Below are 72,089 nucleotides of genomic sequence, written 5' to 3'. Positions count from 1 at the left end.
ATTCAAGTTTGACGTACGGCTCCATGATGACGCTCCCCCTGCGATGATGAGGGGAGGAAGTCAGGAATGCAGAATAGAAACCCCCCCCCCCCCCCCCCTCCATGGGGAATCCCTCTGGAGCAGGGGAGGAGGCGGGGCAAAACAACTGGTACACGAGAACACCGCAACTGCAGGGTGACAACATGTCGTGAGTAGCCAACCACATAGTAAGAGACGTGAACTTGAAATACTCTCCGATTTAGATCATTGGTTCAGCGGCAAAGCGAGGGTAGAAGATGGCTTGCCCCGATTGGCTATTGATAGCACAGGAGAGCGTGGATAACTGTGATTGGATAAGAAGTACGAATGAAACTGGGTGTGGATAACTGTGATTGAATGGGAAGAAATGTGAATGAAACAGGGCGTGGGCTAAGTAGTCTTCCTGATTGAAATGACATCTAGACTTCACTTAGACTGTCATGTTTTGTTTTTGTTACATATATTTTTTTAAATAAATGTCTTGGAAGACATTTTAGCATTTTATGTGTTGAAGCAGTGTCACCACTGAACACATGTAGGTTAATGGAGTCAGGCCATTTATAACTGCGGTGTCTCTTTGCATCGTTATCATGCCACAATCTTTCATGTTTTATCTGCCGATTAGTTCTAAAGAAACGTGTTGGTCTTTCAATATTAACTATACTGTTATGTTTTGGTTGTCTGTACATTAACTATTGAGGGTAGTTACTTCAACATTATTCCCAGACTCGAGTTTTTTCTGAAATAAATGATCTCCTTAATATGCTTCTCTGGTCTGTGGTGAAATGATTTTGACTGACTAGAAGCATAATAACCGATTGAGACAAAAACATCAGACCATTTAAAGTTGCTTTAAATGACATTTATTTATTACGTATTTATTTATGTTACAGTAGATTGAGAAATGTTACAGAGCTGATCTTTCATGGGCCTTTGCAGCATGGTGTTGTATTGCATAACATTAGACCCAGCTCCTAACTGAAGAACAACATTATGGTGTTGGACCATGGCTTCTTTAAGCCCAGTTGCAGCACTTGCAGCTGGTATCGAACACCAGGCCGGCGGCACAGTGCTGGACGTAGGTATTTCCCTGACTGCACTCATAGAAGTGGTTCTTGTTGGTGGGGTCTGGGTACATGCCGTCGCTCTTGCCAGCGCAGAAACCAGATCCTCCGCTGCTGCTACCACCACCGCTGGAGCCACCACCTCCGCTGGGCTGGGGCATAGCGTGCTTGGTTGGGGTGACTGGAGGCAGGGGGTCGACACGGGACTTACAGGCTGGGGGAGAGAGAGCAATGAGAACAGTCAAGCAATGGAACGGTCAGTATGTAGATCCCTGGTCTGTATGTGGTGTGTCTATGCGTTTTGCGTTACCAGCTCCGGTTCCCAGGCCACTCTTGATGGCGTTGATCAGAGGGTATCTTCCCTGTCCGCAGAAAGTGCCACTGAAGTCATCGAGGTCCAGACTCCACACCATGGCTCCTCCAAAACCAGCCGTCTTCAGCCAGTCGACCTGTAGAGAGGTTCAACTCATTGGTTGAGTTTTATTTATAAAACTCTTCTTGGACTGGTCCCTTCTTACTTGCTGCAACCTTCGTGTTGTAGGCAGGGAATCTACCGCTGCACTACTGGACATCCAGCAGTGACCACTTTTAACCAAAGCTGTCCCCAAAACATTCAAAAGATATTAAGACAATATTCTATGCATTAGTCTCGTCCAATCAAACTCTTGGTATGCACCTCCTCAGAAGCCAAGGCCATTATAGCCTGCGCTCACAAGATGTTCTACAGTTGACTGTTCCATGTGTTCGCACTGAGCTAGGTAAAAAAGCTTTTAAATATGCTGCCCCTTTTACCTGGAACACCTTCCAGAAAGACTTAGAATTGCCAGCACTCATTTCATATGAAGCCTTTGGTTCAATTTTAAAGGACTTGGAATGTGGAAGTATTGGAACTTGCTGCTGTACTTAATCTCATTACTTATGTAATTTCAAGTCTCCCTCATCAAATGTTTATTTGTGTGTCTGTATGGAATACAAAGGACTGGCAACACATACACATCTGAACAGTCAAATACAGGTTCAGACCTTGATCTGGAAGCTCTTGACGTTGTCGTATCCAACCCATGTCTGGCCCTGGAAGGCATAAGGCACAGACTGAGGAGTGTCCCAGGCTGCGGTGGCTCCCCCCTTCAGGAAGGTGCAGATCTGACGGGAAGCAGGGATTTAAGAGATTTAGCGATCTACACAACACAAAATGTCCTCTCTCTCTCTCTTTCTCTCTCACTATCTCTCTTTCACATATGCACACATTGAAAAACTCAAAGAAGTGGATACCTCATAGTAGGACCAGAAGCCAGCCTGACGGGTGAAGGGTCCAGCAGGTCCGGGTCCGTTGGCGGGAGCTCCAACAGCTGTGTTAGAGCCAGCCAGGCGGAAGGTGTGGCCATAGGTAGGGAAACCAACCAGCAGCTTCTCAGCTGGGGCACCTTGGCTCTTCCAGTAATTCATAGCGTATTCCTGTGGATGAGACAGCACAGGCCAGTGTGAGCAGCCATTCCTTAGCTGCCTTCATCCATGCAGCCATTTCACCACATCATGTTGTTCACTGTAATCTACAGCAGAGAGAAAGTTGTAGGAAATATACAGAACTAAAAGAGAGAAAGATGGACCCCCTACTCACCACATTCCAGTAGATGAGGGATCCCACGTCAGCGGGTCCTCTGGTCAGAGGGCTGTTCTCTCCAGTAATGTGCGCCCAAGGACCGTTGAAGTCATAGGTCATCACATGGAAGTAGTCCAGCACACTGGCAAAACAACATCAGGATCACTGTTAAGTCAGGCTTGTGTTCTGCTCTAGTCTAAAGTGTTTGCTTGTGCTGTATGTGAGTTTGATCCATCTGTGTAGGGGTGCGTGAGGGTACTGTGTGTGTGTGTGTGTGTGTGTGTGTGTGTGTGTGTGTGTGTGTGTGTGTGTGTGTGTGTGTGTGTGTGTGTGTGTGTGTGTGTGTGTGTGTGTGTGTGTGTGTGTGTGTGTGTGTGTGTGTGTGTGTGTGTCCTATATACTAACCCTCCAATAGTGGAAATCTGGTATCCGGTGTCAATGATTGCCTTTCCAGCAGAGACGGCAGCAGTCAGCATCAGACGAGCACGGTTGGTCTTTGTGCCCTCTGCAACAAAGGCGGCCATCAGCTCCTACACAGAGATGGGCCAGGGGGAAACACAGTTATGGGGGTTATTATGGTACAGGTATAGGGTACTGTATGGTTGCATGTTTAAAAAAAGGACCAGTAGACCCTTTTCACGGGGGCCATTTTGTGTCGAAATGGCAGAATAGACACAGGTGCAAGCAAAACACTAATGAGGGTTTCCAAATTCCAATCATGGAAGTTGGAAACCCTTATTAGTGTTTCGTTTTGCTTGCACCTGTTTTTACCCTGCCTTTTCGACACAAAATGGCCCCCGTGAGAAGCGTCTATCAATAATAGATAGGCCTATACTTTGAGAAGCTATGTGGGAAAAACAGACCATGCACCCACGGTTAAGGTAACCAGCTATATTGCTTATTTTGCTGCAGCCTGTAATGATGTTAGCCATGTCGACTTTCAGACCAACATGCTGTTAACAATTTTGCTTTTACTTCAGACAAGTGGTAGCAGTAGTATCATAAATGAGGCAGGTGCACCTGGCCAGTATCTGCATGGCACCTGTGTGTATCTATGGGTCCATGTGATGAAGACATAGCAGTGTGTCAGACCTGAACAAGGGTGGTGTAGCGAGCCTTATCCTCAGCAGGAGAGCCACGAGAGCCAGGGTACTCCCAGTCGATATCCAGACCATCAAACTCGTACTGACGCAGGAACGTGATCACACTGGTGATGAAGGTCTGGCGATTGGCAGGACTGGACACCATGGCTGTGAACCTGGAGAGAGAGAGAGAGAGAGACAGCCAGAGTGCTTTTACCTGAAGATCAAGGTCCTGCTGCTGAGAATATGGTCATGCCCAGTACTCACTTTGCAGTGCCGAAGTTCCATCCTCCAATGGCCAGCAGAGTCCTCAGGTTGCTGTTCCTGCAAGCAAAAAGCAATTCCACTTTGCCTCCAAGATGTTTATTCTTTGTGTGTACATGCGTGTTTTGATGCTGGAGTCACACCATCATGAATCTGTGTTCCCCACCTCTGTCAACAGCCAAAAGCTCTAGCTAACCCGTCAGAAGAAACACTCACTGATGTGGAATGCAAAGATGGCCTGTGTTTGTGTGTGTGTTTGTTTTGTGTTCACTAGTGCCGTGTGTACTAACTGGTTCTTCAGGGCCTGGATCTCTCCGTAGAGCTTCTCATCGTCCCACTCGTAGGTCTTGATCATGTTGCCGTCCATACCAGCAAAGGCGTAGATGATGTGGTCACAGAGACATGGGTCCACGTTAGTGGGGAAATACTTGCCTGCTCCGGGACGGTACTGTCCCCAGTTAGTGAAATAACAGGAGAGGATGTAGGATGATCCTGGAAGATATGGTACAGTTAGGGTTTGCTGTTTGATATGTTCAAGTATATCTCTCCAGAACCAAGTGGACAAACGGAATAATTACCTAGCTGCACATGCAGCAGCAGAGCCAGTCCTGCAGTGGAGCGAGAGAAAGGGAGAGCGAGAGAGAGAGTAAAGTAAGAAGTTGATGAGGATTAGTCCTTAGAATTACTATGCATGTGAAATACACTAGTAGACAATTCTTTTGAATATAAGATGAGATTCAGAAACTAAATAAAAGAAACTCCTAAGACAAGCATTCTACTTACCGACGCAGATGAGTAGTTTGCCCATGGTGCTTCTGTACAACGATGTGAAGACCAGCAGGGTCTTATATACTCCTGCGTTCCTCTCCATATCTATACATCTGTTTGATCTAGCTTGACTACTCAGCGAAACTCAGCAAATTACAATCTCGCACACGTGTTTGGTCAAGACCAGACTGTTCCATTGGTGTCCGCTGATAACCCCAAAGTGTGTGAATGATGTAGACCTTTTAACTTCAGCACAAACCACAAGAAACTGTGGCAAAGTTAGGCTAAGTTTGCAAAACCTGTGTCTTGATCACCGTCTTTTTAAAGCATGTCTGTAAACGTGCAGCAGCAGACTTCCCTGTCCATTGGGTGGGATGGAGTCACGACCCTGGCATCCTTCCTTTCATACTTACACACAACTGTATAACTATGTCTGTCCTGTGTCGGATCATGCTTCTGGTGTTTGGGGTTCCCGGGAACATCTAAGCTGTGACACTGTGAGAGCTATCCGTTATTTTCTAGGAATTCACAAATGCACATCGGTTCTGCACCATCAGTGGAGATATGGGATGGGAATCTCCAAACATCAGACACAAAGGTCAAATGCTTTGACTATGGAATAGACTGGTGAGGATGTCTGATCAGAGACTCACAAAAAAGATATTTAATTGGAACATCGCCCATCCCTGGGCAATTGAAATACTTATTCCATTTGAACGATTTGTCATTCATTGTTCATAACAGGTTACTTTGTGATATCTGAGGGACTACGAGTAATATGTTTCTTTTGTATAAAGATAAATGGTCTGTTGATTTATGGTATAAACCAAAGCTAAGAACCTATCGTCTCATAAAAGTTACTGTGTAGAGCCTTATATGAAGTTTGATTTGGACAGATGAAAAAGGTCCCCGTGTGCTCAGTTATGCTCTGGAACTCTGCCCTTGGCACTGGAGACTGGGAGGTTTAATGCTACCCTGAAGATAGACCTTGTCTGCTTTGTAATTTGTGTAAAATTGAGAACGAGATTCATTTTCTGTTCTGTTGTACAGCTTTGATGATGCAAGGGAGATACACTGATTAAAATGTCCTCTATTCATGTTGTTGTTGTTTTTTAGTTGGATGATTATGAAAAACTTGAGTTGTGTTTTAAGAAAGGAACCTTCTTTAAAGGAAATGTTATCTGCCAGGCCTGGGAGCGAAGGCACAACGTTCTGTTTAGAAAGTGATGATCTGTTTTGTTGCGTCGGGAGTCCAGTATGTTATATTGTGATTTAGTTGTACTATTATAACGCTGGCTTATGTTGTATTGTCGATTTAGTATTCCGTGTGTCTTGTAAGCCCATGTGGGCGGGGCACTGTCAACAGTGCACGACACAATGACTAAAACAAATCAATCAATCAAAACCTACAGCAATTTCCACAAGAATGTGTTCCACGATGCACTTGTTGTGACCCTCACTAAAGTTGGTATAGTAGGAAGGTTATTAATTTCTCAGTGATGTCGTATAAGAATGAATAGCGTATGCCAGCCCAGCATATTGCCCTCCTCAGAGCTTTAACAGCAAAGCCACAATCACCGTTAGCTTTGAGTCTAGAGGTTGGAATAGTCAGCAGTTTCTTGCCTTAAAGGACATTTCCAGTGTGATTTGACTTTTTGCCAACCTTGTACATTTTCCATACCTTTATCTCACAACTATGGAAAGCCTGTTAGGGAGGTCGCCTAGGGAGGTATAGGCCTATAGGCTGTACTAGATACACTATACTGTAACTTCTAAGTGTGAAGCGACATTTAGAGTACAGTAGATTGCCTGGTAAGCAATAATCGAATCAGAGGCAATTATGTAATACAAAATATTGTGATACATTTACAACCGGCCCTTTGAGGGCAACCATAATGCTGATGTGGCCCCGGGATGAAATTGTGTTTGACACCCCTGAAAACGGACAGATTAGATCCCCTGTCATTGTGAATCACACACTCATGTTAGATGAATGTTAGGTGCAAATCTGTGCCCTTTGGAGAGTCTCTGATTTGGAGAGCTTCTTGTCCCTCGGATGATGCTCCGGAGCCGGTCGAAGGTGACAATAAGCCCCAGCATCCTCTTCCTCTCCCGGGCGTTAGCAGCGAGATGTTGTCCCTCTGCACCCAGCAGGGAGCACTTGTCCGTCTGGCGCTGCCCGGCACCGCTGCACTAGAGCATGGGTGTCGGCGGATGTCAGCCTGCATGTCGGTTCATTTGAGATGCAGCCAGTTTATTTTATATTTATTTTGCATTCTGCTTTAAGGAACCAACTTGTGCAAAATATTACAGAAAAAAGACTTTATCGAGACTAAAAACATCGGTTTCTGTTTGTCCACTCATTGGTGACACTGTAATGTTGACTTTGTGCCACTAGAGGGCAGCATTGACAATAGGCCTAAATGGGACTGACCCAATGGTGGAACTACATCACTGGTGGGGGACAACTACTAGGCTATTTGCTTGTTCAAACATGAAATGTCACTGTCTGCATCAAGCTATAGCCTATACAAAATGATCAGTCTGTCTGGAAAGAATCTGGAAATCCTATTGTACACAGAGCGAGATTCAGTAGGCCTGGATGAGAGAAAAAAACCTGTAACAGCTAGAATAGAGTAGGTGTGGTGATATCGTCACGCAGCGGCAGGGCAGATCAATCTAACCAAGACCAGCTGTTACACTTAAGATTCTTAGAATACAAACACAAGTTAAAATTTAAGTTCACTTCAAATAAATCACATAGGTCTATAGCATACATGGGCAAAATGCGGCCCCAGGGCCGGACCTGGCCCCTGGACCATCTCAATCCAGCCCCCAAGGTCCTCAAAGAAAAAACGCAATAAAAGGCAGAATTATGTTAGGAAATCTCATCTGCTACAGTCATTGGATTTGTATCACTATTATATCGGGAGATTAACAAGAAATTACCAATCACAACGGGAGAGAGGGTTAAAAATAGGCAGCCTCCTGCGAAAAGTGTTGGCAGGTATGATGTCCAATGTGTGGCCCTTCCCTTACTTGATGTAAGTCAGTGTGGCCCTCTGGAGAAAAAAAAATTGCCCACCCCTGGTCTAATAGTGTAGATACAATTACATAGTGTCTGTTTGTCAACTTTTTTCTATATAGATGCATCCCACCCACATGCATAGATGCATCCCCATTATGCGTCAATCTAATATTAAGTGCGGAATGCCATGTCAATGCTGAGTAGGCGAAGTAGTAGCCTACATCTGAAACAGCTACATCGCATCATCTTCATCATCCTCTGAGAAAGGATGGAAATCTGAGTGGGCAAGGGCGTAGGTTTGATTTGGAAACTGGTGGGGACATTTGGCAAGTGGCAAATATCCAAAAACAAAGACTGAACCGACATATATCTTTGGAGGACTCTCTCTCTCTCCCTTTAATTAATGAACAAACACAGCAGGGCAGCAGGGAAATCAATGTACAACCTTATTTATACTGCACTGTAGCTTATATATTCAAAATATCAGAACCACACATGCGCCTATCCCAACAACGTAACAGTCTGGCACAGCAGCTAAATCAGAGGTGGCCAAATTCTTTCATATGAAGGGCCAAAAATTAATCTGGGTGGAGGGCCGTGGGCCAAAAATAGGTGAAATTACATTAGATTCAAATGTATTATAATTTATAGACAATTTACATTCAAAATCTAAAATACATTCTAAAAATAATAAAAACGTTATTAGAACTTTTATTAAAAACTTATATTAAAGTTAGATTTAGACTTGATTGAAAAGAAAACAGCTTAAACATTTTAAAAGGGAAAGACACCTTTCTCACAGAAAGTGCATGCAATTCAAGGTGTTTAGCCCTAACCCTACCCAGAACCCATTCTCATTCAGATATGTTGAGGTGAGAGGTCAAGGGACCCCTTTGAAAATGGCCATGCCAATTTTTTCCCTCGCCAAAATTGAGCCTAACTTTGGAGTGTTATTTAGCCCCCTTCGCGACATGGTAGGTTGGCTTTAAAAATGAGCCCGCCACAGCCTCCGAAAGACAGTAGCTACTAATATCAATCGCGGATTTTCGGGCCCACCCAAAAAGTGGTGGGGACAATTTTAGCTCCTCTGAAAATCCCACCCTAAACCTGCGCCCATGGTTGTAGCAAACCCTAAAGTAGTTTGTTTCTGTTTTTACATTTTGGGAATGGACTTTAGGTGAATTTACTGCTAATTTGATTAGAAGGGAATGGACTTGTTTGTTCTTATTTCAGAGTTCATCTCAACAAAGCCAAATCCATCACATGAATTCCTATTATCCAGATGTCACAGCTTTGCTATCACGCTCAGTGGAAAACTAGTTTCAGTTGCATTTTGCAGTTTCCCCCAAAATGTACATGTAGTTACATTTACTTTTAAATCCAACCCCCATTTTATTGACTCTTTGACAATATCCTGCAGTGTTTTATTTCAAGATCTTTTATGGGGCGGATGGGGGGTAAGAATCTTCCATAAAACTTGAAGCAGATTTGTCATATCAGACTAATTTAACAGCTGAACCTGCACTGATTCCTATCAGGAGAGAGCCAATTACTGATGAGAGCTGATCAGCAACAGCTGTGGCAGCAGTAGATGCTTTTATAAGCCTCTGCTGTGGCTCTGGTAGTTGTTTTGTCTATTGCTGACCAGAGCAATGGAAACTTTTTGGGCTTTGGTTCTCTGTGTGCTGAGTGTTTGGCTTGCTAAAGGTTTGTATTTCTCTATAATGCTGTTTAAATCAGTTTGTACGAAATAGTAAATTAACTTGATTAAGGTGAGAGTAAGACCATGTACAATTTCACAATATTCTGGGCTCTATCAGCCTTGCAGCTTCAGGTTGTTCATTATTGCATTGGACAAGGCAAGAGAAATATTGAGGCTAAAATTGAACTGGCTTTGCCCTGTATTTTGTTATCAATAACTGCAGTAGCCTAACCTGTATTAACTGCAAGTGTATACCATCTATTCTACAGGACCTTGTTCACCAGTTGGTGACCCACATGAGGATGGTTTGAACAATCTGGGAGGTAAATCAGATTTTCCACCACACAGGTTTCCAAATGTATTAAAAAAAAATCCATGGGCAGAGAGACTGTGTACCTGTACACAGGGCCTAAAATTAACACCCGTCAACGCCAAGCTCCATTGGTGACTAGATTTTAGTTTGATGGGTGATGCTCAGGCGTCTACCCGCCACGTGGCGGTTCCCAAAATGGTCATTGTGTAAAATTTTAAACTGTTTTGGTGTGCAGCCGGCTAACATGAGTGCTTTGTGAGACTGTCTGTTTTATGGCTGGGCGGGGTCCTTCGGGCTGTTTAACACGGGGATCTACTCACACCGGCACGCGCCGTGGGAACAAACAAACGCACCCAGCAGCCAGGTAGCACACGTGACAGATGTGAGTTGCGGACATGAAAGAGGCAGTCTTTTAAACATGAAACTTCTACACTTCTTTCCTCATTTTCAACCCAGTGGGAGTAACTTTACAAGTGTTCAAGTGAATTCTTCAAGTCGTTTACTTTGTTTATAATGTTATGAAGTAGCAGCTGTCACACAGCTGTCTTGACAAGCTCAGTGAGCATGCAGGCAAGTCCGCTAACGTTATGGTGAGCCCACATAGAATTCACATTTCGTGGCAAATGATATTCGCACGTCGGACTGAGAAAAGTTGGGATGAAAATCGACCAGGAGGACAGATGAGGAGCTTATAAGTTTATAAGCCTGCAAGAAAGTTTTACTATGAGATGCGGAGCGGGCAGTGCTGAGCTGAGAGTCCTTTCAACTCCTTTCAGCCCTAGATATATTAAAGGTAATAAAAATATGCCTGGCGGGTGGATTTTTTTCCATCTACCCCCGGCCGGTGAGTCAAAGTTAATTTCGGGCCCTGCCTGTAGGCTACACATCTCTCACACATGCTTACAGTCTTCTGAGTCAGACTAATATGGCAAAAAAGAATAATGCAAGCATGAATTTCAGTGAAATTTTATTTAGAGCTACTGATTTCTCCACCTAAATTTAGTTTTTTTTACCACAGTTTGGGAATCACTGCGAGGGTAAATGGGTTCTCTGAAAATCACTAGCTAGCCTAAAAGGCAATTTTGTGTGGCCTTGCCTTTTTAGCCTTTGATGTGGTCATCATGAGTGTTCAGTTCTCATTGTTTTTTTACTCAACAGTACGATTGGAAACCAATGAAGTGGAAGCTGGTGCAGACACCCCCCCAGTGCATGACCATGTGGACAACATGACGACTGCCTCATCTCACGCTGAGAACATGACTGCCTCATCTCACTATGCTGAGAACATGACTGCCTCATCTCACTATGCTGAGAACATGACTGCCTCATCTCACTATGCTGAGAACATGACTGCTTCATCTAACTCATCTAAACTTAGATATTACGGTAGACATTATGTAGGTTACGGTAGACATTATGGAGGTTACGGTAGACATTATGGAGGTTACGCTTACGGTAGAGGTTACGGAGGTAGACATGGACATGGGCATGGCTGAGACTGACTACTACTGCCTCAACTCACAGACATGGGCAACATTGGGCATACATTTCTGCATACCTGCTCTGCCTCTACCTCAATAAAGAAGTCTGTATTCCTCAACCTCCCGATTAGCTTTGATTTGTTGGCATGGTAGGTTGACTTGGTTGGTAGCCTACCATATCTATTCCTTAGTTCTTCTAGTTTCATATCTATAAGAAACATCATGCTAGCTTTAAAAATGAGCCCGCCACAGCCTCCGAAAGACAGTAATATAAATCACGGATTTTCGGGCCTACCCAAAAAGTAAGGACAATTTGAGCTCCTCAGAAAAGTAGGTGGGACATGTCCCACCCTAAACCCACGCCCATGCACAAGACAGAAGAACGGTCTGCCTCACTGCAGTAGACACGTTTACCTTGTTGTCCCGCCTACAAGGCGTGGAATTGTATCCTATTTCCAAAAGTGTTTCATTGGAAGGGACACTGAACGCATCACCGATGGCCCAACTACAGGGTGAGTGTATCGCAGATTCGCAGAGCGACACATTAGAGTTCATTCGCCTTCAGTTTGTCAGCTAACTATTCAAAATGTCCCGGTAAGCGTCGGGACATCCACTGAAAAGCCACCGAGAACAGGCGGCATGATGGAGGAGCAGGGAGCCAGTGGCTGACTGCTGGCTGCTGTACCGCAGCTTTCAATAGCTGCTATATCTGCTTTTCGAGGAATAAAGCAAGCATCGACTCTGATAGCAAGTGAGTTGCTGCTTCGTGCTAACGTTAGGCAGGATTGGATGTATCTCCCTTATTAGACTTGTGGGGGATATGCATGTACAATAGCCTATGTGCACTTAAAGCAAGTGTTGTGTTGTGTTCACGGCTATTGCGGGGACAGTAGAGATGAAGACTGTCGTGAGATGCCAATGGTTGATCAGGTTTTATTAAGCGCCTCCTATAGATGCAAATCGCTGTGATCGTGTTTCAAGCGGAAATAACTTGCGTTTGATTTTTATCTGGAGAGACAGAGACACTGCTAGTTATTTTTCCTCCTCTGATGAAGGCAGCAGTCTGAGAGAGTTAGTCATCTCCTATTTACCATCATGCATTGCATTTGATTGGGCCATCAGTACAGCGGGGTGAGATGTTTTAATGATCTGGGGTCAGTTGCGCAATTCCCCCTTAAAGCCGGGGGAGTCGGGAGAGGGGCGGGGAGGCTGGTCCCTGATCAGCGCTGAAGAGGCTGCTTGATGCTGGAGGAGCTGTCCGCATGTCCAGCAGCTAGCATGGCTGCAGGCAGCAGAGCATACATGTAAAGCTCCATCTCATCTGAAGCAGCTAGACAGGTGTTTACAGCAGTCTGCTGCTGTCTCCCACATTGTTGAGACGAGTAAAATGGCGTCAGAAACATCCGGGTCAGGGTGAAAAGTGAGGAGGAGGAGGAGGAGGGATTCCAGTCTAAACTGAAGCGGAGGACAGTGGGGTTTCTGGCTACTTAGCAATAGTTGCTACGCTACAGACATTCCAGGACGCTTTGCTGCTGTTGCATCCGGCTGCAGCTGTGAAGTCCTTTTGTAGCCTGTTGCTAAAACTATTACACGACTAAAACATGGTCTCTGACTAAAACCTCCCTGCTTCAGCAACCCAGCACACATGGCCTACCATGGTAATGATGGACAGAAGAAACCATAACAGACTGACCCTGACCCTGACCCTGTCACCTTCAGTTCCTGTGTGACTTTAGTCATCAGCATGTCAGTTTCTGTCATCAGACAACCACACAACCTAAAAAAAGAAGTGATTTTCAGGGTATTAACATGTGAAACAGTCAAATATAGCCTACTATAATGTCCTTTTTCTCCTCCTGTCTGGTGTGAAAGTGGGTCAGTACGTTTCCCGCCATACTGTGGCTGTTGCAGAACTATTGATTTGGACTCTGCGCAGGAAAGCGCTCTACATTTGATGATCGTATTGCCACCGTTTGTGCAAACATTTTCGTGCAAAGCTTGCGTTCAGCGTGCTCCAAATGGGCTGTCTTTCGGTGTCTCTGACTTAAACGCAACTTGAAGAGCTACAACATCTGATACATCCTCGGTTCGCAAGTAAACTTCTGGGGATTTTTACTCATCCTTGCGTTGTCATTTTTCTGATTTGTTCTTATGTGGTTATTATAGATAGATACTACATACAGTACAATGTGTCATGAAGGACACAAGAACATGTTACACAATGTAGCGCTCCTGCCACAGCTACCAGTAGCCCTGTTCTACACAAGATTGAATAATATAGAAAATGGAATGATTTTATGCTAATAATGAATGGCTACCTTGAGCATTTTCAAATATGTTGCTTTATTTTCTGTTCTTTGTTATCTTCTTTGTGTGTCCGTCATCTTTTTGTACTTTTGTAAAGCGGCCTTGGGTTCCTTGAAAAGCGCTATATAAATCCAAGCTATTATTATTATTATTATTATTTATTATACATGAACTAGAAACCTTTCTCCTCCTCATCCTCCTCATCACTCATTTCTAGTTCTCCGGTGCCTCGTTGGTCCTCAAGGTCTCACCCGCTTCGCGCACGCGCAGAAGCAGCTCGGCCACTTGAGCAATTGTGGGTCCCCGCCGTGCCAAATTTTACCCTATTATATTAGTAGGATATTGCGAGGGGGATATCACCCATCCAAAAGACAAAGAAATAGCTACGGTAATTAATTAGCCCGCTAAACATTGTGCGAGTCTTTAGCAAATTATCATTATAGAGAATTCCAAATGAACACTCGTGGAGAACGTTCTTATTCACTTTCCACCTCAATTTGTTGTGGTTGATGTTAATCGCATGATTCGCATCCTTCAACTCAATTTCTGTTCATCCCGGTTGCTGCAAACTCTGAAGCATTGTCCACATGATTCTGTGATTCAAATGTATTGAGATGAAAGTGATCCGAGTCTGCTTATCGACTATAATGCTACAGCATACATTTTGATTAGAACTTGAGAAGTTCTCCATCATGATACACTTTACAGGGAGCTTGAAATAAAACAAATACTAGAATAAATCTGACATCTGCAATGCAGTGATGCAGTCGTGATGGTTTCTCATTTGAAATGGATGAACTTGGAGAGCAGGTCCCCACATATTAACCCATTGATACCTGATGCAGCATTTGCGTGTATATCTCTCATTTGTGTGCGTATCCCTTTAAGACCGCGAACCGCGTTAACGTGGTTCGCTGTCTTAAAGGGATACACACACAAATGCTGAATCAGGTATCAATGGGTTAAGAGTGATCATGGGGTTAGCACTGTCAGAGGCACTGCTGATGTGAAGTGGCATAAGCTAAGATATTTATTAGGGCTGCATGATATGAGGAAAATATGCGATGTGCGATAACACTGTTCAATATTGCGATGACGATATGATCTGCGGGGAAAAAAGAAGCTATAAATAAACAAATATTAAAGGGTAGGCTATATATTAGCAACAGTAGCATGTCTTTCTGCTTTAAAAGATACACAGCTAACATAGACCACAAACATTGAATAATAGCCTATGTCCATTAAATAAAGAAATTTAACAATTATTTTTTATTCAAACATGCTTTTATTGAACATATTGCACTTGAATAGGGGTGCACAAAGCTCAAACTCAGAATCTCTACATTCAAGCAATTTTAAACCCCGTGGCCTGAAGTAAAAAAAAAAATGTTTTCCTACAGTTGAATGTTGGAGCTTCACTGCAGAATAATATATGTGATTAGGGTTGCGAGGGTGCGGTGTCAACCAAAAAGCCATTGCGATGGTTCCACAGTGAAACTGGGCGGTTGACGGTGGGGGGATTAATTAATTTATGAATTAATTAATTGATTTATGAAGTAGCTGCAATACTGTTTGGCTGCACCGCTGTACGTTCACAACAGGACAGCTGATCTCTGCATGAGAGACACCAGTGGATAGGCTACTACAGCACAGTCAAGCGGCTGAAGCACTATAGGCTATCACTACCAGCAACATTGAAAGGCGCAAATGACGTTAACGATACAGATCCAGACCAACAACGTGTGTGATGCTGGCAGAAAACAGGCAGAATTACAGGCGGATAACGTCAGTTATCGCGTGGCTTTTTAACCTAACATTATGTTATTGGAGAGAGAGAAACACAGCAGCATGGATGTAATGGAAGCGACTTCATGGAAACAGGCGAGTTGAATTCACAGTTGAAGACCTGTTCATTACTCACATTGGTTGAAAACAGGAAAAAGACGAAAGTGTCGTCTTTTTCAACATTTTCACAACACAAGTGACTTCTGCTGCTCATCTAGTCCGCCTCCCCTCCCCTCCGCTCTACTCTGCTTTTCCGAAATGAACCTGGGGATAACGGGTGCGCTTGTTCAACAACGCCTGCACCTCCCCCGAGCGTCACGTTGAGTGGAGTTGGCCATTTTTACGATTAAATCTGCAAATTTGTAATTCAAACGGGTAATTAATCACGATGGTCTGATGTAGAAGGCTCAGAGGTCCGCCTCCCCTCTGCACTACTGCTTCTCTAACATACTAGGGTGCGCTTGTTTAATACCGCCTGCACGTCCCCCGCGTGTCACGTTGAGCAGTTTGCCTTTTTTATTATTCAATCTGCAAATGAATGTAGAAGGTTCAGTGGTCGATGGAGGTTAGCAACCATAATGTGCAGAGTTTGACACTAGACATGAAAGACACATGAAAGAGCATTAGCTCTTCCTGTAATGTAACGTTTTTTTCATCGCGATGACACGTGACTTTTGCGATGTGTTCATCGCGCATGTTCATATCGCGATGACGATCAAAATACGATTAATCGTGCAGCCCTAATATTGATAGAATCAGGCAAACACAAACTCTTAGAATGGCACTGGCAGTGCTGGAAAGGAGCTCCACCGCTGATGTGGTAAATCCTGACTCAGAGCAACGTTGGGTGAAGACTGACGATAAGCTAGTTCAATTATTCACCCATAGCATTTTGGGAACGATTCAGATTTCTATTCAAATGAGGAGCCGTAAGTGTCCTGAATGCACCCCGAATGCATTTATGTCTTGTTTTTTCTCTGCCACCTCCTTTGAGTCGGCAGCAGAGTCTGTGGGACAGCTTGGCTCTCCCTATTCAAGTTAGAGGACAGAGTGAGCTCTCTCTCCTGCCAAACACTCTTCACGGTTTCTCTCGAGATGTTGATGGGGAAATCAAGTGTGAATTCACCAGTTGGTTGCACTGCAGTTTTCACAGGGGTCAGCGTGATTCACACATTAACACCTAACTAGCAAAGAACTAGTGAGAGGTGTGTTTGAATTCTGAGGACTATAATTCCCAGAATTCATGCGATGTCAGTAAACGGCTCACTCATTGCCACCTGAACAGGGACAGGATTGACCTGGCAGTGACCATACCCGACACCTTGATTATAATAATAAACAATAATAGTATATTACTAAGTATGAATAAAAAAAGGATATCATCATGGTGTTTCCTCTTTGCTAATAATAACAACATCACGGTTATTTTTGCGAGGCCGTCCACCACACAAGAGTGGCAATGTGTTTTAGGCCTGTGTTTTTTTAGTCCGTACGTTTTTATTCGTCCAAAAGAGAAAAACGTTTTTCCCCCCCCCCCCCCCCCCAGTTTTAAAATATCAAGGAGAAAGCGAGCTATAGGCTGGGACTCCAGATATTTTGTGACTTTTTGATGATGCAGTATTGCAAACTGTGACCAAACAGCATGGAACCACAAAGGGTGTAAAAATATTCAGAATCAGCATAGGTATTGGTCCCAGCCCAAACCACCAGGCTGCTATGCACAGAAGGCTAGGCAAGTCATCGTGTGTGTGTGTGTGTGTGTGTGTGTGTGTGTGTGTGTGTGTGTGTGTGTGTGTGTGTGTGTGTGTGTGTGTGTGTGTGTGTGTGTGTGTGCGTGTGTGCGTGTGTGTGCGTGTGTGTGTGTGTTTCTTTTTCTGTGGCGTATTTCATTACAGCAAATCTACTGCAGATAATGGATTGTGCTGCTCTCTGTCAGTCACTAAAGGAGACTTGGCATTGAAGGCCAAACTATTTCCAGAACACTATTTCAGTCAGCTCATTTGCATGGTGACTGACGATCCAAAGGTAGTTGTTGTTGTTGTTGTTGTTGTTGTTGTTATTATAATAATATTATTTCTCACAATCATTACTGATCCCTTCCTTCGCTAACAAATGAGCAGCTCACGAGAGAGAAAATGCAGGACAGGGAGTGCGCAGCCACACAGACTGAAGCAAACGATGTGAGGAGTGTTCCGAAATATGCCTAAATAGCTCTGAGAGGCCTCAGCTCAGATACTTATCGCTAATGATAGATCGATCTGGCAATCTGTCAAGAATTTGCCTGACATTTGATTAACCTCCAGAAACTCTGATTTGACTTTTCTTCCTGTTGATTGTTAGGAAACAGAAACGGAGGAGTGGAAAGAATAAGAGAAAGGGAGCTGAGAAAAAGAGAGCACAAGACAGAATAACACTTTTGAGCTATTGACAGTCAAGGGAGGTTACTGTTATTTATCCTTGTCTTCCAAATTTAAATATCCTCTTTGTAACATCTCTTATAGTAGATTTCATTCAATAACCAAAGTAAATGGTTGTGCTAAAATAGAAGTGGGAGAATTGACTACATTTTGACATAATTAAATAGAGTGTGTGTGTGTGTGTGTGTGTGTGCGTGCGTGCGTGCGCGTGCGCGTTACTGTGATCAGATGTGAAATGCAGCCTACCTACCACTCCAATGCTGTCTAGTACTTTATTGGAGAGTCGGGGTTTGAGGGGTGGGTATGGGGAGACCGGCTGGGAGGATGTGGGTGGGCCAGGGTTCTGATCCGACTCACAACATGTGCATATCAGAGCAGACTGTAGTATGGGCCTTGGCAGAGGTCTGCGTCTCTCCGAGTGCACCCACCTCTAGGTGGTGTAGTGTGGGACACTGTGCTGTTGGACCCGTGGAAAGCAAGCTTTCTGCCCCTGACATAACCAGTGTGTGGATTTCTGTCTACAGGGGAGCTGACTCAGTGGTTCGTACAGCAAAGCTGTGGGAGGAGTGATTGACTCACTCAACACTTCTCCATCAGGTGATGTATAATGTATGTACTGTACTGTACCGTTCATATTGTGCTGGAGTTAGGCTTCGTTCACACCGACGACCCAAGCCTTGCCTATGCCTTGCCTTTACCCACACTTTTAAATAGGCGTCCCTGCGTGTACCCACGCCTTGCCTGTGCCTTGCCGATTTTATCGAATAGGCGAGAGTTCTATTTTCACGCCGACAAGGCGCGTGCAGGCAGGCTTTTCTGTCAAGCCATGAAAGAAAAACGCGACAATATCCGTGGGAACTGGTAAAGTCAACTGAATTTCAAAATAAAATGGAGTTACTACAACATGTTGAGCAGAGAGACAGAGAGATTGACGGGTGGCTATCACGTGGGGCTTTCTCCCTGTCGGCAAACAAATCTTCATGAGAGAGAATAGCGACCGAAGAAGCAAGATGGACAATGTTGTTGTGCCAGCACATATTCTTGCAAGATCACCTCTCTAAAATGTCCGACTATAGTCAGACCTGGTTATACATATCCAGCATCAATAGAACATTAAATATATCAGATTTATTTTACCTAGAGGCTACCCATGACAATTCTGGACAACACGTGAAAAAATACAGTCGGGAGAGAGGAGAGGCGCTTGTGACTCGGCTCCAGGTTCGGCGTGCAAAAGGCGTGCGGTGTGATCGCAAAAGCGTGTAACAGGTTCACGCCCAGCTCGGCGTAGGCGTGGGTTGAGGCAAGGCAAGGCGTAGGTTGTCTGTGTGAACTAAGCGTTAAGCAAGGCTCACACTGAAAACTCAAGATTGTACTTTCTGGGCCTAAACACCTTGTTGAAATAGGTGTGTGTGGAATTATGGAAACACCGAATGAAGTCATGTTTATATTAAGTTGAATAGGGCAAACATCATTTTTCATTATGGCAGTAAAGACGTTGCAGTCACACTCGTCCTCCCAATTTTCCAGGTTAATGGAATTCATTTCCACAGTCACGGTTTAATGCAATGCAATGTTCCAGTGAATTATTATTAGGAATAAAATCTGCTTGATACTAATTGTGTGTGTCCCCCCCCCCCACAGGCTGCTACGGCAGGACAGCCATGCCACCCCCCTCCGACATTGTGAAGGTGGCCATTGAATGGCCTGGTGCCAATGCTCAACTTATTGAGATTGACCAGGTCTGTATTTGTGTTATACATATATAAACTCCTCAAAAAAAGTCTGGAAACGTTAATTCGATCAGTTATTTCTCCCCTTTTTAATAATACCAATTGGTATTGTATTTTATATCGTTGGAAAGCCTGATTAGTCACCTTTACAACGGTGTACTTACAACTTGTAAGGATTGTGAATTTGTGGAATGAGCAACACAGCTAACCGTGTGGGTAGCGCCCCAAAGAAATTTGCAAAAATCCCCTGCAAACGTTTAGCTGTGTTGCTCATTCCACGAATGCACGATCCTTACAAGTTGTACACCGTTGTAAAGGTGACTAATCAGGCTTTCCAACGATATAAAATACAATACCAAATGGTATTATTAAAGGGGAGAAATAATCGATCGAAATAACGTTTCCGAACTTTTTTTGAGGAGTTTATATACAACAGTCAGCATTTTCCATTTAATTATGAACATACGCTCTAAAGTTTCAACTACATAATGGAAGTTATACACCAGGAATAATGCAAAGCAGAGGGGCAACCTTGATGATTGGCACAAATTAAACACACACACATGCGCACACACACACACACGCACACACACCCCAGTATTTTCCTTTCAAGCCTCTCACATATACCCATTTGAATTGGATCAAAAACCACATGTGAGAAATTGTGGTCCGCGCTCAGTGTGCCATGTGGTCGGCGCTCAGTGTGCCATGTGGTCGGCGCTCAGTGTGCCATGTGGTCGGCGCTCAGTGTGCCATGTATTGTGATGTGGGCTGAATGGACCGACATGTTTTCTACTAAAAGTATTTGCTTAATTATTTCTCAGCAGTAACACAGGCAAAGCAGACTGTGGAAGACTTTTGAAACGCCGTCAGTGTAACGGGGGAAAGGCTTCAAAATAGTATATCCTTGATATAAATTATGCAAACACACAGAAATCTATTCTTGCCATTGTCGTACCACATCAAAACACAGCACTGAATGGTAATTATAATACTGTATGTTGTTACATTTCAACTCTTTGTTTTTGTCATTTTCTCTGTTTGCAGAAAAAACCTTTGTCCTCGATAATACGGGAAGTATGCGATGGGTAAGCATTACTCCTCCTATATGATATATGTATATATTATTATATTATATATTATATTCCTGATATATTTTATTATCTGTGGCTGAAAAAGTGTAATTGCAAAGTTGAGGTCTCTGCTTTTAAATGGATGTGAGGGGCTTTATTTTAGTAAAAGGGCAGAAATTGCACAGAATTGCAAGCATATTTCTGTAGGTCTTACTCCACAATCTGGCATTGCAAGAAACTCTGAACTCTTTGCACTGGAAGAAGGACAGCAGCGTCTTATTTTGTTGTGCCAAGAAACTGTTTGCACTGGAAGGACAGCAGCATCTTATTGGGTTGTGCCATAAATCAACATCAGTAGAGGCAGCAGCCAGTGAGAGCACAGGAGACGAAAAAACGACACCAGAGGTGATGTTCAAGTGCAACAATACTAAGTCCATCCATACTCGTGTCCTTGTTTAGAAAGTTCTTCTCAAGTTGTCTTGGAGTGAGCAAACTTCTCAAGAGCGTGAGCACAGACAGTTTCCTGGCCGTTTGCGATGGGCTGTGTGAGACACCATGCACGTGAGCACTTAACACGTTCACTGCCAATGACGTATTAATCCGTCAAAAAAAATCCAACGGTTGACTGCCAATGACGTATTAATACGTCAAAAAAATGAATTTTAACCCTTTTACATCTCTTATATCAATATTGGAGCCACCGAACATGTACAACCCATTCCACCGACCCACTAAGTGGCGACAGTGCTCTCCCAGACTAGAGGAAGGCAAGCAAAAAGCAATGTGAGGAAGCCATTCTCATGAAAATGGATTGGCGAAAACGCTTTCGTTTTCGCGCTGATTGCTGGCGGTGCGGGATTGCAAATTTGCATAATAGATTACGGGTGGAACACACTTTGAAACACACAGCATAAATAAGACCAGAATCGCAAAAGCTTCATCAAAGTTCTCAACCGAAACCACAAGAAACGAGCGAGCCCATATCCAGACTTGCACAGCGGCCGCCAGCAGACAGGCAGCAGCAGCAGAAGCAGTGAGCCTGGTGACGCGAGGTTACAGCAGCAACAGAAACGAGCTTGTGACACGCCCGCTGCAGCCAAGAAGAACACACACGGAGGGAGGAGTTTGAAGGAGAGGGGTGTTTCCTGCTGTTATGGAGGAAATTACTGTTCAAAACTATTGTTTAGATGTCTGACGTCTTACTGATGCCAAAAATGAATGGTTAAAGTGACTGTTCTATCGAATTTCACAAAAAGCCGTTTATCTCAGAATAATTTTTCAGACGCTGAAACCATGCTGTATTCAACTGCTAATGCTTACATAACTACTAACTCTACAAACTAACTCTTTTAGACAGAGAAAGCACACATTCTATTAGTTCTTTTGAGATATTGTGTGTTCACAAAATCTTAGCAGAAAAGAATCTTCGGGTCTTGAAAGATGAGCCAGAATCCTCAAAAAAACCCTCTGGCAGAACCTACCTACAGTAAAAAAAAAACGGCTGGCAGTGAATGTGTTAAGACACAGTGCCAGCGTTGTCCCGGTCGCTGCACGAGCGCCTCCTCTGGTCGGTCGGGGAGCCTGTTTAGGGCGGAAGGGAACTGGTGGGAATAGCGGGATCCTCCCACGTGCTACGTCCTGCCGGTGAAGCTCTCCGCTGTCAGGTGAAATGAAGCGGCTGCTGACTGCACATGTATCGGAGGAAGCAGGTCTACGGCTCTCCCCAGATCGGCAGAGGGGGTGGGGCAGCAGGGGGAATTGGCCAAGTGCAATTGGGGAGAAAATGGCGGGGATCAGAAGAAGAAAAAGATGCAGTGCCAGTGTTAATTTCGCAGACGAAAAATGTTTGTCGACTACCTATTTCCACTGATGAAAACTAGACAGTAACGAAATAAAAACAAAGTTGTGATGATAACAACTATGAAGAAATCTATTGACATTTTCGTCAACAAATAAGAGGCACAGCAGTTCATTTTCCCAGCAGCTCCAACTGACTGTACAGCGCTGCTCGCACGTGATGCATCGTTCTCACAGTGAGTCTTGGGGTTTCCCACTTGTTCTTGCCGATCGTGTCCCTGACCGATGCACTTCCTTTACCTGTCCTCCATCCTCGCATTCTTTTAATCCTTCCTTCAGTGGTTAGATTTTACGTCCAACACGTCATGGAGGACACATGAATGCACGTAAAAATGCATATCGAGAAAGACTATGGTGATGGCTGGGAAAATTGTAAAGAATTATTGCCAAAAGTGAAAAAAGGAGCTTACTGGTTACTTTTTTACGAGAAATTTAATCCAGAAGTGTTGGTACACAGGTAACCTCAGGTTTACATACAATGTACAACTTCAACCTCACTGGGTCTTCATCAGGCTATGGCAGGATGAAAGAATTATTGCCTGCATTCTTTATAGTATTTTGCACATGGTGGACAAAAAGAAAAGAGCATAGAGTGTTACAAGGTCAAATATAAGATCCAAAAGGTCACAGTGCAAAAATAATTAGCATATTTTTTACTTTGTTTATTTGTTTATTAAAAAGGATCCCCCATTAGCTGATGCCTAGACGACAACTACCGTAAATTCCGGACTATAAGACGCACCGGTGTATAAGCCGCGGGACCAAAATTGACTATTTTTTTCTTCTATAAGCCGCACCGGTCTATAAGCCGCGGGTGTTTTGATGTTTAATTACCATATGAAAGGGTTCGTGCACAGAGAGGAATGTCGGGAAAGCGATGGCTGTTTGGGGAAGCTCCCATTTATTAACATTTCAACAAAACAAAACAAAAGTCAGGTCACTAATCCCCAGACAAAATCACACAACAATAGGCTATATGTGCAGCAAACCTGTAACCAGAGTAGTCAAGTCACTAATGCTCGTCTTCCTCTTCTTCCTGCGTACTGAAACCACCAAAGTCCTCATCTTCAGTGTCGGAAACGAACAGGTTCAGGGTGGCTTCGTCAACCACTCTCCTCTCTCCTTCATTGTCACTCAAAACCAACGAACTCCTCTTCATCTATAGCTGTGTTTCCATTACAGTTTTTCGCAAAAGAATTGCGATATTTCTACAACTTCGACAATGTACAATTGCGACTTGTAGGCGTTTCCATTGAAGTTGCGTTTGAGTGATTCCCCGTTGCAGCAGCTGCCACAGTGATTACGCACGGGGATCTGCCCCATATCCCGTCCCCTGCATGCTCAAATCCAACCAATGGTCAATGGAAATCCCAACATGAAGTTACAATGCATATAAACGAGCCTGATTATCAATTCAAAAGAAAATGAGTCGCAAAATGTTGCTGGCTGCGTGAATGCAGTCAGCGCGACAGGCAGAGGAAAAAAGGTAGCCTAATAGCCTACAACTGGTCCGATTTAGAGATGGAGGGGGGAAAAGGCTGATTTGGTTCTATAATTGCACCTGAAACGTGTGCAATGTATTAGCCTACTCACAGTCACTGTATTCACTTCAGACAGCACCACCGCACCAGTGTGTGCTTTTCATCCTCTCATCTCGCCGCTGTGCCAAATGCGCGCACACAGGCAGCCTGCTGTCACCATGGACCGATTTCTGCCATTAAACATTATCTAATTTGCCCGGCTACGCTTTTGCACAACACTCGTCTTTCTGCTAGGTAGCGTTGCTTCAAAGTTTTCCACTTGCTGCGGAGGTTTTGACACGGCTATCGAACCTTACTTACCAAACTTATTTTCCGCTCCTTTTCCAAGGGATAATATGGGTCACATGACGTGCAAATGCGAAAAATGTGTTTCCATTACACTTTTGCGATAAACTGCTATATCGACACGTCTGAAAAACCACCTCATGATCATCTACTGCTCGTTCTCATGCTGTCGAGAACGAGCAAAGCTTTTTTTTGGTGAAAGAATCCTCCAGGGCGCTTCTTGTTAACAGTCCGAGTGAGTGGCAGGTCGAACGTCAAAGGCACTTCATCCATATTTATGATCTGCTCCGGTTCGATGGAATATTCCTTGATCTTCCTTTGTGTGAATTCGCCGAAGTTTGTGATTTTCTCCTGGTAGTCGGGGGAGGGAGTTGATGGGCTTGTGGCCGTTTGCTTACCGTAATTACCATATGTAAGTGGTCACGCACAGAGGGGATTGTCGGGAAAGAGATGGCTGTTTGAGGAAGCTCCCATTTACCGTATTACCGTAACATTTCAACAAAACAACATAACACAACACCACCGTTGTTTATTTTTACAGTGCACACAGTGTCCGCGGTGTGGTGAAAAGAGGGCAAGAGAGGAAATTAAAACAGAAGTGGATTTATAGTTAGAAAGAGTGCTAAAAAAGAGAGATTTTTTTTTTTTTTTTTTTTTTTTTTCTGAAAAAATCCATAGATAAGACGCACCGTTATATAAGCCGCAGGGGCCAAAAAACGGGAAAAAAGCCGCGGCTTATAGTCCGGAATTTACGGTAGTCTTCCTGGGGAACAGGAAAACAATATACATTACATAACAGACAATGAAATAGAATACACCAAAAACATGTATCACATAATTAAAAAGAGAGAAGAAAACAAGAGATACAAGCTCATTTAGAACCAGATAAAACAATGTAGCAAGGTCCGCAAGCCCTCAAGCTAGCCTGCAGACTACAATTTTGACATGCGGTTAGAACACTTCTTTGTGACCTACAAAACAAACTGACTAGAAAGTGAGTGAATTCATATGGATAGTTGTATCTTAAATTATACATGCAGTATGCCGCTATTGTGAATAAATTATGTGTAAAGTGCCCCCCTGCCCATTTTACTACAGTTTCCCACATATCAATAAAAACCTGACTTTATTCTACAAAGACAGCATTATTGGCAATATTGATTTAATAGTCAATAAAGTCACGAGCCCACAGGCATCGTGAGCACTCCAACATGGTAAACTTGTTCAACTTGTTAAACTAAGGCGACAGTCGACAGACCAACTTTTTGGGCTGGCCGCCAGCTGTGATAGGAATACAGGAAGAGTGGAAAGAACCTTTTTTTCCACCTCCATGTTTTTTCCCCCTTTTTTGGGTTTTGTAGCAGAGTGAGAGCGTGCGGTTTTGTGAGACTGGGGGGAGACTGCTGGTGTGAGAAGGGGAGTAGTGTCTGATACTGGGTGGTGGTGGTCACGACTCTCCTGACGGCCGGGACACACATCTTGCATGTGCGTGGCGTGTGCGTGGCGTGCTTGCTGCGGCTGGCACGCCCGCGGCATCCACACAGGCAGTGTGGCTGGTGCGTGCAGCTGCTGCGCTGCTGCCTGTCTGCCAACTATCTTCCTATAGAGTTTACCTTTTATTAAATTTGCTATAAACAATACAATGATGATTTTAACTGAAGATCGCTTGGGCTCACTTCAGAATCGAGGCAGTATGATTTGTGTGTGTGTGTGTGTCTGTGTGTGTGTGGTGGGGAGGGGAGGAACGAAGCCACGTTGTAGCCTATCTGGTTTTCAGAGGGCAGGAGAACTGCAGCTGTGAGCTCAGCTCATCCTCTCGTCTCAAATCAAAACGAGCCTTGATTGGCTGTGGCTGCCCCTGTAAACTATCATTTTAATGTCTTTTTGTGTCTATTTGTGTAGAGACACGCTAGAGACACACGCGCGGTAAAAGGAAAAAATAGGCTTCGCTTCTATTCTCTAGATGACGCGCGTCTCACGCTCGCAAGACACGCGCTTGAGACGCACGTCTGATGCCGGTGGTGTGGCTGCTGTAACCTGTTAACATGGGAGCCGAAATGAAAACGCCACGCAGACGCCACGCAGACGCCACGCAGACGCCACGCAGACGCACAGCACACGCAAGATGTGTGTTCCGGCCGTGAGACTGATGGGTCTGCGTAGACTGGGCGGAGACGGGGAGGTGGAGGGGTGGCGCGATGACAGCAGCAGTTGCAGATTTGAGCAGACTGAAGTGGATAAAAAGAGACAAGTTTAAAAAGGACAGCAGGCCATGCGATTGGCTTACAATGGAGGCGTGTGAAGATGTGTCGCTATGCCATTGGATAATTGAGGCCAGCTGGCAAACAGCTGATTATTCAATTGATGCCGGAAGTTGACAGGCTTTTTTGAGCGATGTATGCAAGATATGAAGCATATAGTATAGCATAGCATATATGTAAGGGTTAATGCACGACGAGGTGTACATTATCACTTTTTAAGGGACGACGCGAGAGGCGTGAACCGTCCGAGGCGAAGCCGAGGATGGTTTGCCTCCGCGAAGTCCCTTAAAAAGTGATAATGTACACCTCGAAGTGCATTAACCCGCTTATACCATGGTCACTTGCCAACAAAACAATAAGATCAGTCATTTATATTTCGATGTGTAATAAATAAAGCAATCTAAATGGCTAAATGTCTGTATACTGTAAATCAGTCTTCCACGAAATAAAATAGTCCCTCCCACCTCCACCACTCTCCGTTTTAAAGCCGACTCAAACGTTAACTTTATCACAGGAATGCAGGTTTAACGATGTTTTGCGTTCCACATTAAATGAAGACATTACCGTTTGGCTGCTTGCTTTATTTTGTATGATAGATACGTATTGGTCAAGTATATTAACATTTAAGAGCGAAGAGTTTCAGGAAGTGAATATAGTATAAAGCAAGATAATGAAGGTGGGATGAAACGAGAAGTGAACTATGGAAGCATACATGTGCAGATTATAGTCTTCCTCATTGAACCTCTGTTAGAACTTAATTTGTGCCTTTTATTGGATAGATCAGAAATCAGAAACGGCTTCATTGGGCAAGTATGTAGACATACAAGGAATTTGACTCCGGTTTGCGTTGCTCTCAAATACTCACACACAGAAAAAGGTATGCACAATTTAAAACAAACAAGGGCACGGGGTACATTTAAACATTTATTTATTTATTTAAACATTGATGATGAACACTACAACCTTCATCTCGCCGGCCTGACTGCCTCACTCCTCCATTTGAAGCTATGAGAATTTTGGCACTTCAGTACCAACGCCCACTGAACATCCCCCCCACACAGTCTCTACTGTACATCTGCTGCTCTGGTCGATGGAACTGGTGGAGGCAGCGGTGTGACTCTTAGCAACCTTTTCTACTTGCATGGTACATTATAAACCCTGCTCATCCTGTTCAAACATTCACCTCACTAATTCTTCCTAGGGCCACTGTGCTATAGAAATGCAATGGGTTTACTTCTGGGCGGTCTGCTTATCTCTCTCTCTCTCAACACCCCCCTCCCCTCTCTCTCTCTCCATCCTTAGTTGGTCTTTGTCGGGCTCGGAGCAGTTTGCACTGCGTTACGCCGATGGCCCTCAGCTCTATATCACTGAGCAGGTGAGCCTCACTGTAACCTCTCTTACCTTACTTACCTTCATGGCATTATAAGTGAGTTATGAGCTTCTAGCTACACTGTGACCTCCCTTACCTTACTTACCTTGTGTTCATGGCATTATAAGTGAGTGATGAGCTTGTAGCTACACTGTAACATCCCTTACCTTACTTACCTTGTGTTCATGGCATTATAAGTGAGTGATGATGTTGTAGCTACACTGTAACCTCTCTTACCTTACTTACCTTGTGTTCATGGCATTATAAATGAGTGATGAGCTTGTAGCTACACTGTAACCTCTCTTACCTTACTTACCTTGTCTTCATGGCATTATAAGTGAGTTATGAGCTTCTAGCTACACTGTGACCTCCCTTACCTTACTTACCTTGTGTTCATGGCATTATAAGTGAGTGATGAGCTTGTAGCTACACTGTAACATCCCTTACCTTACTTACCTTGTGTTCATGGCATTATAAGTGAGTGATGATGTTGTAGCTACACTGTAACCTCTCTTACCTTACTTACCTTGTGTTCATGGCATTATAAATGAGTGATGAGCTTGTAGCTACACTGTAACTTCCCTTACCTTACTTACCTTGTGTTCATGGCATTATAAATGAGTGATGAGCTTGTAGCTACACTGTAACCTCCCTTACCTTACTTACCTTGTGTTCATGGCATTATAAGTGAGTGATGAGCTTGTAGCTACACTGTAACCTCCCTTACCTTACTTACCTTGTGTTCATGGCATTATAAGTGAGTGATGAGCTTGTAGCTACACTGTAACATCCCTTACCTTACTTACCTTGTGTTCATGGCATTATAAGTGAGTGATGAGCTTCTAGCTACACTGTAACATCCCTTACCTTACTTACCTTGTGTTCATGGCATTATAAGTGAGTGATGAGCTTGTAGCTACACTGTAACATCCCTTACCTTACTTACCTTGTGTTCATGGCATTATAAGTGAGTTATGAGCTTGTAGCTACACTGTAACATCCCTTACCTTACTTACCTTGTGTTCATGGCATTATAAGTGAGTGATGAGCTTGTAGCTACACTGTAACCTCCCTTACCTTACTTACCTTGTGTTCATGGCATTATAAGTGAGTGATGAGCTTCTAGCTACACTGTAACCTCCCTTACCTTACTTACCTTGTGTTCATGGCATTATAAGTGAGTGATGAGCTTCTAGCTACACTGTAACATCCCTTACCTTACTTACCTTGTGTTCATGGCATTATAAGTGAGTGATGAGCTTGTAGCTACACTGTAACATCCCTTACCTTACTTACCTTGTGTTCATGGCATTATAAGTGAGTTATGAGCTTGTAGCTACACTGTAACATCCCTTACCTTACTTACCTTGTGTTCATTACATTATACATGAGTTATGAGCTTGTAGCTACATGCCTCCTTTTGTGTCTTTTAGAGCCGTGGCGAAATCAAGAATGGGACCATCCTACGATTAGCCATTTCTCCTGTGAGACAACATTTGTTTTGATTCCTGCTCAGTTGTGTGTTCACCGGGAAGATGTGGAATTGTAATTTGCTGAAGATATACAGCTTCATATTTGTACAATGATTCCCTGCTTCAGCTGAATTTTCACTGAAATACAACAAGACTGGAAAAAGTATACTTTTAATTCATGAATTCTGAACTTGTTCATCTGATATACTTGAGAGGGCAAAGTATACATACACACATCTGTTTTCCAGGTGCTGAGTCAAAACAGTTACTTGATGAGATTCAGGAAGACTGTTGGTAGCTCCCAATGTTTTTCTAATTTATTTTACATTAGAAATGACAACATTTTGAGCCCTCACAGGCTCTTCCTCAGGTCAGGTTTGCTAACCTGACAAATAGCCTGCGAGGGCTCGAAACGCCATTTTTAATGTAAAATAAATTAGAAAAATATTGGGAGCTACCAACAGTGTCACGATGTCTTCCTGACTCTGATGTACTTGGAAATGTTTTGGCTTTATCGCTATAGGCATTATCTCATTTTGCATTGAAAGTGTATAGAGACAAACCCTCAGTGTATCGCTGTCCAAATAGTCAAGGACAGTCCTCATCATTATGTGTTACATGAAATCAATGCTAGAATATATGAATATATTTAAAAAAAAAAAAACTCTCCATCCCAAGCAGCTATATAAGAGATGTATTATGCAAGACCTGTCTCCATTAACATTAACGAATCCACTGATTGGCTGCGGTGTACTGCATCGTGACATCACGTGTGTCATGGCCGACAGGCTCGTGCTGCCCGTCAGCTCCTGGAGAGGATCCAGTCTCACAGCATCGACGCTCGCCTGGAGGCTCTGAAGGAGCTGGCCAAGCTGTCAGCTGACCCCACCTTCGCCACCGAGTTCATCAATATGGAGGGCATCGGCACACTGGCCCGTCTTGTGGAGAGTGGCACCCAGTGAGTTTTAATCCGGACATTGACATTAAACCGTGTCCAATAACCTGCTGTAGGGCTGTTGCCCAGCTGTAAAGGTAAAGGTAAAGTCCCACTGATTGTCACACAATGTGTGAAATTTGTTCTCCGCATTTGACCCATCCCCTGGGGGAGCGGTGAGCAGCAGCGTGCGCCGCGCTCGGGAATCACATGGTGATTTAACCCCCCAATTCCAACCCTTTGATGCTGAGTGCCAAGCAGGGAGGCAATGGGTCCCATTTTTATAGTCTTTGGTATGACTCGGCCGGGGATCGAACTCACAACCTCCCAGTCTCAGGGCGAACACTCAGACCACAAGGCCACTGAGCTGGTTACCCTATATCAAAACGTTATTCCAGACTCAAGGTCCATATAAAAAGACATACAACACTAAAAAAGGATCCCTACTGACAGTAGGGGAAAAAAGCAATGTTCAAATAAATAGTGCAGTGTTCATAAGAGCGACATATACCAGTGTCTCCACAGAGGTGACTGATATCTGACATCACTACAGCAGGGATCTACCAACAGCTTGATAATGACATTCTGTGAGACATTTAGTCGACCGATACATTTATACATCAGATTCCTCAACAGTGCCTGGAAGGTGTTAACCCCCGCCGTGACAAACATCTCACTTGCAGAGCTCCATCTAGTTCTCCTGAGGAATATTATCATGGCATCATTATATGCCACTTGAAGTCTGTGCATGCTTGACCTCCTGTAATCTGACCACAGGTGAGCAGTCTAGAGTGGTGTGCAGTATGCTCTAAACCAGAGCTGGGCAACTGGCGGCCCGCGAGCGCCACCTGTGTGGCCCGCGCTGGAATTGCAAAAAAATCGTGCACCTGAATGCAACATGCAAGATACCTGCTGAATAAGTGTCCAAATGTTCATGTCATTCTGGCCAATACTCCACTTCTGTTATAACATTTCAGTCTGGAATATGGAATATCTTCAATAATCTTTATGACTAAAAGGCTCAAAGTAATCTCATGTGTGAGAAATGACTGTTCTACATTGAAGTAAAAATGTAAATAATTAACTTGTTGGTTTTGGATTTTTGGGTTTTGGAGTTGGAGAAAAACATTTTGGCTAGTGGAAATACTAATTGGCTGTTAACTTTAAAATCTAGCAGCCATATTGGCAGGTGGTCAAAAAAGTTAATTTCAAGCCCTGCAGGGAGAGCAGGTGGTGATATAGGAGTTAGTGAGAAAAGGATCAAATATTGGTGTTTAAGACTGAATGATGACATCACAACTGTTAATTTAAAATGAGTTATTCCTCTAAACCGGACTTCAAATGCCCCAAATGTTTTCGTGCCGGTGCCGTTCGGCCCCCAACCCTCAGCAAAATCTGGCCCTTTGGTAGCGAGGAATTTTTTTTGTGGTCCTCTCTATCATCAAAGATCCTGGGTTACGGCATGACAATATTTGTTCGGCCCCCAGCAACAATCTGGGTTTCTCATGTGGCCCCCCATGAAAAATAATTGCCCACCCCTGCTCTAAACAGAGACACCTTCACTCCATCTGTACACATGTTGAATTTACGTGAGAAAGTATTAGCTTGTGCAGACATTTGACGGCATTGTCTGTATATATCATCATCTGACAATTGCTCTGAAATAAAATGACCTAGATATTTAACCTTATCACAGACAGTAAGGTTATTATCAGACAATTTAAAAACAGGAAATTTCAAACATTTGTCCTCTTTGGCTCTGCAAATTAAGACAAACTCAGGAGGTAGAGCAGGTCGTCCACTGATCGGAAGGGTTGGTGGTTCGATCCCCGCCTCCTCCAGTCCGCATGTCGAAGTGTCCTTGGACAAGACACTGAACCCCAAATTGCTCCCGATGGCTGTGCCAGCACCCTGCGTGGCAGCTTGCCGCCTTCGGTGTGTGAATGGGTGAATGTAGGCACATTGTCAAACGCTTTGGATAAAAGCGCTATATAAATGCATTACTGGCATTATATATATATATTATATACCGGTATATATACACACACACGTGATATTGCCTGTAACTCGGGTCTTAAGGCAGGTCTCGCAGGTTAGAGCCGAGTTAGCCCAGTATAGTAAATGGTAAATGGGTTAGGTCAGATATAGTGTGAAGAGCCCTAAGGGACCGCTCTGCTTTGCGCTCCTCAGGTTTGGTGAGATGTTGGCCTTCACTCTCACTGCCTTCCTGGAGCTGATGGATCATGGCATTGTATCCTGGGACCTTCTTTCCCTCTCCTTCATCAAACAGGTACGTCCACCACCACCAACAACAACTACAACAACAACAACAAATCAGCACAGATTAGAGTTTTGTCGAGACGCTTATGCAACGCTCCTTTTCCCCACATGTTACATATTACTCAATTCATCCTTTTCATGTCTTGCTTGAAGCCATAGAAATGTTGAGCTCGGTCTTTTAGTCCTTTCTATTCACACACTTTCCTCTAATTACTTGACCCTCTTCCCTCCCCTGTGTGAAATGAGTGGGTTGCTGTTGCCTAGCAACTCCTTGCATTATTTGGAGCCCCTTCAGTGTTGCAGTCTATGAGTTGTTTTCTACCTAACACCTCTGTCTGGCAGCAGACGCTTGAGGAGGTGTTAATTTTGTTTTATTTTACCGGTATTATGTCAGTTCTACCACCCACTGCGATCACCTTGAGGTTTAAAGTGAAGCACAATACCAACTAAAATGTCCCTCCTGTGCTCTAATCTGTGCTGTGAAAACCATGTGTTTAGGATGACACGGTTCTTTATGGATTGAGGCAACTTTTTGGGGTTTCTGAAACCTGTTCAAACCTCATTGGATGAGCTGAAAGACAGACGATGGTCAAGTTAAACCAAGGCTGGTGTCCTTAGTTACTGAAAGAAGGACACTGAAGATTGGAGGTTTTCATTGAGCAGCATCCATGTTCTAACCTGATATCAGACTGAATTATCGACTCGTTAGACTAATTTCCACCTTCTAGTCTGAGATTACCCTCTGTTTAAGCAATTTCTATGAGGGGATTCCCCCAGGGGAATTCCAATTTCCCTAACCAATCACTAGAGACCAATGTATTGGCCTGAAGCTAAAGTTAGTTAGTTACCCCAGTCGGGAGAATGTTATAAAAAAAAAATCTCCACTTTGAATAAATGCCTTCCAAGCAGTGTGCCATTCGGATTTCCAAATTAATTGGTGCTTTTAATCCATTTGAAGCAGCCTCGATAGCAGGCGGCGGCTAGCCTAGGTAAACCCAGCCCCCACGGTGACCTGCTCTCTCAGTTCCCAGTCACCTAGTGACTGAGAGCAGGTCTGAGAGCAGGTCACGTGGGGGATGGGTTTACCCAGGCTAGGCGGCGGCCACAGCCATTGTTGTTCTTAACGTCACTCCTCGGCTCACTTGACCACGGCTTAGTCCCCCCTAATTGGGTTGTTTATTGGTGTGGATTGGCTGATCATTAGTCCCCGTCAGCGCTGATTGGTGAATCACTGGTAAAACCGTAAAAAAAGGCATTTGCACATGATAATGATGCCAGACCAGAAGCAGCCAAAACTCAACTCGGTGGAGGGAGTGGATTGGAAGGTCTGGACCCAGGCAAGCTATGTCCTGTGTTTGGGGTTATCATCTCTGTGTCGCTAAGTCTGTCCCCCCCCCCCTCTGCTCTGTCCTCAGATTGCCGGCTACGTGAACCAGCCCATGGTGGACGTGTCCATACTGCAGCGCTCTCTGGCCATCCTGGAGAGCATGGTCCTCAACAGCCACAGCCTCTACCACCGCGTGGCACAGGAGATCACCGTGGGACAGCTCATCGGACACCTGCAAGTGTGAGCACACACACACGCACAGGGGCTCCCCACTCTCCTTGATGTGGGGCGGAGAAGTAACTGTAGTATTTTGACTTAACCTATTAATATTGGTGCAATAGAATAAAGATGTTGAGAGGGTGTGTCCAGGATGATTAGAAACCTATCCTATTGACGACCAACGAGCCCTTTCACAACACTGGTGTGTTGTTGTTGTTTTTGGGGGGGTGTCACCTGTCAGCAACGGTTAGCAATATGAGTGCAAATCAGTGTGGGATAAAAACATTCCTTACATTGTTTAAGAGATTCTATTTAGTATTACTAAAGTAAAGACTGAGGGTGTAGCAGGATTACAAACAACAGGCCAGTTGGAATCTACACTTTTTCAAATATGGTATAAAAATAGTTTTTGATCAATGCGATAGGCTTCTAAAAATCATGGACCCACCCTAAGTAGTAGTGGTAATAGTGATCCAAAAAAAAAAACAGAACTTCCAAAGTAAGATTAACTGTAATTAATATAATAACCACATTTTTTAATCGTAACCCTAGAGCTCCTGTAGTTTAAATTCAGCATGGAGGCTAGTGGGGCAAGATGCTTCTAACTGGTTGTAATGTGCCTTCAGGTCTAACCAGGAGATCCAGACGTACGCCATCGCGCTCATCAACGCTCTGTTCCTGAAGGCCCCAGAGGACAGACGCCAGGTCAGTGCCCAGCTCTCACCACACACAATGCTACAATAGAATGAGACAGACATAACTGCAATACTGATCATGTCCTGTCATCACATTCCAGCCTAGAAACACCACCCTTACATTTCAGACTGACCATTCACAATAAAAACACCACCCATACGTTTCAGACTGACCATCCACAATAAAAACACCACCCATACGTTTCAGACTGACCATCCACAATAAAAACACCACCCATACGTTACAGACTGACCATTCACAATAAAAACACCACCCATACGTTTCAGACTGACCATTCACAATAAAACACCACACCTTACATACATTTCAGACTGACCATTCACAATTAAAACACCACACATACGTTTCAGACTGACTATCCACAATAAAAACACCACCCATACGTTTCAGACTGACCATCCACAATAAAAACACCACCCATACGTTACAGACTGACCATTCACAATAAAAACACCACCCATACGTTTCAGACTGACCATCCACAATAAAAACACCACCCATACGTTTCAGACTGACCATCCACAATAAAAACACCACCCATACGTTTCAGACTGACCATTCACAATAAAACACCACACCCATACGTTTCAGACTGACCATCCACAATAAAAACACCACCCATACGTTTCAGACTGACCATTCACAATAAAAACACCACCCATACGTTTCAGACTGACCATTCACAATAAAAACACCACCCATACGTTTCAGACTGACCATCCACAATAAAAACACCACCCATACGTTTCAGACTGACCATTCACAATAAAAACACCACCCATACAATTCAGACTGACCATTCACAATAAAAACACCACCCTTACGTTTCAGACTGACCATTCACAATAAAAACACCACCCATACGTTTCAGACTGACCATTCACAATAAAAACACCACCCATACGTTTCAGACTGACCATTCACAATAAAACACCACACCTTACATACATTTCAGACTGACCATTCACAATTAAAACACCACACATACGTTTCAGACTGACCATTCACAATAAAAACACCACCCATACGTTTCAGACTGACCATTCACAATAAAAACACCACCCATACGTTTCAGACTGACCATTCACAATTAAAACACCACACATACGTTTCAGACTGACCATTCACAATAAAAACACCACCCATACGTTTCAGACTGACCATCCACAATAAAAACACCACCCATACGTTTCAGACTGACCATTCACAATAAAAACACCACACATACGTTTCAGACTGACCATTCACAATAAAAACACCACCCATACGTTTCAGACTGACCATCCACAATAAAACACCACACATACGTTTCAGACTGACCATCCACAATAAAAACACCACCCATACGTTTCAGACTGACCATCCACAATAAAACACCACACATACGTTTCAGACTGACCATTCACAATAAAAACACCACCCATACGTTTCAGACTGACCATTCACAATAAAAACACCACCCATACGTTTCAGACTGACCATCCACAATAAAAACACCACCCATACGTTTCAGACTGACCATCCACAATAAAAACACCACCCATACGTTTCAGACTGACCAAGCAAAATAGTCATATATTAGTTGGTATGAGAAATGTGCACAGATAAGCGCTGCCTCTCCCTGGTTGCTTATGTAAGCAGAATAGTTTAGTCACTAATGCTAATCTCATGAATAGACGTCTGTCTGCCAGCTGTCATGTCGTGGATTCTGTCTGACATTGTTGTAATGATCCGATTGCTCAAAATAGTACTTGCCCACCCCTTTAAGTTTTGCACATTTGTTATGCTGCAGTTATGACAGAATAGCCTGAATCCAGCTGTAACTGGAAGATGAAAAGAGATATATGTTTCCCTTTCCCAGGGTCAAAGAGTCTGCTCAGGGGCCAAGCCAGGGCTGTAATAATTAAGGATTTATGTTTGCGTCTGAATTCTAGGCGAAGTGCTCCTTTCTTTTCAATTGAAAAGTAATTCTTCAATTAGTAATTAGTAATTCAATTAGTAATTATTGGACTTGAAGCCATCCATTGGTGTTTCATTCTGTGGTTATGATGGAGAGTATAGTGGTGCATGGACTTAAATCCCATTATGATGAATTGAAGAAGCCTTGTCTTGGCTTTGTTAGTCTGTTTGTTAGTCAAATATGAAATGAAGCACCCCAAACAAATGCATTTCAAACTGTTGTAGCACAACCAAATGTCCAACAAGTAAAGGAGTGGCTACTTGTTTGAATGTGTACAGCATGTTATTATACTAATGACTGTCGTGACCTCCATGTTGTCTGCTTCCACTCTGTAGTGACTATTAAAGCTCATATTGTGCACTAGCATACTGCAGTGTCCAGTCCCACCTGTGCACTAGCATACTGCAGTGTCCAGTCCCACCTGTGCACTAGCATACTGCAGTGTCCAGTCCCACCTGTGCACTAGCATACTGCAGTGTCCAGTCCCACCTGTGCACTAGCATACTGCAGTGTCCAGTCCCACCTGTGCACTAGCATACTGCAGTGTCCAGTCCCACCTGTGCACTAGCATACTGCAGTGTCCAGTCCCACCTGTGCACTAGCATACTGCAGTGTCCAGTCCCACCTGTGCACTAGCATACTGCAGTGTCCAGTCCCACCTGTGCACTAGCATACTGCAGTGTCCAGTCCCACCTGTGCACTAGCATACTGCAGTGTCCAGTCCCGCCTGTGCACTAGCATACTGCAGTGTCCAGTCCCGCCTGTGCACTAGCATACTGCAGTGTCCAGTCCCACCTGTGCACTAGCATACTGCAGTGTCCAGTCCCACCTGTGCACTAGCATACTGCAGTGTCCAGTCCCACCTGTGCACTAGCATACTGCAGTGTCCAGTCCCACCTGTGCACTAGCATACTGCAGTGTCCAGTCCCGCCTGTGCACTAGCATACTGCAGTGTCCAGTCCCACCTGTGCACTAGCATACTGCAGTGTCCAGTCCCACCTGTGCACTAGCATACTGCAGTGTCCAGTCCCACCTGTGCACTAGCATACTGCAGTGTCCAGTCCCACCTGTGCACTAGCATACTGCAGTGACAAGTCCCACCTGTGCACTAGCATAGTGCAGTGTCCAGTCCCGCATGTGCACTAGCATACTGCAGTGTCCAGTCCCGCCTGTGCACTAGCATACTGCAGTGTCCAGTCCCACCTGTGCACTAGCATACTGCAGTGTCCAGTCTCGCCTGTGCACTAGCATAGTGCAGTGTCAAGTCCCACCTGTGCACTAGCATACTAGGGCTGTGAATCTTCACTGGCCTCACGATTCGATTAAATTACGATTCAGAGGGCTACGATTTTATTTTATTTATTTATTTTTTAATAATCGATTTTTGACATTTGTGAATCGATGCAGAATCGTGCACGTCCGCATCACGATGCATCTTATAATCGATTATTTTTGACACCCCTATAGCATACTGCAGTGTCCAGTCTCGCCTGTGCACTAGCATACTGCAGTGTCCAGTCTCGCCTGTGCACTAGCATACTGCAGTGTCCAGTCCCGCCTGTGCACTAGCATACTGCAGTGTCCAGTCTCGCCTGTGCACTAGCATAGTGCAGTGTATACAATTTTTATCAGCAGCATGCCGTTCAGTTTTTATATCGTGTTACTTCCTGCATTTTAGACACAAAATGGCTGCTTTGGGTGTAATGTGAAATAGGCCAATTGGCTAAACATTCATACAGTGACAATTCAATACAGGGCTTTCACCCAACAACCGCAGACCTTTCAGGGACGGCACTACCGGGACACCACATTTAGCTGTTTGGCGTTCTTACTCCGTTGCATGCTGTGCTGTGCCCTGTGATGTATGTATGTGATGTATCATGCTGTGCTGTGCTCTGTGATGTATGTATGTGTGTATCTCATGGTCCATGTGTGTGTGCACTCTTTGTTCCCATTACTGTTACACCCACGCCCACACCCCTCACCCCCTAGGAGGACTATACTAACCCGCTGGACCAGCAGCTCACTGTGAGTACACACCCCTTACCGTCTCACCCCACGCCAGATTTGTATTCCTAGGATAGGCTTGGGATGAGCACGCCCCAAACTCATTTGATTGGTCGCCGCAACTGCTTCTTCCTGAAAACGTGCAGCAAGTAAAAAGAATTTGGTTAAGATTGGGTTTGGGGAGGGGCGGCAAGTAGAGATGTAACGGTATGAAAATTTCACATCACGATTATCGTGACCAAAATGATCACGGTTATCGTATTATCACGGTATTAGTAAAAAAAAAAATGCTGAAAATGTTCCAAAAGTACTGAGAGACTTACAGAAATCATTTTACGACGTTTTATATTGAAAACTCGGACACAAAAAGGATTGATAGACTCACTGAAATCATTTCTCAAAGGCTGCACGTTTGCATCTGGGAGACTGTTGCCAACTTTTGTTGATGATGGACAGTATTTACCATGTTTTTCAATGCACTGTAATCACGGTACCACGGTAATCACGGTACCACGGTTTTAACGATAATGAAAATTTGAAACGGCACGGTTATCGTAAGGAATTTTATCACGGTTATCATTCAAACCGGTTATCGTTAACATCCCTAGCGACAAGTTCAGCTGAGGTCGTGCTTCGGCTCGTGGCTTAATGGGCTTAAGGCGCTTCCAATCTGACGACTGGGGTTCGATTCCCGGTCAAACCACACGCAATTTTAACAAGCATTTTTCTGATTTTAAAACATTAGGGTTAGGCAAGTACAACACTTTGGTTAGGGTTAGGGTATGGTGGTCGTGGTTAAATAAAGAAAACCATAACCCCAATCTTAACCACATCTTTTTTTACTTGCCGCGCGTTTTCAGGAAGAAGCAGTTGCGGCGACCAATGAAATGAGTTAGGGGCGTGGTCATCCCAGGCCTATCCTAGAGAAAGAAATCTCGCAGGACGGCGCTTTCTCCTCCTCCTCTCGCCGTTTTGTCCGTGACTCCATGACCGCTTCACGATTCATGCGAATTCCGATGGAAGCATGCATGGCTTCTTGTGGCAGCATGTGTGGACAGTTTTCAGTCAGACCTTCTTGTCATGTTGTGACGGGCCAGATAGTTGGTCATCCAAAACAGTGGTGTGGTGAAATGAAATGTAGCCCTCAGAGTGTTGTTGTATTTCAGTAGTTCTCATCGAGACAGAGTCAAACAAAGTGAGTGCTCTCTACTGCTCTGGCGCGGTAGTAAAACATCTTCACTCATCTGGCCCGTCTGCTGGATCGATGTTTCCTCTTTGCCCTCAGGAAATGGCAAGCACTTTGGCTCAGAAACACCTGCGATCCATCATCCTCAATGTGAGTATCGAGTCTGAAACGCAAAGAACAAAGTATGTCTGGCTATTTCAGCTGCACTTAACAATTAGAGTCCATTGTTTGTTACAGCACACAGCTGTCAAATGTCCAGTTGTTAACAGGATTTGAGCAGCTGCTCCAAAGGGTTTAGAATTGATGCCGTGTGTGTCACAACAACATGTGCTGGTGAAATCATAAACAGATGCCGTCTGAAACTGACTGTTGGTATTGAAACGTAGGAAACGCCTCAAAATGCAATGTGTCTCCAATGAATTATTTTCCACTATCCAAGCGGTTCAGAAAGTGGAAAAATATACTAGCCTCCAGAACTGTGACACACCTCCAGCATGAACTCCAGTATTAGTATTACAGTATTAGAAACATACTTTGAAGTTGGGCACTTGACTGCCATAACTGTGGTTTATTTTGACATTTGTTGCATTTGGTGTCTGCTGTTCATGGATAAATTATACATAGCCTCTGCTCTTAACTCACGCACGCCTCTTCTTCTCCAGCATATTATCAGAGGCAATCGACCAATCAAAGCAGAAATGGCACATCAGCTGTACGTGCTGCAGGTACTGACCTTTAACCTTCTGGAGGAACGTATGATGACCAAAATGGATCCTAATGACCAGGTACAAATACAAAGAATGCTTTTTCTGTTTGGCAGGTCCTTCCATCCGTGTTCTCTTCAACCATATAATCATGTTAACCGTTTCCCAGACTACTAAATGCAATATAATTAATGTCAATGTGAATGCAGTGAAACGTGAAGTGGGAGTCTACCAGCATTGTTAACTTGAATACAGAAAGTCGTGTTTGATATTTACTCCCCTCTTCATCACAAAGAGCTATAATAATTAGAGTTTATGTCCGGTAGCTTTGTCAACCCACAGGTTTTCTCTACAGGCAAATGTTCCTGTTGTGCTCATTAGATGCACCGATGGTAGTGTGACTTAATGTCGAGCTGAAATCAAAAGTGTCTTTTCAACTATTTTAGATCACATTCCTCGTCATATAGTGCACCTATTTAATAACAATGTACAAAGAAATTCACAAAAATCAAATTTCTTTGGTTTTTCGCACATCAGTCAACCATGTTGTCTTCATTCATAACGGAATCTACAATGTGCTTACGTCAGCTAGTGCTATAAAACTTGAACCAAATTTCAACCAATAATATCATGACATGACAGCTGTCAATCAATCTTCATGACTAGAAGAAAATTCCAAGCAGGCAACATGGCTGCCTACATGGGCAGACTTTGCTAGCCCATAAATGTTAATAGCCCATAAATGTTAATAGCCCATAAATGTTAAGCATGTAACATAAACGGCTGTCTGCCCGTGAGGAACCACCAGCCGGTCCTCTGCTCTGGTGCTGGGTGCAGTGAGCCAGCCAGCGGACACGCAGTCCACTGCACTGTATTTACATTACATTGTCTTTGTAACGTAGACTGGTATCGAAACGTGACCAGTAGGTTTCAAATTTGTCGGGTAAAACACATGATTTACTATTTAGCGGACTGCTGTCTCCGCTCTCCCTCTGCTCCAAGGCACTACGGCAGGGCACTCGCCTCGCCTCGCTCGCTCAGTCACTCATTCCAGACACGCCCACTCTTCAATGGTCAAATCAAAATCCTCCACACGCTGTGACCCGCCTCTCTACCCTGTTTCACTCGTTGGAAATACATAATAATAATAATAATAATTATTATAATAATAATAATAATAATAAATAATAATAATATAATAATCATTGGATTTATATAGCGCCTTTCCAAGGCTCAAAGCGCTGACACAGGATGATTATTCGTTCACACCATTCGTACCGGTGGTTCAGAAGCGTGGCAGCCACACATTGGCGCTCAACGGCCCCTCCGAACCACCATCATTCATGTCTACATTCATACCAATCATACCAATCATACCATTCATGTCTACATTCATACCAATCATACCAATCATACGAGGCAAGGAGGGTTAAGTGTCTTGCCCAGGGACACAACGATTAACAGCTGGGAGGGAGCGGGGATCGAACCGCCAACCCTTGCGTCATTGGACGACCCGCTCTACCTCCTGAGCTAAAGCCGCCCCCACGATAAGGAAGTCACATACTGTGCAAATGGGCTTTCAGCTCGACTTTAAGTATGAAGAATGGGGCCAGAACTGTTAGAATTGCTCTGTCATGCATGCTTGTTTAGGAGAGTAGTAACAACATTACTGGTCCATTTTGCACTTCAAATAACACCAATCATGGACCACGGCGCTTGCTTCAACAGCTCTCCTTTAGACACTGACGGTGCAAACACACTGGAAACAGAAGCGAGGCGAAGCGTCTGGAAGCACAGGCAGCTTCATCTCAGCGCCTTTATTAACAGATTAGAACGGTCGCGGGCAGCTCCCGCCCTGCAGCCATAGTTTCTGCGTCTTGTCCATCTTTGAGCCGCGAGCGGCCGGGCATGAAGTTGTGACCGACATGCAGCAAAACAAACCGTTTCTGGTGTGAACGGCCAGGCTCCTGCTCGAGCTGAATTGACGTGCGTCGACACCGCTTTCCGTTTCCAGTGTGTTTGCGCCGTGAGAGGTGTCAATGGTTCAGTCTAGGGCTGCAACTAACGATTATTTTCATAATCGATTAATCTGTCGATTATTTTCTCGATTAATCGATTAGTTGTTTGGTCTATAAAATGTCAGAAAATGGTAGCAAATGACGATCAGTGTTTCCCAAAGCCCAAGATGATGCCCTCAAATGTCTTGTTTTGTCCACAACTCAAAGATAATATCAGTTTACTGTCATACAGGAGTAAAGAAACCAGAGAATTTCACATTTAAGAAGCTGGAATCAGAGAATTTAGACATTTTCTCTTAAAACTTTACTCAAAACGATTAATCGATTATCAAAATAGTTGTCGATTCATTTTCTGTCGATCAACTAATCGATTAATCGATTAATCGTTGCAGCTCTAGTTCAGTCATTCATGCTGCTTTTCTGTTTGGAAGAGGCTGATTCTCTACTCCACACACACTGACGCTGAGATTGTTTTTCGCCAAATTACTGATGCAGCTTTTGCGAAATTCATATTTTGTTGTCCGCTGACTCTTTTTGTTCAATGCACTGTTTTGAACGATGCTTCTGTCAAGTTAAAGCTATTTTGAAACAAGAAATAGGACGATTGGACGTCAGCGTTGTTATTATTATGCTGATAATTCTGTTGGCTTGCTGTGGCCCAGACTCAGAGGGACATCATCTTCGAGCTGCGCAGGATCGCCTTCGATGGAGAGAATGACCCCAGTGGGACAGAAAAGAGAAAGGCCATGTACACCAAGGACTACAAGATGCTAGGTTTCACCGTGAGTTCACTTTCTTCTTCTGGGTTCTGGGGAATGCGTGAAAAATAAATTAGTTGTATGGTTAATTGTAATGGTAAATTGATGGTTAATTAAACTTTAGTTAATCATTATTTTACTGTTGGCAAAACAATGAAATGATCATTAATAATAATTATTACACAGTATTTATTAACCATTTACGAAGTATTATAAACAGCACTTGCAACGTTATATTAGCCATCCAAATAATGTTTATAGATCTGTCCCCCTCTGTCCTCCTTTGTCCTCAGATCTATAAACATTATTTGGATGGCAATTATACAGTTACTTGCAACTACTTTTTACAAGACTTTGTAAATGGTTAATAAATACTGTGTAAACATTATTAATTATAATTTTATTGTTAACAGGAAAATAACTATGAACTAAAGTTTAATTAACTGTCATCAACTATTACCTACCTACCTGACTATTTACCATGTATTAATGATGGCTATTATAAAGTGTTACCGAAATACACGCATGTTAAGAAACCGCAGGCTGTAGGCGGAGCTAGCTGGCTAAGGACTGTCCTTTCTGTTTGCGAGTGCAGAACCATGTGAACCCAGCCATGGATTTCACCCAGACCCCTCCAGGGATGCTGGCTCTGGACAACATGCTGTACCTGGCCAAGCTCCACCAGGACACCTACATCAGGGTGGGTTTGGGCCTGAGGGGCCACTCAAAGAACAGACTTTTTTTTTTTCAATAATACTTTTATTCAATTTTAAATTTTACAAGACAGGACAACGACAAAGACAAAAAACAAAAACAAAGAGACAGGGCAGCTTAAACACTTCACAAAGACATAGATGTGGACAACAATAAAGAAAAGGATGGACAGATGAATGATAATACGATAAAATAAATTAAATTAAATTAGATGTACAAGGCAAAAGGCAGTGCTCAGGTGGCAGTATCACTTCGGTTGAGGTATCCAATAGTCAGTGTCTCTGCTAGGTTAGGGTCGATATATTTCAGGTAGGGCTCCCACACTTTATAAAAGACATCGGTTGTTGAGTGTAGCATACATGTCATGAACTCCAAAGGCATAAGCTGCATAATTATCTGGTGCCAGTTCCTCTTTGTTGGAGGTTTGTCTTTAATCCAAAATAAAAGAATATTTTTTCTAGCAGCAAAAGTTAATAAATTAAATAGCCGTTTGTGATGTTTATAAACGAGTTTCTTATGGGGAAGACCAAGAATAAGGCTGACAGGGTCTGGGTCCAACTCCACACCAAAGATGACACTCAACTGCTGCACTATGTCTGACCAGTATCGTTCTATCTTAGGACATGACCATATGCAGTGAGTGTAATCTCCCACCTCTATCTTACACTTAAGGCAGAGGGGAGACAGGCTAGCATTCATTTTATGATGAAGGCTGGGTGATATTTGCAATCTATGTATAATTCTTAGCTGCATCGACCACAGTCTGTTGCACACAGAAATTCTTTTGGCATTATCAAATATATCACACAAGTCCTCGTCATCAATCTCCACCTCAAGGTCCCTCTAAAGAACAGACATTTAACTTGACAGGTCGATCACAAATCAAAGAACAGACATGTTTAACTTGAGAGGTCGATCACAAACGACATGCCGCTGACTTGCATTGCCGTCCCACAACAGATCGTCCTGGAGAACAGCAGCCGCGAGGATAAGCATGAATGTCCCTTTGGCCGGTGCGCCATCGAGCTCACCCGCATGCTGTGCGAGATACTGCAGGTCGGAGAGTTGCGTAAGTACATTTATAAGAACAATAGAAATTCTGGATATTTGTGGAGATGAACATAATGAAAATTAGAACGAGAATGATTATTATTATCTTTTGTAGAAGTAGTGGTGCGCAGTAACAGTAGGTTTTGTTGCTGTTCTATTTTTAGTCATCATATAATAATGCTTTCAAAATATTCAAAAGATGTACTGTAATGCTGCCTATTCAGCATTTAAAACAGTTACTCAGAAACAGCTGTCTTTATAAGAAAATGCATTTACTTGTGACTTTAAAAATGCTTCAGCACAACAAAGTCATGGCAGGCCTTCAGATAGCGTGGTGCGGCACGAGGGTGCTTGTTGCTGCACCTCGAGGGCTCTTGAGGAAGAATACATTATCCTGTTTGCTTCTAACACCGCTTTGGCTCCCACCACCATCCAACCATCCAAATGACTGTTAAGTGTTCTAATTTCAATCTATTCCTGTAGCTAACGAGGGCTGCAATGACTACCACCCCATGTTCTTCACCCATGACCGGGCTTGGGAGGAGTTCTTCTGTGTCTGCATCCAGTTGCTCAATAAAACCTGGAAGGAGATGAGGGCCACAGCTGAGGACTTCAACAAGGTCAGAGTTTCAATATCGCTCATCTCATTCAGATTGATAGAGTGTGTAGCGTGGAATTATTGTGTAGGGCTGAGTTGTCTTAAATTGTCACCAGTTGAAATTTGGTCACAATTTGCCTTCACATAGAAATCATGGACATTGTGATAAAAATGACCCAACATTCACTGGTTGTCATTTACTATGATTAATATTCCCCTTTTTCCTCATTGTTGGAAACCTCATGTTACAGCCACAATGGGCACGAGATTGGTTTAAAATTGTGTGGCTCAACATGTCATTTGAGTGCACCATAGAGAATAGCTAAAGAGCCAAAGGAACGACCTATGCTGCCTTAAAATGCTGTTGGAAATCTGGAAATTATGAATTGAACGTAAATGAATAGCACAACAAAGTGGTAAATAGGACGTTGGGATTATTTCATACTGTACCTGAGTTGCCAGGATGTGATGATTAAATTAAGTCCCTTAAGGAATTAAGAGCATGAAAGTCATCTCAATAAGTTATGGTATTATTATACCAACCATACAATATTGTTTATTATTATTGTTTTGTGTAAATGATTAGTATTGTTGTATGTTTTTATTTTCTATCCTTGTTTAACTTTCAGTTAATTTAATTGACTAATTAAATGATCAATTACATCATGCACAGTTTCTCCACTTTATTCTGCTGCAGCACACATTAGCTGTGTACTGCTGCTACATTTCTAAAATAAAACATTGGGATTCAAAGACAGACAGACAGACAGACAGACAGACAGTCAAACAGACAGACAGACAGACAGACAGACAGACAGACAAACAGACAGACAGACAGACAGACAGACAGACAGACAGACAGATGGCACCGAAAACATAACCTCCTTGGTGGAGGTAATGATAGACACAAGCAAACAGTAGCTCTATGTATAAAGCATAAAACTGGTGGGAATAATCTGTCTGTCTCTAGTTATCACTGTCTGTTACCATGGAAGCCTGGTGTGTTTTTTCTTCCGTCTCCCTAGCTGTCACTGAATTATTCAAGCTGCCATCAACAGCTCTGTGGCACGTGATTATGGATCCCAATCGTGTTCCATACAAGACCCGCCCTACTCTGCCTCTGATTGGTTTACCCTGATATTACCCGACCTAACCCCAACCAATTGTCACCGCTCGGGCCTAAACCCAACCAATCAGCACTCCTCGTGCTTAAATCCAACCCAATCAGAGGCAGAGTAGGGCGGGTCTTGTATGGAAAACGAGTGGGATGCATAATAATGCCTATGTGGCCCCTTCCCATCCAGATGTTGCATTTGTTCCACCCATCCAAGAGACTTAGATCCCAGATCCCTAGTTATTACAGGCCTATTTATATATATATATTAAAAAAAAAATCAAATCTAAAGTATCTAAAACCTTAACTTTAACATATTTTCACAGCAAATGCAGGGGAATGTTAGATGTTTTTTGGGGAGGGTGGGGTGGATTTTGTATAAGTTATCACAATTATTAGTTGACTCGTGTGTCTGTGTGTGTGTGTGTGTGTGTGTGTGTGTGTGTGTGTGTGTGTGTGTGTGTGTGTGTGTGTGTGTGTGTGTGTGTGTGTGTGTGCGTGCGTGCGTGCGTGCGCGTGCGTGCGTGCATGAGAACAGGTGATGCAAGTGGTCCGTGAGCAGATCACCAGGGCTCTGGCCATGAAGCCTTCGTCTCTGGACCAGCTGAAGAGTAAACTGCGTGGCCTCAGCTACTCAGAGATTCTGCGTCTGCGCCAGTCAGAAAGACTGAGCCAGGACGACTTCCAGTCTCCACCGATCATGTCAGTCTGTCTAAACTTCCTGCCGTTCTACTGTGCGTCTTTAGCTGTTGTTACAATGTAAACCTGCTCCTCTATTGTCATCTGTAGAGTTTCATACGCATCAGTGTAGTTTTGACATAATGCAGAGTAGGGCTGCTCAATTCTGGATAAAATGAGAATCTCGATTGTCTTGCTTAGAATTGAGATCACGATTCTTAAGCAAAACTATTGTTAATACAAATATATTTTACTGCGCTCTTTTTGCTTGATACAGACAGAAATAAAAACAAAATATTTTAATGACTGTAATGGGACTGTCACATCAGTCGGTCAAATGGGCTTCACACAGAGTACACACACATGCATAGACTAAATTCCAATGAAATTTAAATTGAATTAACAGTATTAAACCTCTCCAATCTTCCAGCTGGTTTATCCTGCCATCCATATTGTGCGCACACTGACTGCACAGCGCAGCATTAAAGGCCGGCTTTTCCGTGGGGGATATGAATATATATTAAATCTCACGCCCCTAAGGTTTTCGAATCCGTTGAAATTGGAGGTTCACTCCCAGAGATATGAACCGAAATCCACTCTGTGTGTGTGGGGTGGGGGGGGGGGGGGGGTGGTGGTGGGGAGGTGCGGGTGCGGGGACTCGAAATACTACATTTCCCACAATGCACTGGGCTCGCGTGGCCTTCGTTTCCATGCCCACCCCTCTGGCATTTGGCTGATATCAAACTCCAGTAGGTGGCGGTAATGCACATATATGTTTGCCAACCGCCATAAAACTCAAAGAAGAAGAAGAAGAAGGCTTCGACAATAAAACATATAGAGAAGAAGAAAAAAATCGAAAATAAAATTGCCTCCAAATTGCACCAAATTTAAACCGAAGTATATATGTCGGGAGATGTCTTCATAAAAAAAATTCATGCATTTTAAGGCATTTTCGTAGGAGTTACGCGCATCTGATGTAACTATTTTCTGTAAAAATGTGTAAAAACGGGTACATTGCTCAGCGTTGATTTCGTTACTTCAACCCACCTACTACTAGATGTAAAATTTGACGAGCTTTCCAATGCCGCCAGTCCCGTGTCGGTACGTGCTTCCGTTCCCGAGATCGGTCTCTTTGCAAGGAACTATAGAAAGCTAATATTAGCTACAGAAGGCTATGTGGTTGAAAAAGATGGCTGCCTTTTTGTTTTTGTTCCAGACCTCTGAAGGGGCGTGGAGGACCTCTAGAGGCGGGACCATGGCTCACAACAGTTGTAGTTCATAGGTGCACGACTTCCGCAAGGCGGGGATTGTCGCTCTGACGTTTTTTACGTCAGAGCGACATGGAAATAATGTGAGAGATGCTTGATATCTCTGGGAGTGAAGCTCCAATTTCAAAAATTTCAACGGATTCGAAAACCTTAGGGGCGTGAGATTTAATATATATTCATATTCCCCACGGAAAAGCCGTCCTTTAAGTAGGCTATAGCCTTAATTACAAACCTTTGGAAAGAGATTGCATCAAGGTATGAATCGAGATCGAGATTTTATTGCGATTAATCGTGCAGCCCTGATGCAGAGTATTCCTTATATACAGTACATCTAAGAATTTCAGCCTTTCAGCCCCTTGTCTTACACAGATGCTCAATCCATCTTAAAACTAGAAGGCACTCTGTAGAGTGCAAACCTCCGCCAACCTTTCTACGAAGGTTTGTGACGTTATGTGAATCCATTTGGAAGTTAGGCACCTTTTTGTAATCGACCACGGCCATTACCACGCCCCCTTTTGGCCAGTGGGCGTGGAAAGTTGACCAGTTCTAAGTCAATCTGGGAACCCATCGGTTAAACAAAAAACAAACTAATTTTCTCTAACCTCTGGGGTAAAGTAAAGGTAAAGTCCCACTGATTGTCACACAATGTGTGAAATTTGTTCTCCGCATTTGACCCATCCCCTGGGGGAGCGGGGAGCGGCAGCGTGCGCCACGCTCGGGAATCACATGGTGATTTAACCCCCCAATTCCAACCCTTTGATGCTGAGTGCCAAGCAGCCCCGTTTCAATGTGGTGCAACAGGAACTCGAAAGGCGCGGTCGGCAGCGGTAGAGAAAATCCCTTTCCTCTCCGTGCAAGCTCTGTCATTGGCTCCAACCGACCGGCTCTGCCCATTAATGCATTTATTTTCCGCTCCCTGCGTGTCGCTCTCAAATCCGTCCGTCGCTATGAAACAACAATAACAACTCTAGCTCGTTGCTAATAGCAAGTAGCAACTTGCTATACGCTGAAAATGGTAAGTTTTGACTACACACCGCGGTCACGTTCACTTCATTTTGATCGGGTAAAGCGCAGCATGCGTGCGAGCGCTGTTGCACCCCTTTTGACGGAGCCTGCCGACAGATTTTCAATGCAAGTCGAAAGTCTGTCTTGAGAGATTAGTTCTTAGAGTTTATTAGAGTTTATTCCCCTTCCTGTTTGTGCTGTAGCGAGCTGCGGGAGAGTTTATTCCTCTTCCTGTTTGTGCTGTAGCGAGCTGCGGGAGAGTTTATTCCTCTTCCTGTTTGTGCTGTAGCGAGCTGCGGGAGAGTTTATTCCTCTTCCTGTTTGTGCTGTAGTGAGCTGCGGGAGAGTTTATTCCCCTTCCTGTTTGTGCTGTAGCGAGCTGCGGGAGAGTTTATTCCCCTTCCTGTTTGTGCTGTAGCGAGCTGCGGGAGAGTTTATTCCTCTTCCTGTTTGTGCTGTAGCGAGCTGCGGGAGAGTTTATTCCTCTTCCTGTTTGTGCTGTAGCGAGCTGCGGCAGAGTTTATTCCCCTTCCTGTTTGTGCTGTAGCGAGCTGCGGGAGAGTTTATTCCCCTTCCTGTTTGTGCTGTAGCGAGCTGCAGGAGAGTTTATTCCTCTTCCTGTTTGTGCTGTAGCGAGCTGCGGGAGAGTTTATTCCTCTTCCTGTTTGTGCTGTAGCGAGCTGCGGGAGAGTTTATTCCTCTTCCTGTTTGTGCTGTAGCGAGCTGCGGGAGAGTTTATTCCTCTTCCTGTTTGTGCTGTAGCGAGCTGCGGGAGAGTTTATTCCTCTTCCTGTTTGTGCTGTAGCGAGCTGCGGGAGAGTTTATTCCTCTTCCTGTTTGTGCTGTAGCGAGCTGCGGGAGAGTTTATTCCTCTTCCTGTTTGTGCTGTAGAGAGCTGCGGGAGAGTTTATTCCCCTTCCTGTTTGTGCTGTAGCGAGCTGCGGGAGAGTTTATTCCTCTTCCTGTTTGTGCTGTAGCGAGCTGCGGGAGAGTTTATTCCTCTTCCTGTTTGTGCTGTAGCGAGCTGCGGGAGAGTTTATTCCTCTTCCTGTTTGTGCTGTAGCGAGCTGCGGGAGAGTTTATTCCTCTTCCTGTTTGTGCTGTAGCGAGCTGCGGGAGAGTTTATTCCCCTTCCTGTTTGTGCTGTAGCGAGCTGCGGGAGAGTTTATTCCTCTTCCTGTTTGTGCTGTAGCGAGCTGCGGGAGAGTTTATTCCTCTTCCTGTTTGTGCTGTAGCGAGCTGCGGGAGAGTTTATTCCTCTTCCTGTTTGTGCTGTAGCGAGCTGCGGGAGAGTTTATTCCTCTTCCTGTTTGTGCTGTAGCGAGCTGCGGGAGAGTTTATTCCTCTTCCTGTTTGTGCTGTAGCGAGCTGCGGGAGAGTTTATTCCCCTTCCTGTTTGTGCTGTAGCGAGCTGCGGGAGAGTTTATTCCCCTTCCTGTTTGTGCTGTAGCGAGCTGCGGGAGAGTTTATTCCCCTTCCTGTTTGTGCTGTAGCGAGCTGCGGGAGAGTTTATTCCTCTTCCTGTTTGTGCTGTAGCGAGCTGCGGGAGAGTTTATTCCTCTTCCTGTTTGTGCTGTAGCGAGCTGCGGGAGAGTTTATTCCTCTTCCTGTTTGTGCTGTAGCGAGCTGCGGGAGAGTTTATTCCTCTTCCTGTTTGTGCTGTAGCGAGCTGCGGGAGAGTTTATTCCTCTTCCTGTTTGTGCTGTAGCGAGCTGCGGGAGAGTTTATTCCTCTTCCTGTTTGTGCTGTAGCGAGCTGCGGGAGAGTTTATTCCTCTTCCTGTTTGTGCTGTAGCGAGCTGCGGGAGAGTTTATTCCTCTTCCTGTTTGTGCTGTAGCGAGCTGCGGGAGAGTTTATTCCTCTTCCTGTTTGTGCTGTAGCGAGCTGCGGGAGAGTTTATTCCCCTTCCTGTTTGTGCTGTAGCGAGCTGCGGGAGAGTTTATTCCCCTTCCTGTTTGTGCTGTAGCGAGCTGCGGGAGAGTTTATTCCCCTTCCTGTTTGTGCTGTAGCGAGCTGCGGGAGAGTTTATTCCCCTTCCTGTTTGTGCTGTAGCGAGCTGCGGGAGAGTTTATTCCCCTTCCTGTTTGTGCTGTAGCGAGCTGCGGGAGAGTTTATTCCCCTTCCTGTTTGTGCTGTAGCGAGCTGCGGGAGAGGATCCAGCCCGAGATCCTGGAGCTCATCAAACAGCAGCGTCTCAACCGGCTGTGTGAGGGAAGCTGCTTCCGAAAACTGGGGAACCGCCGGAGGCAAGGTGCAGTATCACCACTCACCCAGCTCTTTCCCATCAGTCACTAAAGGAGCAGTATCACCACTCACTCACCCAGCTCTTTCCCATCAGTCACTAAAGGAGCAGTATCACCACTCACTCACCCAGCTCTTTCCCATCAGTCACTAAAGGAGCAGTATCACCACTCACTCACCCAGCTCTTTCCCATCAGTCACTAAAGAAGCAGTATCACCACTCACTCACCCAGCTCTTTCCTATCAGTCACTAAAGGAGCAGTATCACCACTCACTCACCCAGCTCTTTCCTATCAGTCACTAAAGGAGCAGTATCACCACTCACTCACCCAGCTCTTTCCCATCAGTCACTAAAGAAGCAGTATCACCACTCACTCACCCAGCTCTTTCCTATCAGTCACTAAAGGAGCAGTATCACCACTCACTCACCCAGCTCTTTCCCATCAGTCACTAAAGGTGCAGTATCACCACTCACTCACCCAGCTCTTTCCTATCAGTCACTAAAGGAGCAGTATCACCACTCACTCACCCAGCTCTTTCCCATCAGTCACTAAAAGGAGCGCTGCCACTCCTCCTTATCGACTGAACGTTTGGTCTCCTGTCTCTTCCTCTGTAGAGAAGTTCTGGTTCTGCAGACTCTCTCTGAATCGCAAAGTGTTGCACTACGGGGACCTGGACGAGTCGCCCCAGGGGGAAGTGCCCTTTGAGCTGCTCAGTGACAAGAGTGAGTCAGCGTTTCAAACACCCAACTGCTCCAACCTTTATAACGCACACATCATACAGTATTGATCAGACAGTATTGAATCAGTGGCGTTGGCCGGGCTGACCTTTTAAATAAAAGCTGGAGTTGTTTCTTCTGTGCTTTCCCTCCAGTCCCGGTATCGGATATCAAGTCGGTGGTGACGGGGAAGGACTGCCCCCATATGAAAGAGAAAAGTGCACTGAAACAAAACAAGGTAATGTGATTTTATTTGACACTGGCTTTTTATTCTCTCATTCAGTCAGTGTGGAGAGTATGTTGTGTAAGCTGTTTTTCTGTGTTCAGGAGGTGCTGGAGCTCGCCTTCTCTGTCCTCTATGACCCTGACGAGACGCTCAATTTCGTAGCTCCCAACAAGTACGAGGTAAGCGGATATCCACAAAACCCGTAATGGCCTCCTATACGGTAGGACTCTGAATTCACTATTTTAGCCATAATACTCTACTATAGAGACACCGCGGAGCGCGTCATCATTCAGAAACCACGCCCAAAACGGGGGAAAACACAAACTCCCCTCCAATCCTGCCGTTCTCCTATGTCACGTGCATGGTCGGGTGTTGCACAAAAATATCGTATATACGGAAGATGAACACTCCAACTTACTTCATTGGCAGCAACATCCACATTTTTCTTCTCGTCAATTCTCAATGGCTTCCTTGTTTTCCTCGGGAGTACAAAAAAACTTTAACTGACGATTTTTGACATTTGTTGTGTGCGCAGCCCACCACACAACAGCTTTTAGCTATGTTTAATTCAAGGAAAATTACGCTGGTGTGTGGAAATGAACGGAGCTTTTCTTTCCCCCGTGATGGGCGTGGCCTATTTTATGCAGTGTCTCTATACCGGTAGCTAACTGGTATCACTTTTGACCTACAAAAGTTTCCTTCAACTCAAAATGTCTTTGTGTGTGTGATCTTTGCAACCAGTATTGTATCTGGACTGACGGGCTGTGCGCGCTGCTGGGCAGAGAGATGGGCAGTGACCTGACGCGCAGCGACCTAGACACTCTCATCAGCATGGAGATGAAACTCCGCCTCCTCGACCTGGAGAACATCACCATTCCGGAGGCCCCTCCCCCCGTGCCGAAGGAGCCCAGCTCATACAACTTCACCTATAACTACAGCTGAGGTGTGCTCGTGTGCGTTTGTGTGCATGTGTGTGTGTGTTAGTGATGGATGGATCATCTCAGTGTTTTGGGTGGGGGTGATATTAATTTAGGCCCTGTTTACACGCCAACGCTCCCTGGATAAAATGTCAAACGTTTTTTAGCGTTGCTGCCGTCCTTTGACACGGGGACTGCGTTCTTGGGGAGTGAAAATGCAGAAAAAGTGAAAATGGGTCCCAGAGTGGAATTCTTTGGTAACGCCGCCCTTACTATCGCCGTGTTAAAGTGGCGAAACGCAATTCACATGACGACACAGCCCCCCTTCGCCATGGAAGACAATGATAGACGAGCATTGAATATTGAACTACAGCCCAATACAGCCTTATGGCACAGGCACAATGAATCACATTGGTATTCAACAAACATAACATGATTTGCTAAAAACACATAATCTGCATTAAGTGCCCGCTACTAACGTCGCACATTAGTCTCAACTCCAGACCCATGAGAGTTCTTACGCTGATACACTACGTTACTGCATGCTGCAGAGCTCTCTCTGGGTCTGGGACACTTTCCCTCAGAGGGCTGGTTATGGGAGGGAACCGTTCACTTGGCCAGTCATATGCCAGTGATGGATTCAGTCCTCTCCAATCAGTAACGACTTTGCGATCAGACGACACAGGAGGCGTAGCCCATTTTTCGAACCGCTCTCTCATCGGTGCTGCGACCTGTCACTCATTCAATTTCAACCCGCCTTCAAAAACCAGCAGTGGCTGTTAACTGGCACAGACTCACTTATGTAGTATGTGGAGCGCAGCGATTCAACGTAATATTTGAGTCTCGGGAGAGACTAATAGCCTATTCATCACTCCCGCATTAAATAATTGAAGACAACTCACTGCCAGATGCATTTCCTCAAGTCCCAATTGTGCTTCAAAGAAAACGGGTCTTTTTACTATTATTATTATGGGTTTTTATTCTGTCATCCAATCAGGTGCGGTTTATTACCATTCCTGACTTCTGTGTCACTCTATCGCGTGGAAAATTCATTAATCCTACAAAGCTAAATCAAGCCCGTTAGAAATAGACAGAATAGAGGAAGCCAGGGGTTTTACCTTCAAAATAAAAGCTGTAATTTATAACTGCGTGAATAAAAAACAGAACTGTGGACTCACTACGGGTTAAAATTGACTTGAGTTGTCTGTTCTATATGTCTTCTGTGTATTTCGGATCACGCACACAAAAAAACGTTGCAACATGCATCAATAAGGCTATTAGTTTTTTTAATTACCATTATTGTGAAGGTTTTAACCAGAAGTTTCAATGTTATTCTGGCTCACTTGATGCTGTTCCGAGTTTTTTACGGCTTCAGTCTGCACGCAAATCGTTATCACAAACGCTGTGTATAAACGCAAATAAAATGTGAGAACGCAACGGCAGTTTGACGTTGTCTGCAGAGTCTGTTGTCGTCTAAACATGGCCTTAGCTTCAAATCTGAGCGTCACTACTCTGTTGTTCCCCCAAAAAGAGAGATTTGTCTTTTCACCTCCACAGCGGGGGGTCACCATTGGGTGTCTGCTATAGAGCAGTGACCCCGGTTGAAGGACAGTCTCACTAATCACTACACCACCCTGCTGTCCATTGTGTTAAAAAAAAGACTAGAATTGTTGTTTGTAAAATGTAGTACCAGAATAGATAGAATGCAGAAGCAGGTACGGTTTACTTTCATCTTGTTTATTGTACTGGAAAACAAAAGTGTTTTTCAATCATGAGAGACTAGTATGAAGTATGATATAAATTATAATGATACAATAAAACAATATTAATGTTTGGCGTATGGCTCCATGATGACGCTCTTCCTGCGATGATGAGGGGAGGACGTCGACAATGCATAGAATAGAAATCCCCCCCCCCCCCGATGGGGAATCCCTCTGGAGCCATGACGTTGGTGGTGGCAGGGGAGGAGGCGGGGCCAAACAAACTGGAACACGGGAAATGACAGCAACTGTGTGTCACCGCATATCGGTGAGTTAATAGAGTACAACCACTCGAAATACCCTCGACCGCTTTAGATGACCGGTTCAACGGCAACCTGAGCGAAGGAGATGGCTTGGACCGATTGGCTATTGATAGCGCGGGAGAGAGCGTGGATAACTGCGATTGGACAGGAAGGAGTATGAATGAAACGGGCCGTGGATAACTGAATGAATAGGGAGAATTGTGAATGGACAGGGCGTGGCTTAAGTAGTCTTACATGATTTGAAATGGCGTCTTAAGACTTCACATCAGTATGTAGGCACGCCTTCAGTTTACTTAACATTCGTCTCGCTCCAGACTGCTGGACGCACTTCTCTCCTTAGCCCGGTGCACACGTTTATAGCCTATTACACTCGGCCCGTAGTCGCCAATTTAAGCCTGTGCGCCCGCCGCCGCGGTAAGTAATTGCAATTATGAATTGCAATGCCACAGCAGCAGCAGTGAAAACCCACGTGTAATAGGAACAGGCATCCTCCAGTTCAAACCCATCTGCAACCCTCAATTCTTAATGGCTTTCTTTCATTTAAATGTCTCGGTAATCTCGTGATTGCGTCTGTCATCTCCATGTGCCGACCAATATTCTATGAGCAGTAAATCAAGGCCCACGAGCTGAAATAGAAGCGGCGGGCCGTCGAGAAATCCGTTCGTCCACGCTGCGCTCCTTCGCCATACAGGATCGTACTCCTCCTGGAAATGTCCTCTCCCGGTACAATTAGGTCTCGTTCAGGTTTCATTCATTGAACGAATGAATGAATTATTTCGAACGATTCAAAAAGATGAAATGACATCGAGCAGATCGTTCTCTTCGGCTCGGCGCAAAAAGAGGAGAATTGCCGGCATTAAATTGGGAAAATGGACTTGGGCACGCCTCCAAATGTGCTATCATTAAATCATGCACGTATTTGATATGTGAACTTTCTTGAAGATGCCCATCCTTAGTGTTTCTGTAATGTGTGTGTGTGTGTGTGTGTGAGTGAGAGAGATGGAGAGAGAAAATGTGATTTAGAGATTTACTGCAGGTTGTTTATGTTAAGAGATGTAAGGGCCCAACATGCTGTCGATAGTTTATGCGCCTAATGCCCTGACACTTGAAATGTGGGTGTCAGGTAGTACTTGCATCTATTTCAGACATTGTACCAGTGCATTTAAAAACATGAATATACTTTATCCTGAAATGTATGATTGTGATGATTATTATTATTTCAATCATATTCACTTCATTGCCTTATCAGCCATATGCTCTCTATATATGTTGAAAGATTATAGCGATAACTTACAGGGATATTTCTCTTTGATGTCAGCATTTTCATCCTACAGCGTATGTACCTTGACATTCCTCTGCCAGGAGTTACCCTCTGATGTTCCAAGCCCTCGCTTTTTGAATTAATATCCAGCTTTTAGGATTGATTTGAGACTTTTAATCAAAGTGCAAACAGGCAAAACAACAAATCCACAGGGGGAAGACATATCTGTTGGCTTTCTTTAGTCAATGTGCCAGAAGTGTAACCCTCAGCTTAGACCAATGGAAGTAAATCAGAAGCAGCTGAGTGCATGGCCATTGGCATCAGGGACCGTAATTTAGGGCTGAAACTAGCGATTATTTTAATTATCGATTAATCTGTTGGGTATTTTCTCGACTAATCAATTCATCGTTTGGTCTATAAAATGTCACAATGGTGAAAAATGTTGAAAATGTTCCCCCAAAGACGACATCCTCACGTCGTCTTTTGTCCTGACCAACAGTCCACACCCCAAAGATAATCAGTTTACTGTGATAGAAGGCTAAAGAAACCAGACAATATTCACATTTCAGAAGCTGGAACCAGACGATTTGAGTATTTTCCCTTAAAAAATGAGTCTACAAGATTAATGCATTATAAAAAATAGTTGTCGATTAATGTTCTGTCGATCGAATAATCGATTAATCATTGCAGCTCTGCCTTTATTATTTGGTATCTTCAATCCACATGTATGTGTGCTAAGAATTATAAAAAAAAATTGAAGTGTAATATTAGTTTAAGCACTGTTGCTTCAAACTGTATTGTTACTGTATTTGTTACAAAGGTTTTGGGTAGTTTAGTCATGTCACTTTGTGCCCTGTTATCTTTTAATCCAGTACTAATCAATATTGTCATTTGTTATGCAGAATAGAATTATATTTTTGTAAATGATTGTATAATCTATCAGCTGTGAAGAGAATGTATTGAAGTAACATTATAGCCGTTTCATTTTGTGCCACTCTCTACTACGGTACATTCCACTTGCTCATTGGTGTGGAAAGATATTTTATGGTGACCAAAAGCTTTTGCAGTTGACTATGTGTTGAAGGCTTAGGAATGACACCCACTCACCCAGAACCTAATGATGTCAGTTGTTGATGTATCCTATACTACTAATGAGAATACGGGGGGGGAGAAATACCATTTACTGGTTATGCTGTCATATGTACGGTTTGTGAAAAGGATTATATTTTAATCTTGTTTTTTGTTTTTCTGTTCAATTTTTAACTGAAGTTGGAGATTTTAATTAGTCCGTTTACAAAGTTATTTTATAATCTGGGTAGTTCATGTCGTTTTTCCAGGCGTTGCTGCCACCAATGTTGAAGCTGCAGCTTGAATATATCAGTATTGCCACAAAACGCCACACTATGTAAAAGGATTGCTGCATTGGATGTACTAACAGTATTTGACTTGAAGTTTTAGCATCTGGTAGTCTTTTACATGACTTGCTAAACTATTTATTTATACTTGCTAGTGCTAGTAATGAATGACATGTTGTTAGTTAAGAAATAACAACATTAAAGCTAAATATGGTATTCATACAGTATATAAACCATTGTATGTATATATTGTGTTGCCTTATCGAAGAAAATGTATTATGTTTTGTGTGAATAAATACAAAGTCTAACTACTCTCGAACTCTTTTATCATTTTTGTTTTGTTTTGGTACTTTACATGATAGCCTACATTGTTTAATCTTCACATACTGTAGAGCCATGTTTAGGTTTAAAGGATTAGTGAACTAAGAAAACGGTTTGTGGGTAAGAATTCCTATCCACAACAATGTTGCCAGCTGCTATCAGTCATACAAATTATGTTAATAAGGCCACTTGTAAAGCCTGCTCCCCGACTGCAGTACCTCTTAACCTGGCATTAACCTGCCTCTGCTCAGTTGCAGGCCTCAGCCAGCAGGGGACAGAATATGCCAGTATCTTCTGTTTCATGAGTCAGCGACAGCCTCTTGGGATTGGTTGGACTATTATCCCAGACATCCATATTGTAGAGAGATCACATCAACTACATAGATAATGCAAGGAGTTGTAGTTGCAGATAAATCATCAATAATGTATTATTTTATTTTATTTTTTATTTATATTTTTTTGAGAGTTTGGCTGTCATCTCTTACTATGGGTTTGAACCCCCTCTCTAATGATCCGACCTTACACTTCCAGTCTGTCTCATTCAGATACAATTAGTAGTCACATGACAAAATGGCAAATGTGAAATCATGTCAATCAAAAAGATTTTATTGTGTAATAGCTCAAAATAGAATTTAACACAGTCACTTTTCGATCACTTGTATGGTAAAAGGGATGTGGTACTTTAGGCAGGGGACTGTCTGGATGAGTGTATATGTATCGCAGGATGGAGAAACTAGGCCAAGATATCGAAAGCTAAGCAAAAGGGTTGTTTACATCAATCACTTTTACTTACAGAGCCCAAAGAAGCAGGGGTGTTATTCAATAGCAACACTCAAAAGAAGGTTTCATCTATTTGGATGAGGTGGTTGAATCTGTGGAAGAGATGCATGGACAGGAAACATGAGAAATCCCCAGGTGGTCCGCCTGTTAGAGCAAATAGAAAGAATATGTGTCCCACTGAGTCAGCTGTTGTTGCCCAGTTTCAGTCCAGTGGTCATCAGTGCCTCAGGCTCCTCAGTCCTCTCTCTCCTTTGTTCGCTCGCTGTGCGGCGGGAATATTGATTGTCCGTTTCGTTTCCCTGGTTGGGTTTTAGGTATTCTTTACATACATCTTAACACAGCAACAATGTCTTATACAGTATACTTTATAAGGTATATAAAATAAATACAAATCTTTTCTTACACCGCTGCTCTAATGTATGACTGCTCTCTCTACTAATTGTGATTTACCTAGTGTATATTTAGCAGTGTGTGTGTGTGTGTGTGTTTGACCATTTCACAGCTGGCCTACAGGTGTAAACTTGTAGTTTTCATATTTGGCAGCCTGGGTCATGTTCATACGCTGGTTGTGAGAGGTCTCCAGAATGGCTGGTCTACCTAAGAGAAGGGCCAAGCAGTTAGCAAGGTATTGTTCAATGTCTGCTATTATTGGTAGCCGCTCAATATGGAGGAGGCGCTGCTTTTTGTACCCATGAAGTGGATACTGACCGTTATCTTGTATTACAGTAGTACTGTGTTTGTCAACCTGCCATTGTCATCACCCTGTGTGGTGTTATATATTTTGTGTGTGTGTATGCATTAATCTGGTCGCCAATTAGGCACTCTTGTAACTGACTAACTCCCGGCATTTGATTGCATTATTAGTGTTTATGTCCTTTGTACCTTGTATTCATGTGGACGTAAATAAATCATTTAATTGTCTGCTTTTGACAACTCGTTCTCACTCCCAGTGTGTCGATTTGCACCGCTTTGTCGCATGCCTTTAGCGTCGGATGTTGACACGCGCGGTACCTTTGTGCGTCATGTTTGTACGCGCGCACAGACGTTGGGGTGAGGCACCCTGACGCTCCGGAGTTGGGGTTAGGCAAAGGTCAGTGATGCCTTGTGGTTGGGGTTAGGCACTGGTAGCCACGTGGTTATGGGTTAGGGTTTGGATATGGATCAAGGTTAGGGATAGAAGCTCCATGAGCTCCAGCTGTGGGGCGAAACCCCCCAGAGGGGGGCGCCATGCCTTTTCTGAAGTGCGAAGCGGGCCACCGCCGTGTGCGTCCTAAGCCAACCATGTGGACCGTGGATGCAAACATGACGCACAAGGGCACCGTGTCCTTCAACATCCAACGCCAAAGGCACATGACAAAGCGACGCAAATCGACGCAGTGGGAGTTAGAACGGCCTGCATATTCACAAATGTCATTATCTCAACAGTCCTGGTGTAATGACAGTTTCTCACTCTGCGTTGGCTGATGGTCACTGCTGCCACCTGTCTTCTGATCGGTTATCTGAGCCCCGTGACTTTTGATCTGGTGGAGGAAGCTGCTGTGGTGCTTGCCGTCCCCCTCCCCAGGCCCCGTGTCCCACACCTGGCCTGCCAGCAGCAGCAGTACGAGAGCCAGGAGCAGCAGTGTGAGAGCTGTGGAGGTCAGCTCTGGGCTTAGCTGCAGGCTGTGCGGTGGCTCAGCGGCGTCCTTTGTCCTGAACGAAACACACGGAGGCCTCCGGCTCGCTCTCGCTCTCCTGCTCGCGTGGTTGCCGCCGCCCCTACCGATCCCCAGGTGTAGACACGCGCGGTAAAATGTCTCCGCCTGCAGGTGGGTCAGGTTGAAGCTCTGCGTGCCAGCCAGGATGCGCGTGGTGTATGTGGGCGCGTGAGCATCGGTGCGTATGGCTTGCCAGGATAGACGAGTGGAGGGGAGGTTGTGCCCGCTCTGCCAGGACAGAACAGCGTAGTGTTGTCCGACCTCCCTCGCCTCCAAGCTGGCCTCCGCTCTGAAGAATGGATCTCCCCTCGGGTTCGCGCCCGCCGCCCTCTTCCTGTTCTTCTCTCTCCCATGCACGCCCACGGTAACGCTGTGTGTGTCTGCTCCCAGTGCATTCCAAGCTATACAGGTATACAGCCCCGCCTCCCTGTGGCTCACCTCGCTGATCTCGAGCGTTCCCTCGGGGAGCAGCCGGTAGTGGTCGGTGCGGGCATGTGGCGTATCATCTTGAGCCTGGGTGGGAGAGAGGCCGGAGGCCGATGTGTGGTTGGATCCTTTGGAGTCTGTCATGGCGAGGTAGGGAGCAGGCTCTGGTGTGTGGTGGTTGTTGGTGTTGGATGCTTGGCCCGGAGCGGGACCCAATCTTAGCCCAGAGGGAGTCACCCAATAGAGTTTGGGCTGTGGTTCTGCCAGAGCGCGGCAGTGCAAGGCCAGACTGCCCCCTTCTCTCACCCCTACATAGGAGGGGAGGGGAGCGCGTGGGATCACGGGCAGGCAGGAGGCTGACATCTCCCGGGTGGACACGTCTTTCACCCTGCGAGCTCTCAGCTCTGGGGGTTCAGAGCACAGGGTGGCCTGGGGCTGGATGAAACGCACCACCCGAGGCGTTTGTGCGTCCGCCCGTGTGACTGTATCGGCGTGCGGGCGAGAGGCCTCCTCTGCTGCCCAGTGGAGCAGGCAGTCGCAGCGGAGCGGGTTGGAGTGCAGGCTGACCTCCTGAAGCCTTGGCAGGGAGAGCAGCGTGTGCTGGTGCAGGGCACTCAGAGAGTTGGAGTTGAGCATGAGACTCTCCAGTCGGCCCAGCTGAAGGAAAGCCTGGGGGTGGATGTAGGACAGACGGGGGTTGTTGGTGATCTCGAGCTTGGTGAGCTCTGGCAGGTTATCCAGGGCAGCTCTCTCAATGGACACCAGCTCCTCCATGTTGTTCAGGCCTAGTTCTTTCAAGTGGACCATGTCTCGGAAGTCTCCCGTCTCGACCAGTTTGATCCGGTTCTTATTGAGGTCGAGGAACTTGAGGCCCGGCACTCTCCTCAGGGCCTGAGTGGGGACTTTGGTCAGCATGTTATCGTAGAAGGAGAGGCTCTCCAGGCCGTCCAACCCTTCCAGCGCTTTTTCAGTCAGGCCCCTCAGACCCATATCGCCGAGCACAAGGCTACGCAGAGAGCTTAGGGCCTGGAAGCCCCGCTCGGGAAGGGCCTCCACAGGGTTTCCCCCCAGCATAAGAACCTCCAGACGGGGCAGTGCTCTGAACCATCGGGGGTCGACGGTGGTGAGTCTGTTGTCGTTGATGTGCAGGCGCAACAGGGAGTCCAGACCGATGAAGGCTCCCGGCGCTAGCGAGCGTAAGTTATTGTGGCTGAGAAAGAGCTCCTGCAAAGCCGGCAGCGAGGAGAAGGAGGCCTCGGGGAGGTGGCTGAGCTGGTTCTCCTCCAGGTGCAGGGACAGCAGGGAGCGCATGGAGGAACTCTTTGTGATCGTCCTGACGCTGCTGAAGCGATTCTGGGAAAGGTCCAGCTCGGTGAGGTTGGGCAGGCTGTGCAGCACCGCCCTCTCCAGCTCAGACAGGAGGTTGCTCTGCAGGCGCAGCGTGTGCGTGTTCTGCGGCAGGGGCAAGGGGAGCTGGCTCAGCAGCAGGTCATTGCAGTCCACGGTGGGAGCTTCGTGGTAGACCGACTCCGGGGAGAACCACGGCTTGATCTGGCACACGCACCGCACGGGGCAGGAGACATGCCACGGCAGCGAGTGTATCACCACGACGCTGGGCACACACACGCCGACAAACACACACAGGAGCCACTGTGACTGAAGAAGCAGCACTGACGTCAGCCTCATAATCCTCACAGCTCACAAGAGATTCAGACAAGGGAAGTAGGAAGTTAGGACGCGTCGAGACTCGGTTAGGAGGAGTTGAGATTAATCATTTGGGTCCAGCGATGTGCGTAAAGTCATTCATGTGCAAGAGCATAGTAGATTCTAGCATGCACAGGCTGCGTGAGACGGTTTAGCGTCATCATTCGTAAGAAGGTAACTAGAACAAAAAAGCAAATCTGACGTCCCTTTGTCGTTGAGTTTGGCTCTCTTATACCAAGCGGGTTTTTATGGGTGACTTGGATTACAGTTGTAGAGCAGTAATTGCACATCTGCTGCTGCTGCTGCTGCTAGATGATGGTCTTTGTTGTCACCCAATCGATCTTACATCCTGGTCACAGGTGGAGATCTCATGGCGCTGGGGTGGCTCACTGTGATGTCAGGAGGACTCATGGCGGTGGGGTGGCTCACTGTGATGTCACAACACAACACAACACAAGAAGAGAGGGAGACAGAGAAAATTAGAGAGAGACACTAAGATTAGTACTAAAAGTCAAATCGACCATTGCATAATGTATATTCAGCTATGAATATAAATCAATCCCTGATCAATTGATGATTGATTGATCCCTGAATTGAAATTTTCAGTTTTGCTATAGGTGCTTTAGTGAGGTCAGGTCATACAGAGTTATCAAGGAGGGAAATGTATTCTGCAGAATGGTAAACAGCAACACAATGCTATGCAGTTGTGGAGGAGTGGAGAGGAGAAGGTGGACAGGAGAGAGGATGGAATAGACTGAAGAAAGCATCTAGTGTTTTCGAAAAGGAGACCTGGCCAACACAGTAGCAGCACATTTAGACATGTTTAGATGGTAGATACACACAGGACAACGACAAACACAATTAGACGATCAAAGAAAAATTGAGAGAAATTAAGAAAGAGGAAGAGAAAAGCAGTAGTCCTGTCCTCTGTAATATCCGGTGTAACTTTCAACCGTCTGCACTCCTCAGGGGAATAGCTAAATAGGCAGGAGAGCGATGAAGTTGTGTAGCATACAAATATTTTATTAGACTGTTTCATCCATTGTCTGTTAGAACACTCCAGGGGGCTTTTATGTTATCAGAGGGTTGAATCTGATTAGAAGGATCCCGCAGCACTTAAGGCAATATGGAAAAGCTTGTGTGCAAGCTGCTACCTGAACACACACACACACAGGGGTTACAATGGTATATTGTTTGGCTGCCTAATGGGCCGTTATATAACAGTTAGTTCCGGTTGAGCTATTTGATTGGACAAGAGACATTCCATATACAGTATAGCAGCAGGGGATGCTTCACTGTATTTAGAACACGGCTCTCTCGAATACTCGATTCTGATTGGTCAATCAACAATATTCACCGGTCATTATTTCTCGACAACCGACCGCTGCTCTGCCACACCTGGATTAATCAGTTGGTAAGAGCATTTTGTCCGCAGACGCTACTAATTAGGCCAACCAGTTGCAGCTGTGGTGTCTTGTGTGCCAATTACGAATGAAACCGCTTTGTGTTGAAAACGCTATTAAAAAATCTATTTGAATAATTATTTTTGTCAGATTATTGAATGATTTAGTTGTAGGCCGTGTTCTAAGTGGGATAATGTATACTGAGCCGGTGATTACTGGAAATAATGACCTTCAGGTGAATATTAAGCCCTCCGCTGCGCGTCGGGCTAAATCATTCACCTGTCGGTCATTATTTCCACAGTAATCACCGGCTCAGTATACATTATCCCTTACGTATATCACTCTGCTATCTAATAATGTAACCGTGATGCCTTGACGTTTTTGTGCTCACCGAGCGACTGCGATATGGATACATTTAATAATAATAATAATAATAATAATAATAATAATAATAATACATTAAATGTATATAGTGCTTTTCTAAGTACTCAAAGCCGCTTTACACACACAATAAAAACATTTAATGGGTACAAAATGGAATAAGAATATAACATAGTAATAACAATAAAACATAAGATAAGAAAGTATGTAATTGAAAACTTGAGTCATGAGATGGAGGATGTTTAGCAGGTGAAAGACAGTTTGAAGAGGTGGGTCTTGAGAGCCTGTTTGAAGGAGGGGAGGGTGCTTGCCTGACGGATGTGGATGGGGAGGGCGTTCCAGAGGGAGGTTGCGGCAACTGAAAAGGCCCTGTCGCCCCAGGTCCGGAGTTTGGCGCATTTACCCTTAATTAACGTTAGCTTGCAGTCAGGAAACAGGTTACAGTGTTGCTTGGCAACACCTGGTACTGGTACTGTGCAATCCTGACGGAACTGTTTTTGTTGAAGAGACAAAAATCATGTGTTGTCTCAAATTAGTTTAAAAAATACTATTACTTGATGAATAGCTTTTACAACTGTAAGGTATGTGCTGTCGTTACTGGATAGCAGCAGCACGGCTGATTATCTTGCCTGGCCTGTGGTCTCGTGCCTACGAGCGGATCACAGCTGTACAACAGCTGTGTCATATTGCTTCAATATGGTTGCCTGATATCAGACAGAGTTGTAAAAACACTCAATTTCTATCTTCAGTCCGACATTGCCTCCACTCTAACAGATTTCTGTGAGGGAGGGGAATTTGATTTTCCCTAACCAATCACTAGAGACCAACATATCCGGGTTAGTCACACCTGTGGTGCTGATTGGCTAATCGTTAGTCTCCCACCCCCCTCCCACCCACTCATTGATTTTATTTATCTTTAGGCAACAAAAAGTTGCACTGCTTGTTAGGTGGAAGACTTGATACCTGGTAAACCAGAACTGGCAACAGGCAAACTTGCAGGCAACTTGCTGGCAGAGCTCTTCCTTCTAGTCGTCCACAGTGACATCACGTCAGGTGTGACATCATCAGTGACATCATATGTCAGGTGTGACATCGTCTACAATGATGAAATCATCAGTGTTGGCATCACATCATCACTGTTGACAACAGCGCTGACATCATCTATCATCGTCAAGAGAAGGCTTTTTGGGGTGAGTCATGCATTCTTCATTCAGTCAGCAACAGATAATGGATAGGACGTCATCAGTGATGATGTCATCAATTGATTGAGTGAAAATTGTAGCATTCTTCAGTTGCTCTAAATCAGCCGTTGTTACCATGCCATTGCATGCTGAAGCAGGTCCTATGGCATGAGATGCAGGGGCACAGAGCTCCTCCCCATGCAACTTCTCTTGATTACTGTGACAGTTTGATAACGAATGTGGTGTATTCCGTATATACGCACATGGTCCTGGGCCCAATTTGCCCTTGTTATCTATCTATCTATATAAAAGGGAGATGGGGCTCTGTTTGTTTGTTTGTTTGTTTCTCTGTCCCACTGATGACATCATCAGTGATGTCATAAATGCATACACACACACACATGCATTATGGCTGGACTCCAGCAACAACAGCTATCCCCTGTAGCTTTTTGTGTTCAGAGCTGGAGCATTTGTCACTGCTGTCACAATATTAACCGTTGCGCAACTTGCGCTCTGCCAACCGTGTCAGTCACACTCAGTGACTTCACTCAGGCTTCACACACACACACACACCCACACACACACACACACACACACACACACGCACACACACACACACACACACACACACACACACACACACACACACACACACACACACACACACACACACACACAGGAACAGGATGAAGGGGGGTAGAATTAGCCAGGTGGCATCAGACGCTGGTGTGGGTGGCACAGCTGCCACTTCTCACTGTATGAAACCTCTCGGAGCCAAACTGGGATTTTGCTTCCTGACTTTCTGAAATAGCTTTTCACAAAGTTTCTTTTACAATATCCTGCTAAATATTTCATGTTTTCTATCCAAAATGACAAGTACCATCTCACCTCCTTAGCCCACACATACCCACACATACTACTAGGCCACGTATTCAATTAAAGTGCCAATATACCTTGACACAGATAGAAACAACAACATTCTTTATCATCAGTGTTGTAGCTGTCTTTAGCACTTCTTTGTGAAAATGTAAAAATCACCACATCCTCAGTGACATTTTTCAACAACACAGGGGGAGGTATGGGCCCCCCTGTTGGTTTGGAGGCATTTAATTTGATACAACTGTAAGATTCCAAAACATGCCACAACACACACACACACACCAAGAAGCCGTGCAAGCCTTACTACATGGTTGCCATGGAGACAAATATCCCATTCCAGTTCTGTCTCAGTGTTTTGAGATTGACTTTAGAATTTAGCATCATTTGATAACAACACAAAAGTGTTAGGCCAGGGTCAGGTCAGGTGGATTCATTCGCAGACACATGACGGCCGTAAAAGGCTTGTAGGCAAGAGTAAATGTGGACTGACCATGGATGATTCTACAATGTGACAGTGTGAAGCTGGCAGAGCTGACTCTTAGAGCCCTCGAATGTGACAACATTACCGTATGACATAAGTGAAATCACTCAACTTCAACAGTGACACGTCAGGTGTAAATATTCAATGATGAACTTATCATCAATTATGACATCATCACTGTTGACATCGTCTTCAATGATGACATCATTAAAACCTTCGACAGTGACATCATCACTGTGATGTAACCAGAGCCATGTAGAAAGAAGAGTCCCGACATCTCCATTCACTCCAATGGACCAGTTTTTTACTCTCAAGAGTTCCAGGAAGTAAGGTCCTGGATTAAGCAGCACTGTCGAGTTGCAGCAAAATAGACAGTTTGTGTTGTACTCTGAAAGGGTTTTTCATCCCTTGAATCAAATTGTACATTATCAGCTTTATTTTAGCATGCAAAAGTAGTGCGAGACCCATTCCTGGCTGTTCATTGGCTAATGAGTCTCGCATTTTGGTCCTCCGCTGACGCCACTCTCTCTCTAGAGGACATTAGTCGTAACCTTCAACAGTGACGTTATTAGTGAAATCATCAACGATGACATTATCATCAGCAGTGACATCATCTAAAAAAAAGGGAACACAGCTGGAAAATGTTATTTTCCCATATACATATGTATACATATACATATTATGCCAAGAGTGGGTTTGGTTTAGGCATGAGGTGTGTTGATTGGTTGGGTTTAGGCATGGAAGAGTGTCGATTGGTTGGGGTTAGGGTAAAATATCGGGGTAAGGCAATCAGAGGCAGAGCAGGGCGGGACTTGGCGCAATAGGGGTGGGAAGAAATAGCGCATGGAAAACAGTAGATTCAGGAAACGTTTGGAAAGTTTTCCTGAATCTGCATAACGGCACTTCCTCGCCCATCAGCCTTCATGTCTTGTCACTGATCCACCTTCATATAATTACCGTGATAACATGACACATTTATTACACATTCAGCAAAATTGTTATTAGAGGGAGTTTCACCCTTCAGACACCTGCAAAGTCCTGCACCTTTGATCCTGACTTGTGATAAAAATCGACACGTGCCTGAAGCCAGTTTGAGGTCTGCACTCTGCATGGGGCTAATAGGAAAAACAATAATTGTGCATTCTTTGGCCTGGTCTCTGGAGGGAGAAGGAGCGTGGAGAAAGGAGAGTACGAGATGCTTGGTCTCTGCAGGGAGAAGGAGCGTGGAGAAAGGAGAGTACGAGATGCTTGCCAATTATTCCACTAAGAAGCAAGAGGAGGAAATTGACAGATTCAATTTAGAGCAATTACTGAGAGAAAGCACTCAAACAGTCTCATGGGGCTCAATTACACTTGTTGGCAGCAAGAGGTGTACTCAAGGTGTTTGTGTTCGTGTGTGTGTATGTGTGTGTGTGTGCTAAGTGCATGCATGGTATGTACGGTGTGTGTGTGTGTGTGTGTGTGTGTGTGTGTGTGTGTGTGTGTGTGTGTGTGTGTGTGTGTGTGTGTGTGTGTGTATGTTAACCAGCCACTCTGGCCAATTAATATCCAGGCTGTAAATGGAATTTAGAAAAGTTAGAGAATTGAAGACACAGAGAGAAGAGAGGTGGGGAGGGAGAGAGAGGTGGGGATGGAGAGAGAGAGAGAGAGAGAGAGAGAGGTGTGGAGGGAGAGAGATCGAGAGAGGTGGGGAGGGAAAGAGACCAAGAGAGAGAGATGTGGGGAGGGAGAGAGAGTGAGGTGGCGATGGAGGGAGAGAGAGAGGTGGGGAGGGAGAGACATCGAGAGAGAGAGAGGTGGGGAGAGAGAGAGAGAGAGGTGGGGAGGGAGAGAGATCTAGAGAGAGAAGTGGGGAGGGAGAGAGAGAGAGTTGGGGAGGGACAGAGAGAGGTGGGGATGGAGGGAGAGAGAGGTGGGGAGGGAGAGAGATCAGAGAGAGGTGGGGAGGGAGAGAGATCTAGAGAGAGAAGTGGGGAGGGAGAGAGAGAGGTGGGGAGAGAGAGAGAGAGAGGTGGGGAGGGAGAGAGATCTAGAGAGAGAAGTGGGGAGGGAGAGAGAGAGAGTTGGGGAGGGACAGAGAGAGGTGGGGATGGAGGGAGAGAGAGGTGGGGAGGGAGAGAGATCAGAGAGAGGTGGGGAGGGAGAGAGATCTAGAGAGAGAAGTGGGGAGGGAGAGAGAGAGAGGTGGGGAGGGAGAAAGATCTAGAGAGAGAGGTGGGGAGAGAGAGAGGTTGGGAGGGAGAGAGAGAGAGGTTGGGAGGGAGACTACAACAGAGAATGCAGGAGCAGAGCGTTCCTCCTCCTGGGGCTCTCTACTCTTCTATCAGCCGTTCTCTTTCATCTCACTCTCTTATCTTTTCATTATGTAACCTGCTGAATAATGGATTCCTGGTGTTCATGTCATTTTGATGGCAGCCGTTTGTGCCTTCATTGTGTGTGTTATTGGCCCTTCCACAAAAGCAGCACCGGGTGCTAATGTGTGTGTCTACAAAGGAGCTGTGCTGCCATTGTAGATTGAAGTGTGCAGAATAGGTGTAACCCAGGGCTGCGTGACTAAACCCAGTCTGTCTCAATGTTGTACACTGTACATGACATCGCTGTCAAATTTACAGCCATGTCAAGCCACTGCTCTCAGTTGCTGTTTTTGCTCTGCAGACTCGCGAACTGTGATTTCTTTGAAATTGCACTATTAATAATTACAGCGCACATATTACCCACTATAATACCCAGGCCAACTATAGCATTTGATGCAGTGAATGATAATAACCCATGCACCTTTTGAAGAATATTACATTACAAAATAAGAAATTGAATGAAAGAGTTGCAATATAGTGCTTCCTGAGCAGATACATTTTCGTTTCATGATTTATTCTTACATTTTTCCATTTTCCCCTTTCTCTCAAGTACCCCCTGTAGTACCTCCTCGTACCCCTAGGGGTACACATACCCAGTTTGGGAACCACCGCTGTAGTAGTCTGGATGGAAAAACCTCGCTCCGAGTCTTCCGGCTATGGGCGGAACGCACCCACGACTTCCGCCAGGAACAAAAATGCTGTACTGCAGGAAAATATTCCACTCAATCCTTGCGTTCTGTTCAGAAAACATGGGCGATGCCAGTATCTAGCTATCCCAAAAAAGCTAAAAACAAACAAAGAAACAACTAAAACCAAATAATGGCATCACCACTTAACACACCAAATCAAAAGATCCACCGGAACGAGGGGCGGGTCTTCCTGCCTGTAGTAATGCGTACCAGACTCTCTCCTTTGAGAGAGACGCGAGGTTACTGCTACAAGAGTCTAGAGTCTCACAGTGGATGAGCTAGTAGCCATGCAGACACTCGTCTCTTGCATCTTCCTGCTGATTTTTTAAGGCGGTTTTGACGGAAATCTGGGGAGAGTTTTAAATGATCTCAGCCCAGCCATCTATCTTTCACTAATCAGCTCTGCACTTCCTCAGCCTCCCCTCATTTCTCATCTCTGTCTCAGGACACTGGATGCTGTGCTGTTCTGTCGCTGCTCCAGGAGAGAATGTTCTCAGTGTGCCGTGTTAATCACGAAGAGACGCAGGAGCAGAGAGGCAAGTCGCCTCTCACCCTTACGTTACATCGCTCGCTCACAGTCGCTCTCAGGTCGCGACACAGCCTGAATGCCTGACGGGCCCAACACCCCGCCAAGGGATGTGGGCGATATACTCGCACTCGCCCTGTCAAGCCCTGCCCCGCTGCTGCAGCTTGGTTGGCTGCCTTGCTGTATTTTCGTCTTCAATTGGTCGATTTCGAAATGGCCCCTCCTTTCCTCGCTACCGTCCGTCGCTCAACACCTTGCAAAGCATGCTGGGATACTGGCGTCAGGACATCGCGAACAACAAGACGAGAGGAGCGGCCAAAATCTAAATAGACCAATTGAAGACGGAAATACAGTACAGCAAGGCAGCCAACCAAGCTGCAGCAGCGGGGCGGGGCTTGACAGGGCGAAGGCGAGACGATCGCACTTATCGCTTGGCGGTGGGCGGGTACCGTCAGGGTTAATGCCGTTAATATCTCTTTTGGTGGGCATCAGCTGTCACCAACATGGCAATATAGTCCCTCGTATCCCATAGTCCTTTGCGGGCCACGTGACTGTTACTCTCTTTGCCC

At 44.7% G+C, this 72,089-nt stretch overlaps 2 protein-coding genes and 1 pseudogene across 3 annotated transcripts; 1 reads left to right on the top strand and 2 right to left on the bottom strand.

Annotated features, from left to right (window-relative positions):
• Positions 1-1,033: 1,033 nt before the first annotated feature.
• On the bottom strand, positions 1,034-4,848 carry LOC310799176 (acidic mammalian chitinase-like; the record flags this gene model as incomplete). The annotated part of the gene is made up of 11 exons (XM_083661745.1): positions 4,812-4,848; positions 4,607-4,636; positions 4,319-4,520; positions 4,032-4,088; positions 3,775-3,940; positions 3,088-3,212; positions 2,701-2,824; positions 2,355-2,537; positions 2,106-2,225; positions 1,393-1,531; positions 1,034-1,296 (listed from the first exon to the last, which is right to left on the bottom strand). Exons 1-11 carry the CDS (start codon positions 4,834-4,836, stop codon positions 1,034-1,036), a joined length of 1,434 nt encoding a protein of 477 aa, XP_083517871.1. The 5' UTR covers positions 4,837-4,848.
• Positions 4,849-18,382: 13,534 nt separating this feature from the next.
• On the top strand, positions 18,383-58,982 carry elmo2 (engulfment and cell motility 2). The gene is made up of 22 exons (XM_083661731.1): positions 18,383-18,426; positions 19,474-19,571; positions 20,610-20,650; positions 27,882-27,954; positions 29,382-29,432; positions 30,209-30,378; positions 32,545-32,644; positions 34,050-34,201; positions 34,807-34,885; positions 38,850-38,885; positions 40,150-40,200; positions 40,713-40,835; positions 43,435-43,554; positions 44,126-44,230; positions 45,205-45,313; positions 45,778-45,914; positions 47,545-47,708; positions 52,096-52,208; positions 52,815-52,922; positions 53,072-53,154; positions 53,244-53,321; positions 53,884-58,982. The coding sequence occupies exons 2-22, from the start codon at positions 19,494-19,496 to the stop codon at positions 54,082-54,084; spliced, it is 2,172 nt and encodes a 723-aa protein (XP_083517857.1). The 5' UTR covers positions 18,383-18,426; positions 19,474-19,493; the 3' UTR covers positions 54,085-58,982.
• A 2,235-nt stretch (positions 58,983-61,217) lies between these two features.
• On the bottom strand, positions 61,218-63,608 carry LOC310799378 (leucine-rich repeat neuronal protein 2 pseudogene; annotated as a pseudogene). The gene has a single exon. The product of its transcript is annotated as a leucine-rich repeat neuronal protein 2 pseudogene (transcript).
• Positions 63,609-72,089: the final 8,481 nt, after the last annotated feature.

Source organism: Poromitra crassiceps (assembly GCF_964638095.1).
Source record: "Poromitra crassiceps genome assembly, chromosome: 27".
Lineage (NCBI taxonomy): Eukaryota > Metazoa > Chordata > Actinopteri > Beryciformes > Melamphaidae > Poromitra > Poromitra crassiceps.
Note: the sequence above shows the minus strand (reverse complement) of the source record. Positions and strands in the feature narration are given on the sequence as shown.

What these genes read in the sequence shown, in the direction of transcription:
- elmo2 (XM_083661731.1), top strand. Translation starts at nt 19,494, where the DNA reads ATGCCACCCCCCTCCGACATTGTGAAGGTGGCCATTGAATGGCCTGGT. An exon ending in AGCTCTATATCACTGAGCAG is followed by an intron (nt 27,955 to 29,381) that starts GTGAGCCTCACT and finishes TGTGTCTTTTAG; the next exon opens with AGCCGTGGCGAAATCAAGAA. An exon ending in CCCTCTCCTTCATCAAACAG is followed by an intron (nt 32,645 to 34,049) that starts GTACGTCCACCA and finishes CTCTGTCCTCAG; the next exon opens with ATTGCCGGCTACGTGAACCA.